The sequence below is a fragment of the Cebidichthys violaceus genome, unplaced genomic scaffold, assembly GCF_023349555.1.
Source record: "Cebidichthys violaceus isolate CVI_PGR_0920_01 unplaced genomic scaffold, fCebVio1.0.p SCAF_12, whole genome shotgun sequence".
NCBI lineage: Eukaryota > Metazoa > Chordata > Actinopteri > Perciformes > Stichaeidae > Cebidichthys > Cebidichthys violaceus.
Genome location: NW_027176285.1, coordinates 758,939 through 831,027, shown reverse-complemented (window position 1 = coordinate 831,027; position 72,089 = coordinate 758,939). Strand labels below are relative to the sequence as shown.

At 43.3% G+C, this 72,089-nt stretch overlaps 2 protein-coding genes and 1 long non-coding RNA gene across 5 annotated transcripts in view; 1 reads left to right on the top strand and 2 right to left on the bottom strand.

Moving 5' to 3' along the window:
- fgf10a (fibroblast growth factor 10a) overlaps positions 1 to 5,539 on the bottom strand; it is a 16,015-nt gene extending 10,476 nt beyond the window's left edge. The window contains exon 1 of the mRNA XM_068705796.1: positions 4,801 to 5,539. Coding sequence (XP_068561897.1) covers positions 4,801 to 5,251 — 451 coding nt within the window. The 5' untranslated portion in view covers positions 5,252 to 5,539. The remainder of the gene's footprint in view (positions 1 to 4,800) is intronic.
- A 28,666-nt stretch (positions 5,540 to 34,205) lies between these two features.
- LOC137868833 (uncharacterized) lies at positions 34,206 to 46,594 on the top strand. 2 transcript variants are annotated; one of them, XR_011102244.1, is made up of 7 exons: positions 34,206 to 34,337; positions 35,456 to 35,537; positions 42,503 to 42,618; positions 42,740 to 43,121; positions 44,901 to 45,052; positions 45,523 to 45,566; positions 46,511 to 46,594. It is a non-coding gene; the product is annotated as an uncharacterized lncRNA (long non-coding RNA). The 2 variants fall into 2 exon arrangements; XR_011102245.1 differs by having other exon boundaries at positions 46,484 to 46,574.
- Positions 41,285 to 71,801, bottom strand: rai14 (retinoic acid induced 14). 2 transcript variants are annotated; one of them, XM_068705794.1, is made up of 21 exons: positions 71,537 to 71,801; positions 70,087 to 70,168; positions 56,247 to 56,377; positions 54,705 to 54,793; positions 54,441 to 54,505; positions 54,167 to 54,224; positions 53,433 to 53,503; positions 49,478 to 49,584; positions 49,023 to 49,207; positions 48,495 to 48,520; positions 48,027 to 48,113; positions 47,209 to 47,298; positions 46,515 to 46,652; positions 45,888 to 45,989; positions 44,329 to 45,045; positions 43,595 to 44,073; positions 43,190 to 43,358; positions 42,943 to 43,110; positions 42,692 to 42,841; positions 42,534 to 42,599; positions 41,285 to 42,090 (listed from the first exon to the last, which is right to left on the bottom strand). In XM_068705794.1, the coding sequence occupies exons 2-21, from the start codon at positions 70,120 to 70,122 to the stop codon at positions 42,004 to 42,006; spliced, it is 3,021 nt and encodes a 1,006-aa protein (XP_068561895.1). In that variant the 5' UTR covers positions 70,123 to 70,168; positions 71,537 to 71,801; the 3' UTR covers positions 41,285 to 42,003. The 2 variants fall into 2 exon arrangements, with proteins under 2 accessions (XP_068561895.1, XP_068561896.1); XM_068705795.1 differs by lacking the exon at positions 48,027 to 48,113.
- Positions 71,802 to 72,089: the final 288 nt, after the last annotated feature.

Genomic DNA, 72,089 nt, shown 5'->3' with positions numbered 1-72,089 from the left:
CAGTCAAAAGAGTCTTGGCTGTTTAGATAACGACGGCCTGATTTCTGGGACTTTGATTAAGTTTTGTCTGAACCATTCCGACTCCGTCTTTCTCTAAAGTCTACAACAATGTTATCAATGCATTGGCTTGGTTTCATTATAGTAAAATAACATTTGCTATTATATAATATTGAATCAATATTATGTAAGGCTTCTGCAGGACTGACGGCGTTCGCTCCGTGGATTCCAGTAAAAGGAGTCATGAATCAGACATGATTCGATCCAGACTCTCGCTGTATTCTAGATATTAACAAAACGTCATCATGAAGAGTGGCATGTGACAACTCATCGATGATTTGTTCGCCCATGCGAGCAGATTGCTGCTCAAAAGACGTTACGAGGCTCTAAGTAAAAGAGGCTAATTCCACTCGTTGCCTTGAATGGCTTTCTGTGAGTTTTGTTTACAGCCCATCAGGAGCTCCTACTATTTGTTTCCGCCATAAGCACAATGAACGCCGGAGTAGTGGAGGGAGGATCAGAGGGCTTGTGCATGCAGTATATGTTTATTGTAAGTTTTCAGAGCGCAGCTGAAGTGAATTGTTGATGTTAAACACGGAGGACTCGATGATGGGCTCAGTGTTTCCAGAACAAGCTTGCGCGGCGACGTTTGGCACCGCTTTTAATTACGGCTGTTGGGAAAGAAGAGTCCATGAAGATGTCAAAGCTACTTTGAATGAAAAGCAATGCTGACACTAAACTCTGGTGTGTCCAGGACCTCCTCATAACTCTCTTTTATGGGCCACACTGTTACCTTCTCCCATGAGAACCTTAAACGCGCTCATCAAGCAGAGAGCAGGGAGACGCGGCGAGAGGAAGACAGCCAAGTGAAGACGAACAGAAAGTGAGAACGGGGACCAGGCTGGGAGTCATTTCAAGGGGGTCAGGAAGGGCAAGCGCTGGACACATCTTAGTTTCACATTCGTCTTCCTGAGTCAGTGGAGGTTCATGGATGCGGAGGAGAAATGGTAAGAAGTGCTTGTGGTTTAGTAGATCAGTGGAGAGAAATTTACATTCCGCATGTTTTAAAAGAGTCATAAACTCTACTTTTGTCTCGTTACCGACAGTCGCAAGCACTTCTTAAAAGATATAATGTGAAGGAGGCAAAACTTAAATGTCTTTGTCTGATGGAGAACATGCACCGCAAGCTACGCCACATGATTATCAGTGGCAGAGTAACACAAAGGCCCAAAAGGATGCTCTGTGTGCAGCGTTGACCTCAGCATTAACAAAGCTTCCTGACTTGGGTCAAGAGCTGCAGGTCAAACCGGAGGCGGCAGACCTGTGTAATTAACCCGGACGTGAACAAACCTGCTCTAAATCTGAATCGTGTTCAGCGTATGAGCCTCTCCATGAATCCTGGTGCTTTTGATTCCTTCATGTCAGTGGGTAATGTGTCTTCCCTGTTTAATGTTAACAATAAGTACAGTATGTGCGGCAGCTTTTACAATCCTGGTGGCCGCAGTGAGAATCAAAGCGACGACTTTAGTCAAGTTGGCACCATCCAGTACTAATTGAGCTACGCACGACCGCAAGTCTGAGGTCCAACTGCAAACACATGTCCATTCGTTTCATTGCTTTATGCTTTTTTTTTTGTAAACAAGATGTGACAGTCTGTGGACAGCAGAGAGGGAAGAAAACAAGGACAGTTCTGTTGCTTCTGGTCAGTGTCAGAGTCGATGCTAAAGACGTGACGGACGCACGGGATGTCCGTATCCCGACTAGGAGCGCTTTATTTTGAAGGCCTTATGGGGTGAGGTGGACAAAATGGCATTGATCACACGAGTACAAATAGACAAACGGTGACACGCACCAGTGAGCACACGTTCACAATACAGGCCCCTAACCCTGAATGATGTACTGCCCTGAGCTCTGACCGGATGATTAGAAAAGACTCGGCTGTGGAGGAGAGCCTCGACCCCGGAGCCGGAGCCCAAACTTCTTCATCACCTCTGACACCATCTAATGACACTCATTTGCAATCTGACCTCCTGAACATTACCAGACTACTAGACCATGTTAACAACACTAACTACTGCCCCCCCCCCAACGTTCAATGTGATGCTTTCCTAAGGGAGCAGTCCGTTTCTGACAAATACGATCTGGTGTCAACTTATAGTTGTGCAACACCTGGGTTTGCTATGAAACATTGGAGCAATTTTTGTACACTGTTATATTATACGATATAGTATGTTATATTTAGTGGATTTTCTAAAAAGAGCCATGTGTGTTTGAGGAGCACATGAAGGCCAGAAAACTGCATTAAAGGCCTAATTTGTCCAAAAGTCTGTGAGCAGCTTTGAAGCAGTTGTTTTTGGTTCTGTCGGCTCTAAAACTCACCATAAAGTATAAACTATAAATGTTATAATCTGTAACATACACATACGCGCAAAAAATGCATTGTAACTTTTGAGGAGGAATGGTCACGCTAAAACATGATGTATAGAGTCAATTACCTCGTCCGTGTTTGCAGTTAGGGGAGGAGAATTAAATTCTGTTTTGTTTGGTTTAGTTTGAAAGGTACAATTTGTCCTGTGCGGATGTTGGAGCACATGCAAAGGAGCGGGAGGTGGCACATGAGCATACACACTGCTCTACATGCAAGCTCGTGCACAGATGCAAATACTATCAATGCGCCTAAACATAAAACGCATCGTGCAGACGCACTGATTATTTAATCGTTATTTCATAAAAGCCCAAATCTCCTCAGTTTATCTCCAAATTTCCTCTCATCTTTTAATTTGAAACACGTTAAACATCTGCGCACACTCGGTGAAACGTCCTCTAAATATACTGCGGAGACAAAATGTGACATGAAAGCTTTCGTCCTCCTATCTCAGATTGTCCCTTTCCTTTTAGAAAGTCCTTACCTACTTCCCACCACAATCAAGTGGCAAGAGCCGTTGAAAGTGATGGATGGCGCTTCTAATGCCATGACCTGATGCCATTATAGTTAGTGACACGTTGCACCCTAATGGTCGCTCTTTACATGCATGTGTGTGTGTGTGTGTGTGTGTGTGTGTGTGTGTGTGTGTGTGCACATGTGCATGCGTGTGTCAGAGAGGACTGCAGGCAAGGGGAGGGAGGAAGAGACGCTAATTGAAATTCCTTCAGCCATGTCTGGCAGAGCCTTGGTGTCTGAGTGGCACACACACACACACACACACACACACACACACACACACACACACACACATGCACACACATATTCACACTGGCCCTGGCCCTAATAAAAGTGGGCTTTGCCATATGGAGGCCATGTGCAAGACTGGCCTCTCTGTGCTCAAGTGTGTGTGTGTGTGTGTGTGTGTGTGTGTGTGTGTGTGTGTGTGTGTGTGCTCTTAGCAGGAGAGGCTTGTACAGCACCACAGACCCACAGACAGATGCATACAAACCTATGACATGTGTATGAAGCTGTGTGAGTGATAAAGATCCATTTATAAAGATTACAGTCACACACACACACACACACACACACTTCCAAACGCATACAGACGTAGTGCAGCATGAGCCTGTAGCGTCTAACTCGGTGAGCTGGCAGGGAGACTCTGGGCAGGTAAATGTGGGAGTAATGTTCTGTTCTCCCTCAACAACTACTGTCAATGTGCCCTGAGGCCATGCAGCTATTCTGAGCTGTGCAGAGACCAGGAGACTGTGGCAGTTCTGGAGAACTTCCAGATGTGTTTAACTAGAAGATGAAGTTGTGGACTACAGAATGATAACAGCTGATTTTCTGTTCTGGATCAGTCATAAGTGATTATGATGGCCCTTACACCCTTTCAAGTCGTTAAAAGACTACATTTATATTTACTTGAGTATAGATTTGATTCCACAACATGTTGCATTTTGCATTCATCATGCACTCCTACTCTCAAAAAGTGACGTGAAGTTATCTCGAGGTGTCTCTCAGTGCCCCACAGTGGAGGACTAGGAGCTTGGAGTCCATCCAGAGTGACGGAGAGGAGCTGTGGCTGTGAATGTGAGACTGAGTGGTGCTGACAATAGAGCGTGTGTGCTCAGTGACCCGTCTCCCCATACATAAAGGTTAAAATCATATTCCACAGCCCTCAAACTGTACAACCATAAAAAAGGATCAGGAATTGCATAGTTAATACTTTGCATCTGAGTCCATAGAACCTCATACTTAGCATATGCCCACCACTGTTACAGTCGGTGTCCTTGTCATTCTCCCCAGGGGTTTGGTAATAGCTGTGTTTTAGATATTTCCTCAAAGAAGAAAAACTTTCTCTGGGCAGTTTGTAATTGGTTCCAGTGGATCATCTCTTCTTCTCTTTTTTTTTTTTTTTTTTTATCTTCCTCGCTTACTCATTTAGTTTTTTTCCTTCCCCGCTCTCCTGCTCCCCCTTCCCTTTCTCTCTGGCCTGCCTCTACATGGGGAAAAGGCTGGAAAGCACGCAGCTCTGTTATTTGTTCCTTTGCCCAGTCACCTGTCTTAATGTGCGCCGTTGCCCAGGGTGGAAAACCAGAAACATCTCTTTTCCCAGATGAACACACAAGATGCAGTGAAAAGAGAGAAAACCAGTCCATCATTTGTCCTCGTGTCCTCTTTGACAGATACGAGGACAGCAACGTTTAATAGCAAACATCCTAACGTCGACTTTCCCTTTGCGCTCTTCTACTGATTTTTAGTGCAACAAAAAAGAGGAAATTGAACGGCTGAATATCCAGCAAAAGCTTCAACAAATATCTTAAAATGATAAGAACCAATAAAACCCATTCACAAATGAAAGAAAGATGACTTACTGTATGGATCATCCTCACTTTTGGTGCCATTAACTTTTCCTTTCCTGTCAATGCGAAGGAAGAATTTCTGGTAGGAGAACAGTTTCCTCCTGCGCACGTCTCCCTGCAGATGGTTGTAGCTGCTCCGCACGTGGCGCCCGACGACCGTCGCCGAGGACGATGAGACGTTGGTCGCCCGTGGCAACCTCGCAGAGGACGCGTGCAGCGGTGCGGGCGATGAGCGAGGTGGCAGCGAGCGCGAGATGAAGACGTGAGGCGGAGTCCCTCGCGGTGCATCGTGGTTCTTCACAGAGTCTGGCGAGGAAGCGGACACGGGCGAGGATGAGGAGGGTCCGAGCAGGAGAAGCAGGACGAGGAAGAGGAGGGAGAGGAGGAGTGAAGGAGGTCTGTAGCAGGGGCAGGTGGAGAACCAGGCGACCGGTGCACCTTGTGTCACTGTCCATCTACACATGGTAGTGGAGCTGGGAGAGCTGTGGAGGTGCTCAGGGGCTGGGGCATGCTGAGCCGGGTGCAGGGAGAGGGAGCGAGAGCGGGAGAAACTCCCCCTGACTGACCGACTACACCTCCTCCGTCCGGGGGCCCGCAACCTCACTGGGGCCGTAGGTGTCAGAATGGCCGGCTGCGGTGAACGTGATGCGGCGTTATGGGTAATGATGATGGCGGTGATGCAGCTGCTCGTGGCGGTGGAGCCCGCGGTGTTGTGGCCGACTCTGCTGTAGTCCCCGGTGCTGTTTATTCCTCAGCGGCGCCGCAGGAATGCGTCAACATCCATAACTCGGATCACCTCGCAACAGGAACAACTGGGGGGTTCTCCCCAAAGACCTCTCAGCACCTCCTCCCTCTCCTCCCAAAGACGGACGCTTTTTGCCCCTGGTTGCTCTCTCCCACACACACACACACACACACATACACACACACACACACACACACACACACACACACTCACTCAAAATTCCTTTTTAAAGTTTGGATGTACACCTACACTCTCACACCCAAAGACAGAAACACCCAGTTCATTCATATAAACTGAGCTAAAAAGTCTACTCCACACACGTGTCCCGAGCCACTTATCTTCTCCAGTCCAGGGAGGTGGATAACAGGAAGGCGGAGGAGGTCTGGATAAAAGATGCCAAACTGCTCAGTACAAATTGAATAAATGTTCAACAAAAAAAAAAGAAGGATTAGTGCTGCTTCTCATAAAATGTCCCGAGAAATCCACGCAAGGCGGGCCACAACAAAAAGAGTCACAGAATCCAGACTTTGTTCTTTTTTCCTCTTTGTTGCTCTGGGTTTGTCTGAAGTTACTTGAGTGAGTAACTGATCCGGAGCTCTCGTCTCTCGTCTCTCGTCTCTCGTCTCTCGTCTCTCGTCTCTCTGGTCGTGGGTCTTGTCAGTGAGCTGAGCTTCCTATCTCTCCTCTGTCCTCTTGGAGTCTGAGCGCTGGAGCGGTGTGCTGCCTCTCCTCTTTCCTCCTGTGTGTGGCTCTCTCTCTCTCTCTCTCTCTCTCTCTCTCTCTCTCTCTCTCTCCTCTGGCCCCCTCCCTCTTTCCTTTGCCTCTCCCTCTCTCCTATCTCTACCAGCGCTGCGCTCTCTGGTTATCTGGAGTTTCTCTGAGGTGACCGAATCTTGTCTTTCCTTTCACCTTATTTATCTGCTGCAGTTCCCCAGATGTCATCTCTTAGTGTAATTGGATGTCTATGAAAACCACTTGGCTTTGAAGAGCTGTGTGTGTGTGTGTGTGTGTGTGTGTGTGTGTGTGTGTGTGTGTGTGTGTGTGTGTGTGTGTGTGTGTGTGTGTGTGTGTGTGTGTGTGTGTGTGTGTGTCTGCACATGTACATGTGTGTGTTTGTGTGTGTGTGTGTGTGAGCGGGGTGGTGGTGGTGGTGGTGGTGGGGGGGTCCTGTCCCAGCCTGTTTTCTCTCTCCCTCCCTTTCCCTCTTTTTTCTGTCTCCTCCCCTTTCCAGACAAAACCCACCAGTTCAGCAGAGCAAGTCTGAAAGAAAACTATTCTACTTATCTCTGTACGTCTATCTTTCTAATATTGTGGTCCTCTCCATTAGTATTGTTAGTATTGGTGTTATTTTAAATTTTTCAGTGCTAATGCTGATAAGATATGAGTTTTGGGTGTTGCAATACTAAAATAGCACTCACTGAATTGCGAAATATGAGCATTTTTCTCTACTAAACACTTTTCTTTTTAAACATATGAAGCCAGTAATTTAAAATCAGGACCGATGTGAGGAGATTGTGACTGTGAGCGTTCATTCAGTGACTCCTCCAGACAGTTTTCTGTATTCTCCAGGCCGGGCTGGAGACATGTTGTGGTCAATACCAAAACAATATTGAACTTCATTATATTATACATATCGTGGTCTGCAGTGGGACGGCAGTAGCTCAGTCCATCAGGACCGGAGGGTCCCGGTTCAGTAGCTGCAGAGGCACTAGTTGGTAGCTACCCACTGCTCCTCATGGTGAGATGCTGACCGTTATTCTCCAGACTGTGTGACAGTAAAAGTTTACTTACATTCAAATAAAGTTGACTTCATTTGCATTTAGTCTCCGCTAGTTTTCAGTTCACATTAATTCCTGCAGGACATTACCTAAATAAATGATTATAATAATTGTTCAAATATGAATAACAGATTAAGCGTCAGCTGCTTCATTCATGCTTCATTCATGCTTCATTCATGCTTCACGATCACTGGCTCGTTCACAGCTCTGCGGTTACCAGCGGACTCGTACATCAAATCCTATTCATGCAGGTGGACAGCCATTCTGAACTTGACACTATTACTGCCCCCACCACCCCCACCTTCATTCAGCAGAACTGTTGCTCCATCAAAGGGCAAAGTCTGTTCTGCCAAATAGGACTTTGTAGCCGTTTGCCGTGGAACGCTCAGTTCATCGTCGTGAGTGTAACCGTCCTGATTACGAGTGATTCTCCAGTTTAAGGGAGACTCGTTAGTGAAATGACCTCATGTGGTGTCTGTGACGATGTTAAGAAGTCCTCCGCCCTCCATGACACATAGTTGCCTTTGATAGTGTCCAAAAGTTTCCTTTCTGAGAAATTTGCACAAACCGGTTCTGGTCTGAGTCGAGACCCCCTCAGCTGTTTTGAGAGGTTCTGTGAAGTGACTTCTTGACTTGGCTCTTAATCTCAAGACAAACATCGCTCTGTGTTTGGATAAAAGAAGCTGTACCTTACGTGTGTTGCTGTGTTTTGCCTTTCAAGACTCGAGGTCTACTGTCTGGTTTCAGTATCGTTTAATTTCCTTTTCACATTGCCAGACAACAGCCATATTTCCACCCTCTTCTCTTCTCTTTTCTTTCTTCTCATAAGTTCTCAGTTATTACTGGAACATCTGACTCCTGTCTGAGGAATGCAGCAGATATGTTTGGGTTATCACCGCTGTGTTCTTTCTTCGTTTAGAGCCTCGGTGTCATTTCGTCATGTATTAGTGCTTCAGGATTCCCCAGTAATTCCTTCTGGGGATGCGCCAACGTGACAACAATACAATAGTGTTGAATGCAACAATCTGTCGTTGACGTCCGCTGACAACAAGCATTTTCCTTCTGTCGTTTTTCTCTAATATGTGTTAATAAACTGAATATCTTTTTTTTAATATACTGTTTTGCAAAGCAAGCTATTTAGTACCGCCTATAGGCTTTACTACTGTCTAACGTTTTCTAAAGCAAATTATTAACGGAGAATATCTGTGCTGCAGTGATTCAGGTACCAGAGAACAGTCATATGTCAACACCTGCAGACAAAGTTCAGCACCACGGACAGCACTTTACGATGTACTTCTTCACCATGCCGCAGGTCATTGAAGATCCTCGTAAATGTTCCGTAGTCTCTCTTTAGGATCGACTGTTTTCACCCTGTGACACCGGTAGATAAAGCGACGCTGCATTGTGGGTAAGAAATAGATTTCTCTTCCACATCCCTACTTTATTCATGCTGATCTGTGCCAGATAATCTAAATGTATTGCATGTATATGGACAACGTGATTGTATTCATTGTAATCCTCTGAGAGCTGGTGCAGTTAATACATCAAGTCCACAGACCAGCGACTGTTTAGATAATCAACTGATAGTTTTCAATAATCAACAGATTGAGCAATAATGGAAATACTTCAGTCAATTCTTCAGATTTCAGTCCTGGTTGATTTAGAACTAGATGAGTAAAAACACGGTGTTGCTGATAGTTTAGCAGTTTGGAGTCTTGTTGATACATCAGTTTCAAATTTTCAGAATTGTGTGCAGAGTTTATTTTTTTGTGTGTATACAAGAGAGAAGAGCTTTACTACAGCATTTCATCCAGGAACGTCACACAGACACAAAGTTCATAATAGTGCAAATGTATAAATATTGAACTACTTTCATCAGCGGGCCAACGGCGTGTTTCCTCCGCTGGAGTCCTGAACCTTCTTTGGTTACGTTTTACTAGGACTTGTGTATTTGTAGGTGGGTAGTATTGATCACAGAAGTGCATAACTGTCGTCATGAAGGCAGAACTATTTATAAATCAATGGGAACTTGTGAAGCAATACGAGTGGAAACTCCCAGGAGAAGGTCAAAGGAGCGAGAAGAAGAATCAGAGAAATGCCAAAAGATAAAGTAAAAGTGAGAAAAGACATTTAGTCAGTAGCTCTGGAGCTACTCTGTACACACACACACACACACACACACACACATACACGCAGTATGTCTTTATCTTACATTTTCAAACCATTTAATAGTTGCTGTGTTGTAATAGTTGCACGATGCACCATTGAACTAATTATCAGTTGCCGATCATTCACTGACTGATCTCTTCATTGCCTCGCCCCGCAGTCTTGTTGTTCTGTTTAACGGTCCTAACAAGACTCAGATGTTGGAAGTCAGTCGTCCGTGAGGGAAAGAAATGTTTCGTCACACCAGAAAACAATTTGTTGGATGCAGTGAAGCACCGCATATTCCTCTTTTTCCCCCTGAACTTCTCAAGATGGCTGAAGGGGCTTCCCTCTCTGGAAAAGATTGTAGTTCAAATGTTGTTTGCTTTAAAATAAGTTACACAAAGCTGAACAGCTTATTTTCTAACAATTATTATTTTTTTATATTACATAATAGACTGTAATGTTTAACAAAAAATGTAATAATATAATTCCGATGCTACTAATAGGCCTACTTAACTACAGCACCTCTTTAATGATGAATTTATCTTTTTTATTATTTTTTAGATGTGGCCACATTTCTCAAAATCTCTTTTTTCCCCTCAAGTAGGAAAAATAAATGAGTCAATCTCACTGTCTGGTGTTTTTGGCTTAAACTGCCATTTCAATCTGAGGCCAAACTTCAAAGTCAAACAGAGTGGAAGTGCTGATCGGGTGTCGGCGGCCAAACCAAATGGCCGCGGTCTAATTTCTTCCCAAAGCGCTGCGTGGATTCTAGATCGGTGAATGTGAAGTCCAGCCCAGAGGAGCTGACACGGGGTCCCCTCCGGCTCCGCTGCTCATGCCTTGGAACGGCCTTGATTGCTCATGCCTAGGAGGAGAACGCCGTTAGGGAGCAGCAGATCGGCTCAGTGATTCTAATTGTTTCATTGCGGTTGAGTCGGTGGCTTTGAACGTATTACGGTCCTCAAACCAGCTCTGCAGAAATGTCCCTGGCAGTTAACTTTAATCACAAACACATTCAAGCACTTACAGATAACGTACAGATTCATTACAGCTGAACGGATCATTCTCAGTGACGATCTTCATGATGCACTTTGAATATGATCCGGTTTGGATTTTAATTGGATCGACAAACTGTCCTTTTAAAGCTCCGCGTTGTCGTCCCTCCCGCTGAATGCATAGTTTTTGTCACTGCATTGGAATGTATTACATGCACTTGAAATGGAAACAACTTGGGGTCAGCGTGTTAACCGCAGCAATAAGAGAAACGGGAGTAAACACCTCTCTCAGGCAGCCTCAGAAGGTGTGCCAGGCTCCTAAACCAAGAGACACGACCTTCACGTCGCGTAAACAAAGATGTTCTGAGACGCGTATTAAAACAATACGTCTGGTGCTTTGGTTTAAGGCTATTTTATGATTTAGACACCGCAGTACTTCTGATGGTCTCCTCATGCTGATTTAAAACAAAAAGAGCAAGGTTCTGATCAGGAACATGTCTCTCCGAACAAGTGACACATAAAGGCAGCTCTCGTCACGTAATAACGCCACGGTCGTCACATATGAGAGACATGGCGATCTGGTTTCTGTCATTCACAGGAACGTTTTATTGTTTATCAAATGAGCCACACGTGAGTATTTGCTCCTCTTTCAGGGCCCATCCAGATGATTATTGGATCAAAATATCACAACCAGATCATTCTTGAAGTGGACTCTGATCCGTCCGATGTGAAGGTCAGAGGACTGAAGGGTCGTTACCGATGGAAACAACACAGAGAGCCATGTTGCCTGTTCTTCTTCTTCTTCTTCTTCTTCTTCGTCCTCAACCGTCCCCAAACATTGACAGTGAAAAGGAATAGTTTATTTCTTAGGGCCATGAAAATGATGACTCAATATGAAGTCATAACGGAGCTAATTATACATTTGAAGGAAAGTGCTGCCATATTCTGTTTTTTAGACACCGAGCGTTGCGCCTGTGAAACAGACATAACCCTCAGACATCTGCCTTACAGATATATATCCATACACCAACAGCACTGATGCCATAATGAGCTATTTAGTCAAACAACCAGTCAGAAACATGGACTTCACAGAGCCCATAGGAAGTGTGTGCAGCAGGTGTTGATTTTATTAATGGCCGTGGACCTCCTCGATTGGAAGTATTTGTTTCTTCTTTTGTGCGGTGGCTCTGTGAGCTCGGTATGAAGGAACATCATCACTGTGGCTGGATGTGGTTTAGAAGGATGAAGCCGGTCCTGGTGTTTCATGGCACAAGCGGAGAAGCACAGAATGTCCTCCAGCTTAAAGTGTGATGTCACAACACCTCATCGGATCCGTCTGCAGCCACTTTCATACTTCATTTGTCAACTACTGACTTGAGTTACAAACTGTATTCCTCCATATCACTGAGTTTACATTTTGAAATGTAAACCTAAAGGTTTGAAATGTTGCCCGACGCTCTGCTGACAGCGTTTTATATTGCTGTGCTTCTACGATCTGAGACGGCTTCCAAACTCTAATAACAACATGGAAGTAATTACCGTGTTGCCGGAGACTTAAAAAGCTGGAATACTAAACACAACTGCCACTGGAATGCTAATTCTTATGATACATTTCCCAGGATAACAAATTACATGTCACCAAGGCAGTGATCATTTTCATCCTTTGGCTGGCTGCTAACTTGTACTGGCAGCCACCTGAGTGTCGATGGAAGGAACTCGCTGAGTTCATCACATGTGAATCATCCTCACATTAGCAAATTGTTGTCTTCTTCAGTTTCTGGAAATGTCTTCTTTGAGACTTGAGAAATGTGAGAAATGTCACCGGCTCGTCCGGATAGAGATCTGATCCCATCTCGACTTTGATTTAAACATTTAAAAATGTCGTCATAAAGGCACATTATAGTTTGTTGTGTAGAAGGTATTGAATGCTTGTCTACTGCTGCTACTGGATGCTGAATAGAGAGACGCAGAGTGTTAAAGAATGAAGCTGAACTCAATCCCACTGGTCTCCACCGTCTTCATATATTTCGTCCACCATGCACCGCGTCAACATCAGCGACTATCTCGCCATGCTGCCCGGTGGAGGCGCATGTCCGTCTCTGAAATATTGATGTGGGGACCGGGAGTGTTGGTTCCGAGTCAATAATGCAACAGGTGGAGTAGTTCTGGTTTCAGAGAAAGCGAGCGGAGGGATGAATTAATGATTATCGCTCCTTCCATCCGCCTCTCGGAAATAATTAAAGGCAAAAAGAGGAAATGACAAAAAGAAAGAAAATTGTTCACACACACACACACACATACGTTAACTCACTCAAACGTCACAGAGATGACATCAACAGATACCTTTTAAATTCAAAACCCAGATGTTCCTCGATGTTGCAGGTTAAATCATTATGACACATTAAGGTATTTTGATGCTGTTGCTGTCGGGGCCTTGCTATTATGTGAAGGCATATATAACTAACATGACATTCACAATGTGTTTCTGTCATTGTAAATGCACACTTGAATACGTTGTAGAGCTGGACCCAGCATGCTTTGATACACAACATGTAACAGACTTAAGTGAGCACCTTTTACGTGACCTTAATGAAGTTTGACATCCTGCATAAACTGGCACATCCGTCACATGCCAGACATCTACACAGCTAAAGAGAGACTAGCTGAAGGTATACAGCATGAGTCAGAGAGGGGGCCTGGGGAAGGGGGGGGGGGGGGGAGTAAAGGGAACGAGGGGGAAAGAGAGATAATTGTCTGTGATGACTGATGTTGCTCGTGGTTTTCTTGTTTATTTCAGCAGGCAGGGAGGTTGAAAGCGGAGCAGGCCTGTGACCAATCAGTGGTCGTCATTAAAGGTGGGAGGAGTGCCAGAACCAATCAGATGCCGGCTCATTTCAAGGCGGGACAAGTGTGAGGCGGACATGTTGAGTTGTCTGTATCTGAGAGGAGTTTAAGTCTGTAAAACCTTTGAAAAGCTCTTTAACTCTGAGCTGTAGAATCTCAGTCTTCTTTCGACACATCATCTCTCTGCTCATGTCTGCAGTTAAGAAACTCAACCTAAGTAACTGAATTCATTAACTTTCGTAGCTAAAATTTCTTTCTCGTTGCTTTCACAAACGCTGCGACTAAAAATTATTTTTTGTTACTAAATTTGTGGATTGTTTTCTCGATTAATCGTCTGGTCTTGAAAATGTTGAAATTTGTCTGTTATAATTCCTCACAGCCTGAGGTATCGTATTAATGTCCAAAACAAAAAAAATGTCAGTTTACTTAAAAAAAAATAATCCCAAAACGATTAATCAATTATCAAAATAGTTGCAGATTAATCGCATAATTGTTGCAGCTTTACATCCAGATATTTGCCCCCATGCGACACAGTAAGCTCTACATCTATGGAGCGGCTGCCATGACGTGCAGAACTGCGTCAGGCAGGAGATAAAATGGAGGCCAGGTGTGTGTGTGTGTGTGTGTGTGTGTGTGCGTGCGTGCGTGCGCGTGTGCGCGTGTGTGTGTGTGCGTGTGCGTGTGTGTGTGCGTGTGTGCGTGTGTGCGCGTGCGTGTGTGTGTGTGTGAGCGGAGGCTCGAGGGTTTTTTGACCAAAATGCTCCCAGACCTTTGAAGCACGGAGAGCATCCTGCTTTAGACGTCACAATGCAGCAGTCTGCTTAGTTTTAAAGACAGCTTTCAGTGGTCTCTTGACCTTGACGCTGCCACAAATGCACAAACACACAGTCATGTACACACACACACACACACACACACACACACATACATTTGCATAAAGGTCACATAAGGGTGAGGAGCCAGGGGAAAGATTGAGACATTGGAAGTTCCATCTGCTCTTTCTTAATGTTAACAAGGGTTTTTTAACCTGTAAGGCCCGAACACACACACACACACACACACACACACACACACACACACACACACACACACACACACACACACACACACACACACCCACCAACACTCACAGCCATTACTTTGGCCACAGTTGGAACCAGACACCTGTCCTGTTCCATGTCCTGAGGTTGAATTTCAGGTATCAGGTTTAAGTGGGCCAATGCCCCCCCCCCTTTCCTAACCTCTCTGCACACGCTCAGTTAGCAGGTGACCAGCGTGGCTTTATCCTCTACATACAAGACAGGTAGAGACGTTCCAGCTCCCCCCGCTCAACACATCAGTGAGGAGAAGAGAGGGCGAAGGGAGTTGAAAGGCAGTCATGTCTGGTCTCTGATGAGAGAACAAACTGGGGCAGACAAAGCCCTGTGATGTGGTGAAGTCATCCAACCATCCCCAGGTACACAGGTAGACAATAGACAGCCAACGCAAAGCCCCACAAAATGCATTCTGTCTAGACATGAGAGCAAAGCAAAGCAGAACGATTTGAAGACATTTGTTAGGAGGCGAGACGACGACTAAAAAGCTTTTGAAGCACTTTGAAGCACTTGAAATGCACTTGATTCAACCTGTTAAGCACTTGTCTCTGTAGTGGGTGCTCCGCTTTAAAGAGGAATCAGGAACGATTCGATTTTTTTTCTAAGATACAAAGCAGACTCAAAGCACTACGTGGATTTTCAAGACGTGTTCATTTTGAACAAAGCTCCACCTCTGAGCCACTAAAGTGACCCTAGTGAGCACCTTTCACCTGACCGTAACGAGGTTTATATTCAGAATAGACACATCTGTCACAGTCCAGATGTGTGTGTGTGTAGTCATGGAGAGACTAAGGAAGAGGTCTGAGACACAGGTGAGAAGAGAGGAGGTTTTGGGGTGACTGAGGAAGAGGAAGAGGGAAACAGAGAGAGATAACTGTCTTGATTCTCGTGGCTTTCTTGGGTTTTTTTCATGGAGTTCGAAGCGGAGTAGGCCTGTGACCAATCAGTGGTGGTCATTAAAAGGTGGGACGAGCGCCAGAGCAAATCAGAGGCTGGTTCATTAGAAGGCGTGACAAGAGCGAGGCAGACAGACGAGAGGTGTTCAGGTCTGGAAACCTTTGTATTGTCTTTATATGTTACATTAGCAGTGCCTGTATGTCACATGCATGTGTGTACAGCACTATGAGCCTGATGTCAGCTATATGTCGGCTATATTTTCAGATCACATTCACACAGTTACATGTACAGTAGAACCAGTCTGTTGGTCGCTGGGCAGCTTTGAGGTTAAGGGCCTTGCTCAAGGGCACCTCAGTGGTGGTAATGAGGGAGGGGTAAGCGCTGCTTTTCACTTTCCACCCAAATGCCTTTGGGTCCGGGGGATTGAACCAACGGTCACAAACTGCCCCACTCGTAAAAACGAGAATTAGTTTGGAACCCACGGCCCATACGGATCCCAGAGATCGGGTCGCTGGGTTTAACAAGTAGTTTTCTTTTTCCTGTGATTTGGATTTTGAGCTGACTACAGCTGCCTCTCTCCTCAAGAGAGAAAGTTCTGTTCTTTTCAAAGCCACCTTCCAAGGTTACAAGCGGCAAGAATTTGACATTTAAGTGGGATATTTCTTTAATGCAAGATCCAAAATCGTGTGCTTTGTGTCTCTAGTCCCGCTGTGGTGATGTAGCACAGTGTGTGAGCTGTGAGCACATCTACCTCTTCAGCCAAAACAACATCTCTGTCTTTTGTTGGGAAGCGATGTGTCTTGATATTGACATCTCCGCCCACAGGGTTCCAGTCTTCATGTGTTTTGTAACGGATGATTGCTGGTGTGAGTCTTCATTTGCCTATATAACTGGGTCGCAAGCGTTTACAAGGCCAGCGTGAGCTCCTGCGATCACACGCTCTAACTCACAACAACACGTTTACTGCATATACAGTGTTAGGAGACACACACACTTACACACACACACACACACACACACACACACACACACACATGTAAGACACACATGGATCTGTGGTTTCCGGAACCACAACACTTACTCCGGGACTAATCCCATGTCTGTGTGTAGTGTTTTCTCATGTTTACACCCTCCAGTAATGATAGGGCCATTAGACTTGAGACTTGGTCTCACATAAAAGGAGTCATCACGCTTCATCATCACACCGGTCTGTTGCCTGTAATGAGGACAGTGAGGCCGGGCTTCCCCTCGTCTAGCTGCTGATGTCTTGACTCTTTGGTTCCCACAGGCGGTTGTCCCTCACATCTCCTGACTGACGGTGAATCCCTCTGTACCCCATCTCAGTGGTTCTCAACCTGGGGGTCAGGAGTCCCACAAGGGACCACAGGACCAGTGTGACAAATCTCAAGAATCATATTCGTGCTACTCAACAAAAAAAAATGTCAGGCTTGCATCTAATTTTTGCTTTTATTTTGTGATTAATTAGATAATTCCTCTGGAAAAAGTCTGGTTCTGGTCTGTACAGGTCTGTTTGCCCGATTAGTCCAGTTCTTTTGGGCTGGTATCACAGCTGTCAATCAAAGCTAGCGGACACAGCGGACCAAACATCCCAGCAGACTTTGGTGCTTTTTGTTTTTGGTGTGAAAGCAAACAAACCAACCACAGGATTTAAGGAAAGTAGTGATATTGGATTTTAGCATTATTTCAAAAAACCTAAACTGAACCCAGGGCGTGAAGTGAGGGTGGCCGGTGGCCCCTTTCCTACTTCCTACCCCCTACTTGTGGCACCCTTGCATAGACCACACCCACCCTCGAACTCGGCCTCGACCATCCATTTTGTTTTGTGAGTCGTGACTGCATCTTGCATGCTTGTGAAACTATCAGACATATAAACACCTAGCAAAGCACTGAACACCTCCACTGTGGTAGATCAGTCAGGGTCTTCAGGACCATGATGAGACACGAGCGTCGCAGCTGGTAAATATCACGAGATATCACGAGACTCCTCGAGTAAACGTCTCAGCGCTCACCCCCTGTAGGCTTCAACGATGCCTGTGAAGAGACTGCGGCTTGCTTTTCCACAGAGCTCAGTGGACAACGTATTCAGATCTGCTCATTCTAGTGCAGATATGACAGTGACATACAGTATTTGGAGCTCTGACATTTCTTTGTGAATTTTCAAAGGCTCTTGTTCATATGGTGGCCAGTGCAACTGGCATGTTGACTACTATGTCATCGCTATCAGTATGTGTCAACTTCAGCCAAGTTACTCATATGGAGGCAACAAAACAAACGCCGTTGTCCTCTCTCTGGGGTCGACTGCCTCTGTCACACTTTCTCTTCTGGATTAATACACACACACACACACACACACACACACACACACACACACACACACACACACACACACACACAGACTGACACTACGATACCCTTTCGCCGTAAAATAAAGTAGAACAATTGTCTGCTTTTGCCAACTCCCTCATATTGAGGCAACAACACAGCAGAATCTTTGATGTTCTGGTTCCAGACCGAACTCCGGCTCCACATGTTTCCCAGATAGACGATTAATAGCTAATGGAACAGAAAAGGATTAACAAACATCGTCACAATACAGGGTCGTGAACTTTATTCACAACAAACAAATCATGTGATGTCACTGGTTTGCACAGTGGTTTTGATTGTTGGTCTTGTCTGAAATAGCGATGAGTGATGAGGCGACATGGGAGCTTCCAGTGAGCAAAGCCACAGTGTTTGTAGAGCAGAGCTCGCATCTGTGTGTTACATCAGCAGCGTGAGGTGACTCACATCACCGCTGAGCTACGGCCCACTAAACCACTGATACACTACCTTACACCTGTAACTCATTTTAAGGCAACCAAAGCACACACAGTACTGAAGTCCTTGTTAGGCCACAGGGCTTTTCTACAGTGTGATCTGTCTCACAATCCTTGTTCGTCTCAACACGTTATTCCGTTATTTTTCTTGTCCATCTCTTGTATTTTTTTCTCTAAAACTGCGCTGCAGACACCCACTAGTGTAGTTACATATTTGATATATATTTAAATGCTTTTAAAAGCATATTTTGGGCTCACAGGGGGAAAAACGTTGAATCGGGCTCAACTGTTGCGACGTCATTCAGCAGAGCTCTGCATTGCTCAGTCAAATACATGCAAGCACACAAAGGTGACGCGTCTTTTACCTCGTGATCGTAGCCATGAAAACAGCAGAAATCCTGTTTGAGTCTTACAATGCTTGGCATCTGATGAGCCTGTGAAGACACGGTGTCCTCTAGACCTCACAAAAGCAGCCTCTGACACCGCTGATGGAGAAGTGCCATGCTGTTGCCTCAGTCTCCTACGTCAGCTTCAACACATTTTAGTAAGATGTGGCAGGATAACAATAAAACAACACAGATTGGACGCAGTCAGCAGTGTATCTTTGATGTGATCCGTCAAGCATCTGGTTCAAGTCAGGCATGTCATGGGCAGACTAACAAGCTAGCATTAGCTTAGCATCTTTGTTAACCATGTGGACTGACGGCCTGAGACAGATGAGCACGGCTCACAATTAAACGGTGTAATTGGAGACATGTTAACCTTTCTTCAACAACAAGCTGAGCAGACGTGGTTTTCCTTCTGTAATGTTCCTGCAGCTCAGCTGACTCAGCAGAAACACCTTACATGTTCACGCCTACAGTAGGTCTTCTACCTTCAGAGGGCAGACCGTTGTATTTACCTTCCTACCTGCATGTAGCTCCATCTGCTGAAGCTCTTCTATTCATTCTCATATGTTCTGTACTTTGTCTTTCATCAACTGTCTCTGAAGGAGAGGTACGTTGCAAATATATCTACAAATTCCTTTTCTGTCTCTTTATTTAAAGGGTCCATGGCTCCTCTTACTAATGAATATCTTTCATTAATTTAAAGAGACCACACAAAGCATACTCGTACCTCATGGACACTAATTATTTCATTCTTGTTTCTCAAGACACACATTTTCCTCTAGAAGACAAATATGATTACCACATTCTTTATGAACTGCTAGATGATCTTTTACAAGCTGAGATTCATAATGAACCTTAACAGTTAACATTCGTCTGTCTAACTAATCTGAGAGATAACATTATTGGAACCCTCAGGCATTTCCCACTGAGCCTAAAACAGCTACTGACTCAATGTATTATAATATAACACATTTCTACCAAGAACACATGAGATTCTAAAATAATGATGCACTCACATGACGTCTCACTGAACGTGTAAATGAGTCCCTTCAGATCCTCGTAGCGTACGGATAGATTTACACAGTGGACACGTTTTCATTCAGTCAAGTCTCATGTGTCCAGCAGCAGCAGTTTCTTTGTCTTTTATGTATCATAAATCTAGCTTCCTCTTCTCCATGTATTGTTTGTTGAGAAAATGTGACTTTATTCTCTTTATTTGAAAGTTGTCTTCTCTGATAATAGTTCGAAAAAAGCCAACTTTTTAAAGTAGCGGCTAAAGGAATGTCTTTATATATCCAACTGTACAGATTAACATTTTCTTTAAATTTAGCTTAATAATAGCGTACCAGTGTCTTTGGCCTGTGTGGAGCCGATTGAAGCCATCTAACATCAGCATGTAGGGACCTCCAGCAGTGGGTCATGTGACCCACATTCTTCTGTATCTGCACACCTCCTGCTCTTTTGTGGTTCTTTTTCTCGTTCATGCAAACACAAACAGACACACAGACACATCACTGTGACATTTCTGTCAGATTCTTGAAAAGTTACAATTTTTCACATTTCCTAAAATTGTTCTTTCAGATTATGAACTTAAATCCACACAACTCCACTTCCCAGCATGCTCATCTGTTCCACTGATGATCCAGCGGATGCAGTGATTTCTGCGCTGGTAAATCTGTCAGTTTGTCTGACCTTCTATGCATCTGTCCCTCACATCTAGCATATCCAGCCACTGGCGTGAAATCAAGAGGAGCCTTCTTGATGTTGGGAGGTTAAAAAAAGGTTGCCAGGGATACAAAATACTCAGCTTGTGCTGGAAGAAAACGTGGTGAAGTCGATGGCTAGTGATGAACCAAGCAAACGAGCCAAAGCTTTTAGGGATGTGTGTTGGAAGGGGGAGTATTGAGAAGAGTGGGTGGGCTGTGATGTATGTATGAAAGCAATGATGTCACCAGGACAATTTGTCTCGCAGATAAAGAGTGGTGAGGTTGTTATCTCAGAAAGATAAAGACAGAAAGACAGAGTGAAGCGTCAAATATATCGCCGGTAAGATACATTATGAAAATCACCTGGAGACACTATTTGCAGACAGAAAAACAGACATTGATATATTATGTATCAGCAATTTTTTTACTGGCCTCAAAGTTTCTCAACTGTTGCAACACTGCAGCGCTCCTCCATTTCTTCCTTTGTCACTCCCTCGCAGAGCAGAGAGAGATATTGTAAAAGTCCAGCTGGGAAGACGAATTCCAGAGCTTCCTTGAGAAAACGCTCTCAGACAGCATTAGCCCAAATAACCTAGCGGATTAATAATTTGCTAACAGGCTCTGACGCCTCTTCATATGAGAGAATATCCAAAGGAGAAGGCATTCCTCACACCGCCTGGTGTTTCTGTGTCATACTCTGACACACACACACACACACACAGAGAGTCAGACACACGTACAGAAAATCACGCATACCGTCATGCACAGAAACACCACTTGGAGCTTGTACATGTGTGCATTCCGCTCTCAGGCTCCTTTGGCCTGTTACCTGACTGAAGCTCACAGGCCAAGTTTGGATTGTAACTCAACCCCTCTCTCCTCTGAGCCTGTGACAAGCAAAACGTCAGCAGGTGACAGAGACGGAGAGCATGACATGGACCAAAAAGCTGGTGTTTGTTTTGGTTTTTTTTGGTCCCAGTGAGTTATTAACCTCAGCGAGATAAACGGTGATTAATTTCACTGATCGGAAACACATGGTTAAACTGCTGTAAGGCCCCGATGGGACGTGAATCTAAGGGCCTGATACTCCAGATCTAATTCATTACTGTAAGTACATGTAGATGAATTGCCTCAGCCACAGCAATGGATCAAAGCACCATCAGCAGATTGGATTACTGAATTTACTGTCGATGATTGCTGTTTACGGCGAGGTATGGAGAAAGAGGCAGGGGGAGATACAACAAAAAAAAAAGAAGAGAATTTGATATCTCTTTCTCAGTAATCCTTTGTGCGATGACAGCATTATTTTCCTGCTGATGTCTCTCTCCCTCATTACAGTAAACCAGAACATGTGTACGTGGTGTCGTTTGTTTGTGCTTGTAATTAAAGACCCGTCACTTAGAGACACTTGGGTCTCCCCAGGCCAAGACACACACAAAGAGAGATGTCTGTTCTGTAATAAAACTAAATGAATCATTGTAATTATTGTCAGACGGGTGCTTGGAGGGAATACCTCAGAGGCCAACATTATAGTGTCACGTAAGCACAGGCATGGCCTTAGTTTTAAAGCTGTGTGTGTGTGTGTGTGTGTGTGTGTGTGTGTGTGTGTGTGTGTGTGTGTGTGTGTGTGTGTTATACAGTATAAAGAAAAGCAATTCAATCCGGGAAGCTCGAGATACAGGTGACAAGAAAATAATAAATACAGAACGTTATGAACTCATCTGAACAGTAATTATCCTCATAATATTCTGATCTGTGCTCCAAGAAAGCCTCTTGATATTTGATGGTAACCTGCTAACCTGCTAACAAATCACTGCAGAAGACAAATGGTTTGAACAGAATACTTTTCCAAAGATGGAAAAGGACACGTAAGTGCCGCAGGCCAAGTTGATTCAGCTACAAATGATATTTTCATTTTCATTTTTTGGTGCTGCGGTTAAGTAAAATCCCTCCATGCAAAACCATCTGTCCGAGAGGAGAGTAATCAGTGTCAGGTGAAACAACACGGACGCACCATGAATCACTGGAAACGCTCTAATGTGGATTAAAAACCTCCACTGGAAATGTGGAGCAACCCTTTGCGCAGCTCTTCAGGGAGCCTTGAAGTCGGCTCTCAGACCGTCTTCTGTTTCTCAGGACTTCTAGCTGTGCCGTCGTCGCTGATGTGACCTGCCACCGTGTGCCGCCTGCTGTAGAGCCAAACCGTTCAAAGGTCCAACGCCCGCACTCATTTCAGCCAATGAGGTCCCCCTCCCAGGGAGCGCAAGGTGGTTCACATTAGCATAAAAGGGTTTCACATTTTGATGATGGCCATGGATTATATCTGTTATTTCAACAATACTTTTACAAATGTGCTTATTGTTTTTTTTATCTCTTGTGTGGTTTGAAATGGTTGTGGTTTGAGTGTTTAGTGGAGACTCACTATAGAGTTTACATTCTGTTACTAATATGCTGTTTTGAGCAAAGTAATCTTATTGTTTTACAGAAAGACATGAAAACAGAGCCGGTCTTTTGTCCCAATATTATTTCTATGATTTCACTGTAATCCCTCTGTACTCAATGAACACCTCAACAGAAGTAAACTGTACAGAGTAGTCCCTCACCTGATGAGGAGGAGCTGCTAATTGATCTGCTAAGATTTCACAAAACGTTCAGTAAGGCAAGCAGAAATAAAAAAAAAAGATCTGAAAGTAACCAATAATAATAATAATAATAATAACACCAAGCGTCCTGTATTCAAAATGTCTTGCATCAGGAAACACAAATTAAAGAAATGCATGTTTGGAAGGTGCAAACTATGTGATCTCAAACTGTTCTGTAGTTGTTCCTCAGTGAGTCCTTCTGACACAGAAGAAGAAGCATTATTATCAACTCTGCTGAGCAGAACATCTTGTGTCTCACGTCATCTTTGATGGGCTCTGTCCACAAACCTGTGGGACAAACAGAAAAAATGCATCATACAGTCATCAGGACAAAGACTAACTAAAGTAAATTGTCTCGGGATTGGAGATGTGAGGTTTTCACCCGACAGCAGTGATATCGGATGATGAGAATCCGTCTCCTCTGGCTCTGGAGTGTTTAGTCTGGGAGCTGCACACCACCATCTGCTTTACAGCTGCCTGCTAGAGGAGCTCATTAGAACAATGATAATGTCCAATCGTCTACGCTGCATTAAGCTAACGTCCAACACAACCAATCGGGAGGTCAGGGAGCACGAGAGGAACGGTCTTTGTCAAAGAATCAAAGAAATCATTGGCTCATGTTTGCTACATGTTGGTTACTAATGGTAACCTTATAACCAATAGCAACGTATTGCTTGTAATCATGGAGAGACGGATTTGGTCGTAATTATCAATGACCAGTAGATCCTTCATTGAGTTCATTTGGTGTGGGAAGTGATCACATGACACGTTTGCAAGACAAAGGAAGTCGAAACTGAAACGATAAGTAGTTTAAAGCATCACTAAAGTCATGATGACGCATCATCTGGTAACCATGGCTGTCTGTACGGTGACTGGATACATTAAACTATAACCTGCTGCTGGTTTCAGATGAACAGTTAGAGGATTGGTTGAAGTTGATAAGACTCAACCTACAGTGTGGACACCATGGATGTTTGTCCCAAATGTCATGGCAATCCATGTAATAATTGAGATATTTCAGTCTGACCAAAATGTCACGCCGACCTTGACAAAAACAAGGTCATCCCTTGACAAACACGTCTCCTCTCAATCGATCTCCCTTTCCTTTCTCCCTCTTCAGAGCAACTCACAGTCATTGATACAACAACAACACCGCACCCTGAGCTGAGTTATGCCCCTTCCCAGCTATTCCCATGACCCTCCAACATCAGTATCTTTTCTTCCTCCTCCTCCTCCTCTTCCTCTTCATCCTCTCTCGCTCCCATGCCCCTCAGCCCTGACACCAGCCTCCCTTTGAAGTTCTCTTTTAAGAGTACAATTAACCCCGTCCTCCAGACACTGCACTCACTTCTCACCTTTTTAATAAGACACTCGGAGACAAGTGGCGGACCTTTTCCTTTTTCTCTCACACACACTCTGTCACACACTCACATGCACTCTGTCACACACTCACATGCACTCTGTCACACACTCACATGCAATCTGTCACACACTCACATGCACTCTTAGATCTGCAGTTACTTACAACACGCCTGTAAATTCTTTGTCACTTGGCTGCGAACTCAGAGACCCCTTCATGTATGCTGTGGCACTGTACTGTGTGTGTGTGTGTGTGTGTGTGTGTGTGTGTGTGTGTGTGTGTGTGTGTGTGTGTGTGTGTGTGTGTGTGTGTGTGTGTGTGTGTGTGTGTGTGTGTGTGAGAGAGAGGTGTTTTCTGGTGGTTTGACTCAGTGTTAATGTAGTTTCCGGTACTTTGATACAAAGTGAATCAGTGGTGACTGGGGGTAAAGAAAGCCATTAAAGCTGTAGACCACCTACTGTCTCAGTGTGTGATCTCAATACCTGTGCAGTTCAGTTTAAGAGGAATTAGTTGCCTGGTTATTGCACCGACACACACACACACACACACAAACACACACACACACACACACACACACACACACACACACACACACACACACACACACACACACACACAAGTGGATGGACTCCCAGGCTTTATTCCAAAAACGTAGTCCTCATTACTGCTATTAAGATGTTTCTCCTATCCAGCCACAAGAGTTAAACTTGGCATTTTAAAAGGGAAGAGGTTGTGTTCATTTTCCCGCTACCCCCCCCCAATACCTCCACGATCTGTAAATGCTCAGGGTTTCCTGCGCTGGCGGGATACTTGGCCTCAGGATCCCGGAGTAATTTGGTTTGTGCCTAATTTGGTCATGTGCCTTTGTGACTCACCGTGTAGAACCAGGATGTTTTCCTTGTAATCCATGGTCAGAGGGCTCATGAATAAAACAATGAATATTGTTATATATTGATAGCAGTCAACACAGTGGAATGATGAATGTGAAGAGCTGCTTTCACAAAAGATACGTTTTGACTTTGGATTAGATCAAACTAATAATTGGATCTCAGACAGACCTCTAATTTCATCTTTCGCACGAGGCCATGTTGTTCTTGACGATCTTAAGTAGAACTACTGTAATTTGCTGTGAATTCTGGGTAAATTAAGACTTAATGAAACTAAACATGGCTGATTGAGCAGTTGCATGAAAACACTGAGTCAGAAAATGAAGGCGATTGCTACTTTTCAGAGACTCCAGTTGTGTTTTTGTAACAAACTTTCCTGCTGATACTTCGCCAAGCATCTCTTTGTCTGACCTCGATATGAGGCCAATTTGTTCATTTTGCCGTTGTGGATATTATATTTTCATAAACAAAAATCGTAGCTGTCATATTAAGATGTTCCTTAATCAGATCTACACTAAACTGAAAAACGGATTTTCCACTTCTACGTTTGAGCATCTCTTCATGAGCGTTCTTCAGGGTCCAGAGTTCAGCGGCTCCAGGAGTGACATGGGTCTAATCCTGTTGAGTATTGAGTTAGATTGAGAGGATATTCCATATGCAAACACAGACGTGCTGCCTTCCTATAATAACTTCCTCAGAAGCGACGGCAGCTCAGTGTTGAGCTATTTAAGACCAGCAAGCCTTTGAGGAGGGAGGATTTTCCTTCCCCACTTCACTCTCTCCCTCCCTCCGTCTCTCTCTTTCTGTCATTAATAATATGATATTGTCCCATCTGTCGGGGGAGCCAGCGTGGACCACGTGTTTCCAGTTAGGCTCATCAGAACCTGATGTGGGGAGGCCGGAGTGAACGCGAGGGACGGAGACTGGGAAGCCTGGCCTAGAGTGGGAACAGCGGCACAGGGCGAGGTAATTAAATCACGGGCTCTCCACTATTTCTATTGCTCAGGTACACTTCAGTGATATATGAAAACTCAAAAGGTCTGCTGGCAATACGAGGGGCTCTGTGTGCTGCGAACCGCTATTATCCAACGTGAACAATAAATAGTAGAATAACGATGTTTTTCTCTTTCTCATGCTCTAACATCGACACACTTGACCAGATGCTTTAGCTTCATGGCTCCCTGCCAAATGTTTACATGCACATATTTTTTTTTTACAATATACAAGTGATCATATAATTAGATTTTCCCATATGATTGGTTTACAAAGTAAAGTGTGGGTGCCCTGGGACACAAGTAAGTTGACATCCTTATTAACATATTTGTAAGATGCCATAATGTAAAACACAAACAAGAGAATAGGCTGATCAAAGAGCTTGTTCTGCCCACTGCTAGTACCCCACCTCCAGACAGTATTGCTGCAATCATTCTGTGCTAAACCAGATGCAGAAATAAACATCTCTGGGGTTTGGATCTGGAGCCAAAACTCTCTCAGATCAGGGATGGCATCCAACTATCCCACATCGAGACGGAGGGAGAGAGCTCTTCTGATCTGGGATGCAGCACATGCATGTTTGTACCATTGCATGTCATGAATACACATGCAGCCGTTGGAGGTTTGTAGAGTCTGAAGAAAGAAGACAGCGGGTCGTAAAAACTGTTGTACTGAATCATGTTAGAAAACAAGAAGAATAAACACTTGTTTGATCAGAACCATGGCTCTCACTGCGGTGCTCAATGCTCCGCTCGCCGGGTTTGTGTGCAGGGCTTTCCCGGTGAACCTCTCTGTGGTTCTGTGTGTTGTGGTCTCCCACAGTTGGGAGTGTAACTGTATCTCGGTGACCTGGGTTACTGCTGCCAGCAGATCTGCAGTCAGCTCAGTGATGTCAGGGAATGCCCAGAGATGGTGCAGTGGTTGGAGGGGAATCAGCCTGCTTCTGCCATCATCACGGTGCAGCACCGTCAAATCAATTGTTTTTTTTAGGGGAACCCAATAGCGAGAAACCGGAGAGCCGAGGCTGTAATCTGTGATGTCATCCTGGTGTTCCGCCCGGAGCAACAATCAAGATGAGATCGAATTTTGTGATATTTTCTTTTTTTTTTGCAAACCTTCGCTGATGTTAGATTTGAGTCATAAAATGTACGTTTTCCCAGAGGAAGCGTCCCAGCGTACTGTTACCGTCACCTTTTCCAACTTTTCCAATTGATTCTCTATGGACCTGTTCACTGGTCACAGATTCCTCCTCCTTTCTGACTGCATTAACTGTTCCCATAGTGTATGGATCCAGACATATTACATTGTAATGGCGTAATTCAGAGGAGCTCCCTTTGTGGCTTCAGCTCCTCATGTGAGATCGTATCAGGCCAGAGCTTCTTCCCCGTCTCTCTACCTTCTGACCCCTCTCATCATTCCTGTTCAGTAATGCTTCATGGATTCTACAAAGAGCCAAATGTAGATTACTCCGAAAAAAGCATCTTTGCATTAATATCATCTTTTATCCATTAGGCTTTGGTTCAAAGACCGTCTTAAAACGCCTCAAGGAAACCCGTAGATTCTCAATCATTTCGATTTGGTTTGATTCCATTTGGTTTGCTTCACAGAGAAATACTTTTGAACGTTCTCCATCAAAGGATCGTACTTGTTTTTCACCAGCAAACAAAAAAAAAAGTGTGTCTATGAAGTTTGGACTCGTGACGCGAAGAAACAAATCCAACCACGTTGTAATTTAGTCAAACACTTAAAGCAATTTGTGTTGTCTTTACTGCATATACTATGTGTACACGTGTTTGATGGTGTGCGAGCTTTTGTATTTGTATGCGCATGCTTTCATGTGCGCGAGTGTGTGCGAGTGTGTTTGTGGGCCACAGTAGGCTGCAGGCGAGGTTACATCTTGCAGCAATTAAGCTGCATGCGTCTGTTACGCCCCTCCACTCGTCTACTGCAGGGTCTCGTTTCAAGGCCGGTCTGCGTTAGACAAACTCAGAGCGTTTGACGGCTTGGTGGCTGGTGGCTTAATGGCTGAACACAGCAACAGCATGTTGCACACATCACTTAATTACTGGACAATAAAATGTGGTCGTGTGAGATGGAATGTAAGCATGTTGACAAACCATAGAGATGTGCAGCTGAAGGACGAGATGAAAAGAAAGAGGAGGAGGAGGAGGAGGAGGAGGAGGAAGAAGGCCAAAGAAACAGTGAAGGGGGTAAAAAAAGAAGTGAGATATTATGTGAAGGCTGTAATGTGTTGACAGTTGCTGAAAAATAGTTAAGCAGGAATGAAAATGTGAATTTGGAAATGTGTCAAACCTGTTTTATTCCTCGGGTTCAATACTGTCAGACCTCCCATAACAAATACATATGTAAACACACAATGTTCTGCAAGGAGAGAGCCGCGGATCAGTGATACTTAAAAGTTCCCCGATGACAACATGAGTGCAACCACACAAGTAGTTATCATGGCATACTGACATACCCAAGCCTCCACATGGTTAGAGGAGCCTGGATGCCAAAAGCCAATTGTCCCCAGCGCTGCTAAGAGGCGCTTAGCACAGCTAAATGTCACAATAGAATTATTTTGCACTGTAGTTCAACAGATTGTCAACAAACAAATAATCTTTTGTAGATGGAGACGCACATAAATATTGTTGATGTAAACAATGAGTCTGTGATAAAGGCCTGTTCCACCTCTATGAGGCTGTGGAGCTTGTAGATGGATCCACTCTGCCCCATGAAGGCAGTTGCAAGAGATTCTATTTTAATAGATTCCCATTGTTTGATCATCTGCCAGTGTTTCATTACATTGAAGCACATTTCATATTTGACATTCTTTGATGTGAGTGGCTATTGATTAGCAGATTGTTTGCACTCATTGATGCACCACGGACTTCATTAAACCATCAGGACACTTTAGACTAGGCACTCATGCCATCGTTACGACGGGCCCACTAATTGTTTCAGCCGCCGCTAAAAGCTTCAGCAGGAAAAGAATCTGTGGCGCCTATGGAGCCGGTCCTCATTGCCCAACATCAGTGCCTAACCTCACAATCTTGTGGAAAGCCTTCCCAGAAAAGTGGAGCACATTGTTTCACCAACACCCAAAATGCCACTACAGCACTTCAACATTAAAACAGATCCAGCATTCGGATCGTAGCTGGGACTGACGGAGTAGAATAATGCACAAATAGACAACAGTCAACGTTGGAAAGTCACTGAACAGTTTACTGTTTGAATAGATCCTGCATGCTGTGTTGTGAGCAACATGAACTCTCCCAGGTGACCCGACTGCAGGTGATTAGAGCAACGGTATCGAGCCAACTGGGGGGTTTGGAAAACAGCAGCCAAATTAAGGAAATCAGTCATGATTCTTCTGGTCAAACATCTTGTTGGGGCTACAGACCCATCTAGACCCATCTAGACCCATCTAGACCCATCCTAGCGCCACTTATGCTGGGCTCACAGTCAATTTTAGAATGTTTGATGGTGTTGAGGTCTGGGCTCCTTTATAGTCCAGTCCAGTTCTTCAGAAAACCAGCACCAGACCAAAAGCACACAAGATGCAGAGAGGGCTTTCTGCATTCGTTTGGCCATAAAGGTCTGGTCTTGTTTAAATGCCTGAGCATGTAAATCTCTGAGAATCTGAATCCATGACACATTACCAGTCAGTCTGTGGACGTTGTCCACGATGTGTACATTGATATGCTGTCCACACGTAGTCATAATGTTGGGTTAATTCACAGTGGGACATGTGTTGAGTTTTAGCAGTGGGACATGTGTTGGTGTGTGCACCTCTATTCATGCACAGATGACTATTCGTATGTTTCCCTCAGTGGGTGGAACATGTGAACCACAGTGGAGTGATTCTCATTAGCGATCTGTTTGATTGTACTTTTTCTTTTATGTGTGGGTACAACTAACCACAGTTTGATCAGAGATGAGTAGCAGAGATCAGAGTTCAGCTGCAGCCCACACATGTCCACGGCTGTCCCCAGGCAGAGGAACCTTGTTGTTACAGCAGCTGCTTATTCATCAATTCTGTCTCACACATTGTGACGGACTCCTTAACAATGTACTTTCATAACTACTTCTGTGTTTTAGCTGAATGATTCTTGGTTCAGATGTCTTTAATAGCAGCCAAATAATGTGGAAACACTTCATTAAAGAAACAACACGTAGTGGCAGATACAAGTACCAGCACTCCAGCAGATAAGGCAGGCCTGCTTACTGAGACCAAGCATGCGGCTGATGACGCACATTAGTGAGAAGCCATTCAACATTATTTACGAGGCCCACAAACCTTGATTCATAGGAAACACGCTGTATCAACAAATTGTTAGCGAAGACACGGATAGAAATTTTAAAAAAATGTTGTAAAAGTGGCAACTTGGCAGCTGAAGCCGCGCTACTTCATTGCTTAATCACTAGTGAGTCATGGTCGTCGAAGTAGAAAACCCACCTCTTCATCAGAGTTCTCCTCTTCCCCTCAAGTCTTTTGCCATCTTATATAGGTTTGTACACCACTTCAGAGGAGTCTCTTAGTGGCAGATCAGTCATCCTTCCAGTGATTCAATATATACACTTGACACTCTGATGCTCTTTTCTCATTTTTCCCCTGAATGGACTCCTTCAGCCGGTCTTCTTCTCCAAGGCTGTGACCGTCCTGACATTATCTAAACTCTCCACTCTTCATTTCTGAACTCTTTGGCTCAACGCAGAATTACCCAGAATCAATTAACATACTTTTTGCATGAACATATCGTAAGTTGTCTTTTTTTTTAATCCTTTTTGGAAAGTGTGTCCGTCACTAAATACCCTATCCGTGCTCTGGGGTTCCTCAGGGTTCATCTCTGGGTACCCTGAGCATTTGCTGTCATTTTCCATTCTCTCGCTGTCTTTTGGCCGTCTGTGTGCTTTAATCTATCGTCCCCTTGAACTTCACTGCCTCTTCCTGACAAAGGCTCTATTTTAAATTGTAGTCCAGATCCAGTGTTCATACATAAGAAGCAGCATGCTGGATTACAGGGAAATGTCAAATTACATGCAAGATTTTTACAATTCAACAATTGTGCGTTCATACGAATCACAACATCTGATTTTGATTTAAATCAAAACCATATTGCTTTTTTTTCAGTAAATCAATTATACTATAATTTTATTTGTACAATGTTTATGTAGATACAAGTTTTATGACGTTTTCCCAGAGCCAACAATAACTTAGTTAAATTACTTATTTTGTCTGACCAACTGTCCAAAACACAAATATATTAAATTTACAATTGTAGCTTCAACCAGAGAATGTTTTGCATTTTTTCTGATTTTCTGATTCATTTTCCATCCATCAATAATTGGTTGATTGAATTGTTTTAGCTTTACTTTAGAACAAGCAGATCAAGAACAAATCTGTGATATAAAAAGAAGAACTTTAGGTTTATCTAACATCAAATGAAATAGTTTTAGTTTGGCCCAGCAGAGACTGGGATGCTTGACAAATAAGGGTCCTGAATTATGATCACAGCACTAGATCTCTCTCCACTAACCCCCGAGGCCTGAGGGCAGAACGTGTGGGAAAGCAGGGTTGACAGGAAGTTGTTGTGTAAAGGCAGAGGTGTGTGTGTTTGTATGAATGTGTGTAGTTTATTGTGTGCATATATGCGTATGTGTGTGTTTGCCCAGCGGGCAGAACACAGGGCCGGGGCAGGAAGTGGTTGTGCCACCGGTTAGAGGAAACAGAACGACAGATAAATTACCCAGAGTCAGGCTGGCAGGACTTCTGAGGGCAAGAGCTGAGTGGACATTTAGGGAGGACAGAGTGTTGACATGGAGGACGGTGTGCCTAACCCAACAGGAAGATTAAATTCGTTTTTAATTGACTCAGTATTTTAAACTCAAAGTGTATATTTGTTCCTTTGATTCTGGAGGAGGTTGGAGTAAATGCATGTGCTTAGAGAACAAGGTTCTACAACAGGTTCTGCACATTAGGCTATATATGGGAATGGAACGTGTGTGTGTGTGTGTGTGTGTGTGTGTGTGTGTGTGTGTGTGTGTGTGTGTGTGTGTGTGTGTGTGTGTGTGTGTGTGTGTATATGTATATATATATATTGTATTCACACTTTGTATTCAATGAGCATTGTTGAAGGGAGCCTGTTATCTCAGATTTTCCTTCATAACACTAACTCTAATATTGTTGCGCATTTGACAATAAATAAGAAATAACCAATCCAATTTTGGCAAAGGCTGCCATCTAGTGGTCATATACCACCTGTTCAGTCTTAAAGTGTCCTTGCGCTTCACCAAACACTTGAGTTTATATGAATCTGATTTTACTCTATAGTGAAGAAGGAACCATTGTGGCACATCTCTGGCTAGTTGAGTAACAGCTTCTGTCTTTGTTAGCAGAGGTTTAATGAAACCAACATCTCCATCTGACTGAAGCACTGAATCTTTTGTTGTATCTCTTTATCTAGAGGCCAAAGGTCTTCATAGTTGCCTAGCTGAGCTCTGGTGTTGGGCCTGTGGTCATCGAGTGTGGCATGTTAAAACATATTCAGGAAGAAAAGGAGGAGTCAAAACTTCTAAGAAACATTATGAAAATGTTGAAGGTGAAACAGCTCACAGTGATGTGATACGGGTTTAAAGACCTGAGGTTGTGTGTTCAAATCCTACGGGGTTCGGTTATTTTTTGGCTACTTAACTTACTTAAGCTGCTTAACTTACTTAACTTATAAAAGGATTCCATAATTACAAAAGGATGTCCTACGGTATGGGACAGTATGGGATGTGAACCAGTGACCTGGTGCATAAGCCAACATCTTCTTTTGCCACCCTTGTATCTAGCAGAGCCATCAGTTCCATCAAACTGCTATGTTCTTTGAGCATATTTGTCTTTTCCAGCTGAGACATTTCACCCAAAATGCACTGCAAAAGCACCGAACTGCACCAGTATTGAACCTACAACCACCTGTCTCCTAACCACTCCTCTATCTCCCCACACTATCGGCGGAGACAGACAGATGCCTGTTCTCCGGGCGTATTTGTCTTCCCCGCTGAGGTTCAGTAATTTTTTTGGTCCAAATCCCAAAATGAAACGGTCAAATACACAAAGAGAAGCTTCATATGTGTACTTGCATTGGTGGCGCAGGAGGTTTGTTCACGACACGAAAGGGCCCCGTGTCTGGTTCAAGACCTTCTCGGTACTGATGCATGTGCAACATAAATAAAATAGGAACAGATGCTAAAATAGGAATAGATGCTAAAATAGTTGCGTAAACAGAATAAATAGCTGCATAAATAGTAACAATAAAAACAAATAAAATATAGGTCACCAACATATGCATGCGTATAACCAATGAACTATGTAAACACATACATAAACCATGGAATGAAAGATAGTTAAGAAAGTAAATATAAAAGATAACATGTCACAAAAAACATAAATTACATATTTTATTTAATAAATATATTTTTTAAATAAAATTAAATTTTTAAGGCAATTTTTTTTTAAATTCAAAGTACATAGTCAAAGGACTAAATTCAAAGGACATAGTCCTCCCTGCAGCTCAGCTGACTCAATCCCTTGCAAGGCATGCTGGGAGGGGCCATTATGGTGAGAGGGGACATCATTCCGTCATGATAGAAATCACACACATCTTTTATAAATCGCCCCCCAGTTGAAATCTTTTTTGTCCATCAGAAACCTATAAATTGTGATGAATTGAGATGAACGAGGAACGACCTGCTGGTGAACCATTAGTTAATGAGTAACTTAACTAATAAGCTAATAATGAAGTTAATGAAGTTATTCTTAATGAAGAATTATTGAGTTCTTCCCTAACTGAGAACTTTGTCAGGATAGCCAGACAACTCTCTTTCTTCTTTTTCAGTAACCTGTGTTAAATATAAGCACACGCGCTGTTATCGTAGCGAGAACGCACATTGCGATCGCCGCGCGATCCGCCAATCACACCACTGTAGGAGCGAGCCAGGGCTAGCCAATCACAGCGCAGCAGGGCGGGACTATGGGAACACGCGCGTGGGTCTGTTCGGAAACAGCCATGATGGTGACGCGAGTTGCGGCCAAACAGTTTGTTTGTTTACAGAATATTTTAGACTATTGTTATTTTAAGAGATTTTCAACGTCCCGGACGAATATTTACACGAGTGGACAACATGTTGGAGGTCTTTACATTGTATCTGAGCCGGAGCACGTGGATATTCAGTTTCCGGGAAGGGTAAGGAACACGTTATATTTCTCTGTGTGTCCTTTCACTCATTTAGTCGTAGACTTAACAACAATTTGAGACTGTCGGTGGCAAAAACAAGCACTTTTAGTGAACATAGCATTATATTGACGCTGTAGCAGGTCGTCCCGTGGCTGTTGGGATTCAGGTTTAATTGATGTTTTAATTAACTGGTGACGTCCAGGTGTGTGAGACGGATGAGTCGTCGGAGTGACGTTTCAGGACCGGAAATGAACATTTTGATCACGCCTCTCCTGTGGGAATGAATTCCATGAACACTTTATCCTTGAACAACACACAGTATATGATGACATCACACAGTACATGATGACAACACACAGTACATGATGACATCACAGTATATGATGACATCATGCTCCCAACAAGCTTCACAACTTTAACTGAATGAATAGGAAGAATCAATGACTTATCATAAATTGCATCATATATTAATAATTTATGTACAGTATAGTTTTATACATGTATATATATATATACATATATAAAACTATACTGTACATTTGTCCATCAAATCAGTGCAATAGAAATAACATTTAGCCTTCTGTTGATCATTTTGACATTTAACATTTACCTAGTGTCTCCAAGATGGATTGAATAAAGTGATATTCTTCATACCAAAAGGTAACTCATATCCACATGATCCCTCACAGTGACATTATAGTAAAATATAGAAAAATGTCCATCTCAGTTTCTGAAAGTCCGAATTGGCGTCTTGTTTGAATGTCTTGTTTTGTCCGTCCAGGACCCAAAGATATTCACTTTCATATGATACACATCTGGAGATTACCTGCTTTTCTCAGTGTTACGAGGGTGAAAACAGCATTTGGCACTAAAATTCATAATAAAATGAGAAAATCCTTTTTATTTCTCTAGTATTTAATACACACTGGGGTATACAGAATAGGTTCCCTATGTGATGAATTCATATAGACTTTATTTATCGACTTGGTGTAGTATGTCATAGTATACAGTATAGTTTGTTATGAACTCTACGAACGCCTTGAGAAGAACTCTAGAACGATGAATGATTGATGATGAAATATGAATGATTGTCTGTACTGAGTGTTTCTTGCATCTCTGTCTTCCAGAAAGCGCTGGATGAAGCACAGAGAGGCCGATGAGATGCTGCTCAGCCTCCAAGATGAGTCGATGAAGCTGGACGAGCTCAGGGCAAGTCAAACACGATGAATGATGTTAGAAACAAAAGTTTAACGAAGTGTGTAGTATGTTGAATAAGTGTGTTAAAAAGTCATAGTATGGTATGTCGAAAAAAATCATAGTATAGCATGTCGAAAAATGTGAAGGTGTAGTATGTTGAAAAAAAGTCATAGTATTGATGTACGATACTATAATCACTATAATGTCATTAAAAAAGAAAACAAAAGTCATGGTCATAGTATATCTTAAAACGTGTGTAGTAGTAGTAGTGTATGTAGTTTTGAGAAACACAAACAAAGTTTGTTGATTTCTTTATTTTCAAAGTTGAAATTCATCCAAACAAGAAGAAAATTAAGTTCTATAGGTAGTATAGATATGGGTCTATAGTTGTTAAAACAGCATGGGTTTTCTGCTTTAAACAAATTCATAACTTCTGGCACAACATGCCAAAAGTGTTGAAGGTGAAACAGCTCAAAGTGATATGATGCGGGTTTAAAGACCTGAGGTTGTGTGTTCAAACCCTACGGGGTTCAGTTATTTTTTGGTCCCAATCCCAAAATGAAACGGTCAAATACACAAAGAGAAGCTTCATATGTGTACTTGCATTGGTGGCGCAGGAGGTTTGTTCACGACACGAAAGGGCCCCGTGTCTGGTTCAAGACCTGCTCGGTACTGATGCATGTGCATAAATAAAACAGGAATAGATGCTAAAACAGGAGCTAAAATAGGAATAGATGCTAAAATAGTTGCGTAAACAAAATAAATAGCTGTGTAAATAACAATAACCCAAAAGTCACAATCGTATGCATGTGCGCAACCAATATACTATGTAAACATAAACCATGGAATCAAAGTAAATATAAGTAATATGTCCAAAAAAATTAATGACATTTTTTATTTTATAAATATATTATTTAAATAAAATTTAATTTTTAAGTTTCAGCCGGTCATCATCTACTTTCCCATAACACCCTGGCTACATCTCTCTGAAACCACAGGTGGGGACAATGCGCCCACCACCCCCAACCTCTGCGGTGGCGCACTAGAGACTTAGACGCGTGGGATAGGTAAATAACAATAACATCAATAACCCTAAAGGCAAACAAATGGAATGAAAGATTGTTAAGGAAGTAAATATAAAAGGTAATATGTCCAAAAAAAGTAATGACATTTTTTATTTTATAAATATATTTTTTAAATAAAATAGAATTTTTTAAAGCATTTTGTAAATTCTTTGGCTTTTTTACGGCATATTTTTTTCAACATGCTATACTTGATATTCAGATCATGATGACATAATACTTACTTGTTCTCTGAGATTTCACCCAAAAAGTAAATGTACAGAAAAAATATTTATAAAATAAAGTGTCATTTATTTGTTTTGGATATATTACCTTTTATATTTACTTCCTTAACTATCTTTCTATCTCTATTTTTTTTTTCTTTATTGTTATTTACCTTATTGACGCAATTATTTATTCTGTTTTGGCATTTATTTCTATTTTGGCATCTATTCCTATTTTGTTTATGTTGCACATGCATCAGTACCGAGGAGGTCTTGAACCAGACACGGGGCCCTTTCGTGTCGTGAACAAACCTCCTGCGCCACCAATGCAAGTACACATATGAAGCTTTTCTTTGTGTATTTGACCGTTTCATTTTGGGAAAAGGACCAAAAAAATTACTGAACCTCAGCGGGGAAGACAAATACGCCCGGAGACCAGGCATCTGTCTGTCTCCGCCGATAGTGTGGGGAGATAGAGGAGTGGTTGGGAGACAGGTGGTTGTAGGTTCAATACTGGTGCGGTTCGGTGCTATTGCAGTGCATTTTGGGTGAAATGTCTCAGCTGGAAAAGACAAATATGCTCAAAGAACATAGCAGTTTGATGGAACTGATGGCTCTGCTAGATACAAGGGTGGCAAAAGAAGATGTTGGCTTATGCACCAGGTCACTGGTTCACATCCCATACTGTCCCATACCGTAGGACATCCTTTTGTAATTATGGAATCCTTTTATAAGTTAAGTAAGTTAAGCAAGTTAAGTAGCATAAGTAGCATTAAGTAAGTTAAGTAGCATAAGTAGCATTAAGTAAGTTAAGTAGCATAAGTAGCATAAGTAGCATTAAGTAAGTTAAGTAGCATAAGTAGCATTAAGTAGCATAAGTAGCATAAGTAGCATTAAGTAAGTTAAGTAGCATAAGTAGCATTAAGTAAGTTAAGTAGCATAAGTAGCATTAAGTAAGTTAAGTAGCATAAGTAAGTTAAGTAGCATAAGTAAGTTAAGTAGCATAAGTAGCATAAGTAGCATTAAGTAAGTTAAGTAGCATAAGTAGCATAAGTAGCATTAAGTAAGTTAAGTAGCATAAGTAAGTTAAGTAGCATTAAGTAAGTTAAATTTCTGCCGGTCATCATCTACTTTCCCATAACCCCCTGGCTACATCTCACCGAAACCACAGGTGGGGACTATGCCCCCACCACCACCTCCGCGGTGGCGCACTAGAGACTTAGATAGACGCGTGGGATTCGAACCCACTTAGTCCATGGCTGCAGGTTGCCTACGCTTGCTGACCCACGAACGCCACCACTACACTACTGGTCTCTTTCGCATACAGAACACTTTTTTCCGTGTATTTAACTCTGCGATTGCATGTCAAACCTCAAAACCTTTCGGTACTTATAAGGATCGAACTCGCAACCTCCGAGACTCCAGGCCTTCCTCCATCAACCTGAGCTAATCCACGCCACACACTTCAAATTTTTTTTTGTCGTATTTGACTCTGCCATTGCGCGTCAATCCTCAAAACTCACTGCACCTTATAAGGATCAATACTACAACCTAGTGTCTCCTAACCACGCTTCTATCACCCTAAGCCATCTGCCCTGACACTGCCAGCATGTCTCTACGCGTATTTGACTTTGTGATTAGATGTCGGACCTCAAAACACGATAAGGATCGAACACGCAATCTTGGGGGCTCTAGCCAGTTGGCCGTTACCTTGAGCTAATCGACCCGACGCAGTCCAAAGGTTTCTTGGTGTATTTGACTTCTTGATTGGTTATCAGACCTTTAAAACACACAAACCCACAACTTCTTGCCTCCTAGCACCGAACCCATCTGCCTTGAGTTACGTCTCGACACGTTTTTGACTTTGTGATTTGATGTCGGGCCTCAAAACAGTCTGAACGTGATTAGGATCAAGCCTGAAAATTACAGCCTTTCAATACAAGCGTTTATCAACCTGAGCCATCGATTCTGTCACACCCAGGACCTGGGTTCATGGGTTCAACCCTTGTGAGATACAGTGACACTTTAACGTGCAAAGCTCTGCCAAACAGTAGAGTACCCTTTCTGATCAAATAGCTGACAGAAGACCTGAGGTGCGTGTCTTTTGGTTTGGTTAACATGAGGTGCAGTGCTTGTTGACGTCCAACATTCTACATCCAACGTTATTGGCATAAATGTGGCGAGTGGGTCTTTCTAGGGGGCGCTGTATGGATTGTGTTACTTGGTATTATACGTAGCTTTGTCATATGTTGTGTTTGGAGCTCGTACAAACAGCTGAGATGACTTTGTAGTGCAGGAGCTGCAGTTTGAGCAGCTATGCGGCATCATTATATTCGTTACTGATGAGCGCACGTTATGAGTGGATGAATTTTTGGATGAATGCGTCGGCACCCCCGGTGGGGGCGCTCGGGTGCACGAGGTTTTAATAGCAGTTGTTAGGGAGCGTTGTTTGAAAATGTATACAAAAGAATTTGTCCCCTTCCTGATTTCTTCTATTTTTGCATACGTGTCACACATCTTTCAACAGGATTAAATTATCATACAAAGACAACCTGAGTAAACACAAAATCAAGTTTCTAAATGACTCTTTAATAATCTAAACATCTGTTGTATAGAACCTATCCAGCAGTGGGAAGTTAGCTAAAAGGTCTAAACATTCAGCACTCAAAGGAAATATCTCGGTCTGGAAAGGGTTTCAGAGTCATTTGTAAGGCTGTGGGACTCCAGCGAACCACAGCGAGAGCCATTATCTAGCAATGGAGAACAACTAGAACAGTGGGGAATCTTCCCAGGAGTGGCCGGCCCACAAAAACATTCTCTGGGAGGACATCGACGACAGGAAGTCCCACAAGAACCCAGGCAGAAACAGTGTAGGACCTGCAGGCCTCGCGATGGTGTGGGGACGCTCTGCTGCTTCGGGACCTGGTCAACCTGCCGTAATTGACGGAAACACAAGCGCAAGTCCACCTCTGCACGGCTCAACAGAGACGAAGTGGAGGTTGGAGTGGTTTCTTATCAAAACCTGAAACCAGTTGAGATGCTGTGGCAGGACCTTAAACAGACGCTTCATGCATGAAAGCCCTCTAATGGGGCTGAATTAAAGCAATTCTGCAAAGAAAAGTTTGCCAAAATTCCTCCACAGCCATTTGAAAGACTGGCCTCATGGGAAGAGTCTGGTTGTGGTTGTTGCTGCTTAAGGTGGTACAACCAGTTATTACGTTTAAGGGGGAAAATACTCTTTCACGTGGGCGAGATAGATGTTGGACTACTTTCCCTTTAATAATTGAAATAATCATTTAAAAACAATGTTTTGTGTTTATTCAGGTTGTCTGTCTTATATCCAATGTTTGAAGATCTAAAACAGTTCATGCAAACAGAAGGAATCAGGAAGGTGTGTGTGTGTGTGTGTGTGTGTGTGTGTGTGTGTGTGTGTGTGTGTGTGTGTGAACACATTAGTGCTGGGCGGACTGTAGTATGCATGTTTTAAATGAAGATGTATTAATGTGGGCAACAAAGCAGTTTGCAAACAAGTCTTTTTTTTCATGTCAGTTCAAAAACAACTGACAAAAGAGTTTATTTCTTTTCCCTTTCTTGTTACAAAACATTTCAGTCAAGGCCTAGAGAGAAAGAGTCGTTTATATAGGTATATCCTACAACCTATGAATGAAGCTAAAGCTGTATCAGGTTCCAAGAAACCTCCCTCAGGATTAAATCACCTCCGGTAGAAAACAACAGAAGCTCCTGAGAGAATCGAGGCTGGGAGGTTCAGTCAGTCATACACAAAGGAATATGTAATCGGACTAAAGTCTACCAGGTTAGTGTTGGGAGTGTTCTCAACAGTCTTAAACACTGATCAGAGGAAGGATGACGTCTAATACAGTACTGAGGCAAAGCAGCGTGATGAACAGCTCAGAAGCTACGAGACGCATTCAAAGAAATGTATTGAGTTCAGTGTCGATCTGTACCAAAGAACCACTGAAAGAGAGGAGAGTCTCACAGATAGACAGACGGGAAACAGTCCTGGTAAATGTTAATAAATTAATAAGGAAGCCGGGTGAAATTGGCATCTTTCACAATTGATAACTACTGATATTTAAGGGAATTGACAGCGGACTCAACCGTTGGCTGTCAGTCAACACATTTTTGCTTTTCAACACATTTTGCTTTTCAAGTTAGTGATTGCTGAACAAAAGGCCAGCGTGTGAGATTAGACTCTCTCCTTCAGTCAAAAAGACAACAATATTGAGCCATACTGTTTGTTACAACTGAAATGTTTTCCAATGACGATCATGTTCAACCCCTTATATGTAAAATATGAATAAAAACAGGAAAATAGACTAATTCAGGTGTCACTAGACAAAATAGTGCGTCGTTATACTTAAGGAAAACACAAAACGAAGGCCATCAAAAATACAGCTATCAAACCTCAATAAGGTACAGTATTTTAGAAAACATGGCATGTAATACAATTCAGTAAAGTACTTTTCTTTTTTAATTTGTGCTAATATGAAAATAGCAATACAAACAGTATCATGCTTTTTCTTCATAGAAGTGCGGCCAGAAAAAACACATGTGTGTGATTTCTGGGCTGGCGTTGAGCAAAGTCTCATGCGTTAATAAGAGGACAGGAATAATTTACACTATCAGGAAAACAACCATGAAACCTTTAGACCAGTAAAATAATACTAACACTGTTGTATCATAAAACGGATACTACCAACAGCAGGGAGTCTTTATTCCTCTAAGAGCACATAGTAACAAAAACAAACCACATGAGACGTACTGGTGATTAGAACAAACATCCACGGTTCTTAAGGTCGCTGCACATGGGCGCTGTAGTGTTAACGTGCACAGACTGAGATCAACGTTGGGCTGGAACCACTTGGTTCGTTTGAACGGTCACTTGGCTGATGTACAGTATCTTTGTGCTGGGCTTTCCCAAAAGCATTTTTCCATCATAAGATTGATGATAGTCGGTCAAAATTACACATTAGCAAAAAGGCAATGAACACGGTTGTAAACCCGTTCCCCAGTAACACGTACTCGAGGTTCATCCAGAGGCACCATGTGTTGGCCTGGCTTGCAATCAGCACCAGCAGCGTGTGCGTCGGGACGGGGGGAGAGGTGGGGGTGGCAGCCGATCACTTCGCCGTCGTCCACAGCGTGCTTTCAGGAAACCAGGCCCGGCGTGTCTTAGCAGGCCTCCTTGGCTTGGCTTGGCACCTTGCACATCATCAGGATCTGCTTCAAGGCTTTCTGGACATCCTCGTCCATCTGACCCTGAAAGCACCGGTTCATTAACTAACTAGAGATGACACCATGAACTCAAATGACTAAGGGATGAAAACGTCATATTTTATATATTTTTTATATAACATCTTTACTCTATTATAATTGTATATATTGTGTATTGTGACATGTGTATTTTTTTTTATATATATAATATTAAGATTTTTATACCTGTAACCTATTGCTGCTTGTAACTAAATAATTTCCCTTCGCAGGATCAATAAAGTTTCTATCTATCTATCTATCTATCCATCATTTCTCACAGCCCACACAGTGGCAAGTAATATATTTCCTCACACTCAGGTGAACCATGAGGTTGTTCCCTGTGATGGCTCCAATGTGATACAAGAGGATGGAAATTACATCACACACACAGACAGGTGAACCATTCCTTCACTTGCAGGCTTTCAGTAGAAACTAACGGATGGAGGTACCTGGACAGCATAGAGGAGGTGCATCCTGTAGACCGACACGATCTCGTTGTGCTGCTTCTTTGACTCCTACAGAGAGAAACTTCAGGTAAACACATTGAACAATCCAAACTCCATGTGAATCACTGTGTGTTCTAAGCTATACGTTGACCAACTCGTACAGCTAGCTGGTACTGCAGTTGTTTGATCTGCTGCTGCATGGTCTCCAGCTGCTGCTGTCTCTTGGAGGGAGAACCAGCGCTGTAGGAGAGCTGTGACAGGCTGTTTAAGGCGTCCTTCAGCTTCCCCACCTCCCGTGACAGGTCGTCTATCTGATGGGGAAACGCATCAAACATGCAGTTCATGAAACAATGAACCAGTTTCTACATCCTACAGAACAGTGCTGTGATGGTGCCTCTGCAGCGATACCTACCCTCTTGTTTTTCTCTCTCTCCGAGGCAACGTGGTTCTCCACCAGCTGTTTGAGCTGACACACGGCATCCTGGGACTCGGCCAGCCTGGTGGTCAGCGACTGGTTCTCCTTCTCCCTCGACATCACCAGCTCCTGCAGAGCCTCCCACTCGGCACGATTATCCCGCGCCTGATGGATAGGTACGTTTTAAGAAAAGCATGGTAGGGAAAGATCATGATCCATCCACGTTTGTTTGTTTCCTTCTCACCTTCTGCCACGCGTCAGCAGCCTCCAGAGCCATCTCGTCCTGCTTTCTGAGGGCCCCCTGGAGGAGCTGCGTCAGGTGGTTCACCTCGCCCTCTAGCTGCTCTTGAGTGTTCTCGTGCTCAGCGCGGGAGACAGAGTCGTCGGGGGCGACGTCTTTCTCTGCCGTCAGCCTTTTGTGACAGAGACACAAGTCAGTCATGGTGACCCTGATCACTACAGTAGGAGAAACTCACCGGACTGTAAACTAGTTATGGAGTAAAAAGTACAATGTAGCATAACATGCAAATACTTAAGACATTAATGTAAATGTACTTAGTTACATTCCTCCACTTCTTTTTTGATTGCTCTTAACGCCATCTCCACTTCAAGCTGTAGTCTCAAGTATAAGCAGATCTATCAACCTCACCTGCTCTGAAGAGCCTCCACCTGCAAGATCTTCTGGTGTAGCTGCTCTCTCAGTGTCTCTGACTGGCTCTCCAACTCTTTGATGGCATTTCCCAGCGATGACATCACCTGCGTGTGGTCGGCGAGGGCCACGGAGATCTGTGCCTGAGCTTCTGCTTCCCGCTTCAGCAGTGAGATCTGCTCTTGAGCGGCCGAGTGCTTCTTCTCCGTCTCGGCTTGCAGCGCGCGCAGCTCCTCCACCTTGCTGCTCAGCAGCTGGACCTGCTGCTGCTGCTGCTGCTCCGAGGAGGGAGGCGAGGCCGCGCTGCTCTCGGCCAGCTGTTTCTGTGCGGCGCTTAGCTGACTTTTGGTTTCACTGAAGGAGTGCGAGAGTTCCAGCAGGCGGCGCTGCAGCCCGGCGACGACCTCATTTTGCTCGGCCTTCATTTCTTCGAAGTCTTTGGCTGCTGCTTCAACCGGCACTGTGCCCCTCAGAGCCTCCTGCACAACGAAGGGAACATTTTACCGGTTTGAAAAAGTAAGAGATGAACAGCAACTAGAATACAATGACTAGAGAATCAATGTTTAAGCAATACCAGCTGTGCTTTTCTATACATTCAAAGAGGACTCCACCAGTGTCGTGGTGCTCTCAATGGACAGGATGGACTTTGAAAAAGTAGCAATAAAGTTTTACAGTCGTGTTCCCCAAGAGCCGTAAACAGACTTCGATGTGTAAAACCGTTGGTCCATATTCACCTGGAGCATCCTAATCTCCTCTTGCGCCTCCTTGTACAGCTCCTCGATCTTTGCAGTCCTCTGCTCTTTCTCCTTTACGCTCCACCTTTCCTCCTCCACCCTCCTCAGGGCCTCCTCCAGCTGTCGGATGCGTTGAGCTGCGTTCTCTTGCTCGGATCCCGACTGGACCAGCAGGGCCCTCAGCTGTCTCACTTCATGTTCCAGTGTGGATGCTGTACGTCTCTGGACCTCCTGATTCTCCACCGGCTCTCCTCCTCCCCTCCCCATCTGCACCCTCAAATCCTCCACCTCCTCCACAGCTTGGTGGTATCTCTCTTGAGTGTCGGTCAGCTTTGCCTGAAGCTCCGCAAGACTCTCCATCAGCTCTTCCTCTCTTCCTTTCTCCGTCATGCTTTCGTCCTCTTCTCTTTCTCGGCCTCGCTCGGGGCTCAGCTGGGCGTGAAGAGAACGGTTTTCCTTCCTGGTTTCCAGCAGTTTCACTTGAACGCTCTCCAGCGCCTGTCTCAACAGTCTCATCTCCTCTTTGCTCCCTCCTCTCCCTCCTTCACTCTCTTCTTCCTCTCGTCTGACAGGAACACCACCTGAACCGTCTTCCTGTTCCACTTGTAGCTGGGGATCAAACTCATCCTGGGTGGAGTGGAAGGAGGAGTTGGAAGCCATGCTGTTTGGACGACTGTCGTCCTGCAGGTCTTCGCTAACTTGGAAGGATGGATGTTTCTGTGAGGTGAGGGATTGAAAAAACATTCAGTTTGTCATTTTTGCTCAAATGAATGATTCAAATCATTAATCGATAATCAAATAGAAGGACCAATAACAAATTTCCTGGATTTATGAGGAAGGGGAATCTGAATATTGCTTCAAATGAGGATTGGATTAATATAATTGCTGCTATCTTTATGACAGTTTGGGGCTAATTTGTACTTGATCTATGCTTCATAAACAATAATAGACTTAAAGAGTAGAAGGGAATTTATGAGAGATCCTAAGAATAACTGTCATATATGATATTGAACAGAATGTCTTTGGGTTTTGCACTGACTGAGAATAGATGGATCACTTTAGGTTGTGGGAAATTCTTACCTTTTCCACTGTTTTCTGACATTTTATAGGCGATTAATCAAGAAAATAAAGTATTTGTTTTATTCCTCATTAACTTCAGTTCACATTTTAAACTTTAATTCTATTTTCCTCCAGGAGAACTGTTGATTTCCTCCCTCATCACTTATGCATATGAACATGTGAGTATTGTTTTAAGTGAGAGAGACTTGACAATATGTCTAGCTCATTTCTTTTGCTTGTATTTTCTTCTTACAATGTTACTGTTATGTATTCTTTTAATGTACTATTGCTGTTATTTAATAACTACATTATCTTTCTGTATTGTGTGAACGGTTTGCTGTAGTTTAGGCTCTTGAATGCAGCGTACTGCTCTTACCTGGAGTGTGTTCATTCATTGTTTATGGATAAGATAGATAACTCATGAGCGTGACTGAAGGAGTTACATATAAGTTACATATAAGTTACATATAATACATATAAGTTACATATAAGTTACATACCTTAAGTTTGCCTGCAAGTTGCTGATTCTCCACAGTTAGAGCAGTGATCCTGGCTTGCAGAGCACAAACCAGAGCTGCAGATGCTGTAAAACCGTGCTCGACCTGTCCACACACACACACACACACACACACACACACACACACACACACACACACACACACACACACACACACACACACACACACACACACACACACACACACAGAGACAGAAGAGCAACGTTAAGGACCACTAGCTGCCTACTGAAAAACAAAAGCGAGTTTTGACACGTCTGAAGCTCAGGTTAGACCTCCTTCAAGAATGCCCAAGGTGAAAAGGTTCAGCGGTACACAGCTGTCTGCTTTTGTGAGTGTAATACTATACTGTGACAACAATGTTGATTCAAGGTTTAACTACCAGAAAGACTTTCAGTGGAAAAAAAGCTGAGAATGTGTCAAAAGAAATATCTATATTCAGCCCAAAGGTTTTCAATTCTCTTACTCAAAATAAAAACACATTTTAGTTGGTTTGGGTAGAAGATTCATCTACAAAATGTTTATTCACCAACAACTATATTCAACGCATGTGCTCCACTCTTCACAACATCTGTCTTCAGATCTGCTCATCTGTAACATAGATGTAGTCACCTGTGTTTCCAGCTCGGGACCCGTCACCGTCTGCTCCACCAACTGCTTCAGGTCCTCGATCGTCTCCAGCAACATGGTTCTCTCCTCATGGAGCTTTTCCACCTCCTCTCTCAGTGTCGTTCCTTGAACCTCATCGTCCTTTTTCAAATGAGGGAAAAGGAGGAGTGGCGGGAAAGAGGAGTGGGAGGAGACAGAAGGAAAAAGATGGTCAAGGAAAGAGGGTATGAAGGTTGAAGGCAAGTATTTAGCTGATTGGCACATGAGCTTCAACTGTAATATAAATCACAAGATAACTATCAACACAATGTCTCCATGTCTCTGATTCTCTTTCTAACTCTATTGAGATGTAACCAACTCATAAATGTCTCATACCTTATGTTGTATTCAAGCCTTTTTAATATATATATCTATTTGTAATTTTCATATACATTGAAGTTACTCTAGGATCCTGTGAGTCTCCTTATTACTACTATATTACTACGGATACAGGATCAATGACATTTGCTGCAAGTTTGGGGTTTATACAATATTTTAATAATGATATAAAATAATTGTAGATAAATGTCTAGTTCATTAAATAAGACTCTTAAGCGCTGATGAAACATCTTATGGAATAAAGTCTGCCATGCTTCTCATTGGGGTCATTATATTGGTTATGTGGACTGTCTTCATATCTTGTTATATATTGTTGTACCTTGTAGCTGAATCTTTTTGGAGTGTCACTTTTGTTGGATCCAGGGGTCCCAGCGGAGGTGAGGACTGAAGGAGAAGAGGGTCCAGAGCTCTGAAGAGGAGAGGAGCTGATTAGTTTGTGGATTATTCTTCCTCATGTTAGGATTTGGTTTGATTCAAAAGTGAACATTTGTTCTTTGTTAAAAACAAATGGGTGAAATGTGTTTGAATCGTAAAAGTGTCCCATTAAAAGAAGTAGGTGCTCTAGATGTTTGTATGAAGAAAGGTTTTAAAGTTAAATGAACATCCTATATGTTATAAACACGTTGTTATCCTTTGAAAAACCATAAACTAATGAGACTGACTGACAGAGAGAACAGTCACACAATATGATATTAATAACTTTGTTTTAGATGTACTGTCCCAGAAATAATTGCAGCAAAATATATTATTGTGATTTTGAGATAATTTTATGCTACTAATATAATAATTATATAATAGCATAATAATGCATGTACACATTTTAAAATGACCTAAATAAATAAAATAAACCAAACCATAAATAATTCCGACACTCTGGCTCTGTTCACAAAAAATGTGCAATGTCTGCATAATTCCCAAATCTTATAATGAAGGGAAAAACCCTGCGGAATATTCCGGCATCATATTTGCTAAAATGTCAGCGACATTCTTTCGTAAAACAAATCATTCATGCAACAATGACAACCTGCAATATCGTACAATAAGCCGGTGAAGTAATGATTATTGTGACTCTGTGAATATATGCTGCAGACATGCATTAATATAAAGAGTGGCGGACGAGGAGAGACATGCTTTTACCTGCGGTGGGCTAATAGGAGGTGGAGGTGCTTTTCGTTTTTTGGGAGTTGTGATCCGTTCATCACTTAGTTTAGCTACTTGATCATGCTGAGGAGCCAGCAGAGAGAAGGAAGCAAAGGAAAGAGAAAAGGAGGGATTCAGTGCTGGTTAGTAAGAGGAGGTCCATCGACAAGAGCTACAGTAACACCTCAGTTCTGTTCTCCAACACAGCAAGTAAGAGATGTTCTACAAGCTGAGAAACTTACTATCAACACATAAGAGAAGATGATGCTAAACTACAGTCCATGAGTTGGAGCTACACAACAGAAAGTAGATCAAATTTGGCTCTTTTTCATTATGAATTACATAATAGTACTAAAACCTAATTTAGACTATTGCTACTTTATGGATGTTTTAAATCCAGATGTTTTAGTCACTGATTGCCTGTTTGTGAGGAGCTCTAAAGAAAAGTATTTTAAACATTGTTACCTGAGGACTTCTAGGAGACCTTGTATCTGTTAAAGAAAATGTCAAGAAGAACATTAAACAAGCAGAATCAAATAGCAGTGATAAGTGTAGCTTTGACTTTAGATACTTTACATGTTCTACTACATGTGACATTCATAGAGAGGAGCTTTACACCAAACATATACAAACAAAAAGACAGACATTACTGAGAGACGTCCTCCAGGTGGCAGTGTTGTCTTTGGAACCAGAGCAGCACAAATCTCTACCACCCAGTGACACGTTGTTGTGTGTGTGTGTGTGTGTGTGTGTGTGTGTGTGTGTGTGTGTGTGTGTGTGTGTGTGTGTGTGTGTGTGTGTGTGTGTGTGTGTGTGTGTGTGTGTGTGTGTGTGTCGGGATGAACAGCTGGTCTTCACAAGATCAAAAAGAGAAGTCCTCCCTGATTTCATTCAGTGTTTCATAACCACATGTTGAGGCTGTTAGCTGCTGTTCTTTTCCTCAACCTGAATACGATAACTGTAACGCTCACACAGTGAGTGTGCGACTCTTACCAGATGCCTGCTGTCTGTTGAGGGCAGCACTGAGGGCAGTTTTGACCTCAGCGTTGCCCAGCAGCTTGGCGTAGTGTTCCACATCACGGCCTTGTGAGTCTGCAGCCGACAGATCTGCTCCTCGCTGAACCAAGACTTCAACAACGGCAACGGCGTTCGACTCGCTAGCCAGCATCAAGGCCGTCCTGCAACACAGAACACGACACGTATCGATACCAACGCAACATCTATACCATCATCCAACTCTCTCTCTCTGGATATCAAGCTGAAGACAAAGACAAAGGAGGAGCGACTCAATTCTCTGATTAGGTAGACATTACTCCACTTCATCTCTACATTGCAAGTAGACATTTTCTGCTCCATTAACGCTCTGAATGTCAAATGCAGCTACTTTAACTAGTCATCACTACTGTCACACATTGTCTATACATGTTCTGTGCGTCTTGACTTTGTACCTGCCGCTGTTGTCAGAAGTGTTGATTTCAGCACCGCAGTCCAGCAACGCGCTGCTCACCTCAGCATGAGCGTGTTTGGCTGACAACAGCAGAGCGGTGAGTCCGTCCTTTGGAACAGACAGACAGTGTACACATTAGATAAGACCGCAATCAATCATGCTGTGGAGGGACCACGAACCACACACACACACACACACACACACACACACACACACACACACACACACACACACACACACACACACACACACACACACACACACACACACACACACACACACACACACACACACACACACACGTTGTCTCTTGGGACATCAGGTCGTGGTCCTGGACATTGAGGTATGGCGAGTGGTTGTGGGGTGAGATAAACCTCAGATCCATGTGAAAGAGGACTGGATGTCTCCTGAATGAATTTCCCAGCAGATAAACTGAAAGTTGTTCCACTTTCTGGAGAGGCGTAGATTTTTGGAAAAAATCCCCAAAAATGATATCTTTACAGTTGTAACTGAAGGGGCTGACTCAGCAGAGTTTATCACCTTGTGTTGGGAAACTGAGGCAGCATTTTATGCAACATAATCCCATATTTTACACCAGGATTGACAGATCCTAACCCCCGAGCATGACGAGCGTGACATTTAACCTAACCTTCACCACCTGTGACCTAAATCTCACCGGAGCATTTGATTGGCTGGGCTTGTGGAGGGCAGAGTGCAGCCTGGAAGGAGCTGCTGCTGCTGCCACATTGTCTGCACTAAGATGACATCACAACTCCATGTTTAACTGTATGAATAGAAATCCCCACAGTTCATATATCTTAAACGAAGGGGGAAAAAAATCCAAAGTCATGTCCAACTGGAAAAAAAGCAGAAACAGTGAAGTGTGTCAGCCGAGCTTTGTGTTTTATATTACAAGGCTGCTGCTTCGACACACCACAGAGAACGAAAGTATGCTGTGGGTTCCTCTGAGCTCTGCTGAAGACTTCAGCAGCTCTGCTCTGCTCTGCTCTGCTCTGCTCAGCTCAGCTCACTCTGTGCTTCTACCGATTTCTGGAATCTAAAAACACAGGAATACGGTTTGCACCGCGGGGTTAATAGATCCAGGGTCCGTGTCGATGTACGTGAGATACACAGGTGTACAAATGTTTGACTACACTTGAGTTACGTTTACAACTCGCTGCCATCTTGTCAGTTTAAAGCCAGGATACCAAATATGGGCAGCGAGGTAAAGACTCGGTGGAGCTGACGTAGCGCTGCAGCCGAGGCTAAGTGTGATCATTTGAGAGGCCTGTCAATCAAAGAGAAGGCACACAGACGTGAACCCGTTTAAAGCTCAACACACGCCTTCACAATAAACAAGCCTCTGAGGTGAATGCCACTGGATGTGGACACAGACACTGCACACAGACACACTAGCACGTTTGTGTTTTTAACAGACACGTGAATTAATATTTCATAAGTACAACATGTGACGGACTACTTTAGAAAGGGCTTTTTTTTGTTGATACCACCTCTGACCGATGAAAGAGGACATAGGAGTGGAATAGAGAGCGGTGGCTGTTCTAGCTCTAATGAGGCGCAGGCTGAGGGAGACGATGAACCTGTTCAGCATGCAGCCCTGTAAATAGAAGCAGGGCCTATTGGTGACCCCTCCTCATGTTGCTCACGTCTGTGAGCTGTTGAAACAAAAAGTGACCGCATTCATTTCAATAATTACAGAGGCCTGAAGCGATGATAGTGTTCATGAAAGACCAAAGATTGGGGGGAAAAATAACAGTCTGAAATATGTATCATTTCCTATCCTGTGTAAACGCTGAACGAGGTCCTCACTCCCAGGTTGGGAATCATTGCTAGAAGTTCCATCTGAATAAACCCGTGTTTCAGTGCCGGGGACAGTAATGAATCACTCAGCAAACTACTTCCTGGTATGTGGATGTCTACAGACAACCTAGAATATACAAGCAGACGGTCATTCTGTTTTGTAGAAGTCTTTAGGATATGATTCACGATCTGACTACAGCAAACTGTTATTAACACAAACGATGAAATCAAGTCCGCTGAGCTACACGACCTGCTGAGCTAACATGTGGAGTAGAGCTTTGACTACGAATTCACACGACATTCCTCGTCACATTTTAGACGGTTTCATATTCAGACTTCTTCTTTCTTTCATATTTATTCACCGCTCTTTAGTAGAGCTGCATGGATATTAACCAGATAATAAATCAACCAATATTAGCTTATGGCAGATATGAACATGCTTATATTGTGTTTATACATTTAATAGAAATATACTATTGGTAGACATATCTTTATGGGTTTTTGTAAACTTCCAAATATCGATGTCAGCATCAGCCTCAAACATCAAGTATTGTGACGACTGTACTTTGTATATCATCAGCTACATAACTGTTCCTTTTGTCTTCCAACATTCTTTGACCCACTCAAACCGACGCATCGATGCCAAACGATTACATGTGTGAGTCGTGTCGAGGCCAACTTTCTTTGAAAGAAACAGAGAAATATAAAACATGAGGAAGTATTTACACTGCATGGAACCACCGTCTCAGAACAGAGTTTACATTTACTTGATTTTCTATAAACATTCTATGTTGGCAGATGTTCCTCCGTTTCTTTCTACATCTTGCTGTGTGTTCATGACGGCATGTTCTGTTCAGAACAGAAACATGTTCCAGACGACTTTGTGGTTCTCGGTCTCTGTGTCCTCTAACAGCAAACAGAGCCGCTCACGACACACACACACACACACACACACACACACACACACACACACACACACACACACACACACACACACACACACACACACACACACACACACACACACACACACACACACACACACACACACACAGAGTAAATTGATCACATTTTGTCTTCCTGTTATCGGAAAAACTGCACTAAAGCTCCGTCTTTCAGCTCCAGAACAAGGTCTGTCGTCTACATAAATATACGTTTGATGAGACATTTTGAGTGAAAAGCATCCTTCCATCCTGCAGGTTAGGGTTTCCTAACGGTACACGCTATGCTGCATGCTGCTTAACAAGCTTTGGATTGGGTTAGGAAGAAATATTTAAAGACCACAAGTAAAAGTCACAGAAAAGCTAAAAAGTCTTGTTGCTCTAATTGTAGCAGGATTTCATGAACACTATACTTTAGCTTTAAACCCATTAGAGGAGTACAAAGCATGAACAATGTTTAAACGTCACAACATACAACTTGAGGAGGAAATGCATGAGGATCTCAATGAGACATAAACAGCGTCTTCTAGTCGGCTGAGAGAATCACTCTGTGCAACGTGTTTATCTGCAACAGGCCAGCTGTGGCGTGATAATAAAACAGGGAAATAAATGGGCAACACATTCTGTTCTCCATTTCTTTTTCTATTACACACACACACACACAATATCACACACCAGTCGGGTAAAAACCACAGGCATGGAGCGTCACTGCAATGGAGACCACATGTCTGCGGCTTGAGAGCCGAGTTCCCACAGTAAACTGACCCCCTACCACACACACACACACACACACACACACACACACACACACACACACACACAATGTACATTAATCAATCATTAAGCGGAGGAGGACAAACATGAGGAAACGTCAGCTAGTGAGGATCCTTCATATCATAGAGAGATCAATGCTCTCTTAACACACATTAATAAGCACATAAAGACCAAACTACAATCAGGGAGATGAAATGATGGACAGAAAATAAAAAGCGTCCACAGGACCAACAGACAGGTCAATATTTACAAAAATCCAAACAGGGATCAACCTTCCGAGAGCAAATCCCTCTCTGGAAATGACACAGTAGAAGATGATATGAATGAGACTGAATGGAGCATTAATATGGCTCCTTAATGCGCGGCCAGGAAAATAAATTCTGAGGAAGAAAGAAAGTGGGAGTGATAGTGAGTACATACAGCATCTCTCAGGTTGACGGGACCTCTGAGTTCACACAGCAGTTGGACAGTCTGGATGTTTCCACTGGCAGCTGAAGATGAAATAAAAATAAATATTTTAATGTTATTTATTTATTTTACAAGACAAGGGTGAGACGTATATAGTTTGTGTTTGTATGTGCAGGAATCCTGGTCTATGGCACCAAAAGAAGGATAAAGGAGTTCAGAGATAGCAGTGTGGTCTGGATCAGTTAGGTCTAGCTCTAGGATTTAGTTTAGGGAGTATCTCATCTGCTCCCCTCTCTAATTTCCAAAAGACCAAACATGATTGGCTTGTGGTAGTTGTACTGTTGAAACACATGATGCTCGTGAGCCATTGCCTCTACTTTAGAAGGGCAACATTGACAAACCAATGCAATTATGTATTTTAACAGTTGTCAACGATCTGTAAACTGAACAGAGACTCAAACGTTTCTGTTCAGAGCTTCATGAAAAGAGGATGCGGTCTGTGAGTTCCCGTCACTAACAGTGTTTGGTTTGAATGAAAGATTATTATGGGAACTTTTAATTTAAACTAACTGGGCTGGAATCACATTTAATCACGTACTTCCAAATATGGTAGCAGATTTCCTCTGAATAAAATCAGAGGTTTAACTTAATCTCACAAGACATTTTCCCACGTCTTTGTCCAAGCACACTAATCTTCAATAAAAGCACTTCTGTTTAATTAACCCTCGGGCCACCGAGACACTCACCAGCGTGATGCAGAGCCGTCTTTCCTGAACCGTCTACAGCATCAACAGGACATTTACTCTGGAGGGGAAACAGACAGACATTGTTAGACATGTAAATCAATGTTACACATGAAGTATGAATGACTGTGAAAGAAAAGCTCCGTTATTAAATGCTTACATTCCCCTGAATGACTTTCTAAACATGAAATCTGTCCAAGTAATAAAAAGTAAAATGAGCATGGCTTGATAGATGGATAGATGATTTTCAGGGCACTCAATATCTCCTCCATCTTACCTGAATGAGCTTTTTGCAGCACTCGGTGTGATTGTTCTTGGCAGCCAGGTGTAACGGATTGAAGCCTGACCAGAAATCAAGAAAGACCAAAGTTCAGAACCTCATTAGGCCAAAGACTTTAGTGACAAATAGGATAAAATGAAAAAGAAGACGACCTCAAGAAGTGGCACTAAAAGGTGTGTGGACACAACATTGTGCAGAAATCCAGATTCTAATCAATCCCTGAAATGTTCCATCGACACTGAACACAACTACAGTCCATACCTGCAGCATCAGTGATTGACAGGTCAGCTCCATGGGACAGGATGACAGACAGGCAGTCGGTTTGTCCTCGCGCCGCTGCCACATGAAGACTGGAGACAAACCCAAAGCAGAGAACAACTAGGAGACGCAGTCACTACCAGTCACTCCATTTAGGACAGCAGAGAGTTTAATACCACAGACATTTTACATTTCTGCTAGCTTTCAGAGCAACATCAAACATCTCCTGACGTGGGGAACTTGGTGGCATCTACCTGCTCATACAGCAGACTGTAAAATCACAACTCCTAATTCTTAAAACCTTATTGTCCGTTTGTGCTTTTGTGTGCAGTCGGCAATCAATACAAGCTTTTTCCAGCTCAGCGAGCAGAGTGAAAAAAAAAACATTACATGCCCAGCTTTCCCTTTGGTGTTTGTGTTGTACTTGATACACACTCACACACACACACACACACACACACACACACAACTACACTCACACACAACTACACCCACATGCCTTTCTGTCAGGTTGTATCACCATAGAGATACTGTAGACTCCTCCTTTGTGAGTCCTGAAAAGATTGGAGCGTTGAGATCCCAAACTAGCACATTCATGGTGATTTACAAAGGCTGTGAGGATGCGAGCGCGCGCGTGCGTGCGTGTGTGCGTGTGTGTGTGTGTGTGTGTGTGTGTGTGTGTGTGTGTGTGTGTGTGTGTGTGTGTGTTTCTGCATTCTAGTCTCACACACAAACAGAAAAAGGTCAAGGATGTGAACTACTGATGGGACACAAAACAACAACCTGTGTGTTTGTGTCAGCATGTGAGAATCCTCACATTGGTTCTTGTGTTTCGGTGTTCCTGGCTCTGCATGAGTCACTCAACACATTGAGGTCAGCGAGTGTTGCGTTCCACAAAAAGAAAGGAGGTCAAATATTAACACTGAGCCACTGTGTTATCAACAGTCCTGACCGGTGAGGCAGCGAGCCTCACGTCCTCGGCAGACGTGAACTCCCAAAAGCACCGACTGTCAGGGAGGCTGAATTCATGTTTGAAGATCTCAACCTTTCAGGAACTAAGGAAGAAACGCTGTATTTTTAGATTGGCCATTCATTTTTAACGTAGTGCTGTGGAGCGGGAGAGTAGTTACATAAGCCCAAGACTTGAGATTTGGAGCCTTGAGATCATGACTTGAGATCATGTTCGCCTAAGATGTAACACGCCCATTTTCATTTGACCTCAATCACACTGTTTCTTATCACACATTAGTTATTAAAGGGTGAGCTAAGTCCCAGATTACACCTGAAAACCTGCACTTATTATATTTACTAGTCAGATATTACTAAACCAGGCTGTAAGCTGAGGAGGACATTTCATTCCACACTGATTTCTGTGTAGCGGATCTGAATTAAATTAATTCATCTTTGATCACAGCTGCTCTCCCCACGCTCTCACAGTCTGTGTCCTACAGAAGCCACAGCAGACTAGAGTCATTCATTTCCTTGATGCTATATCTGTACCACATTTCACTTTATTCTCTTGTAGATGACAGTAACAATGCTTACGCTGATTTGCCCTCGCCGTCCAGCTTCACTGCGCTGGCACCTTTCTTGGCAAGAAGTGATGCCACCTTCTCCACCTCGCCATGCTCCACCGCAGCCAACAGCCGCTCGTCGTTTTTGTTCCACTCATTGACCTAAAAGAAAGACAAAAAACATCATTATTATTATCAAGACATTGTTATGTATGTATCCACGGTTTTAATTCTAAGAAAGAATGTAATACCAGTCATTTATTTTATAACTAATAATAATAATAATATAACGGGGCAGAGCAAAACCTGTGCACCTCCTAACATGTTGGCAGCAGAGGTTGGTCAGTCAGCGCTCCCCGCCACCATCTGTGCATATCAGGATGCTGCACAGTATTAGATTTGACCCGATAGCCTACTGACCTACGCCTGATAAGCCCGCTGAACTCTCTGACTCCTGAAATACTTGTGGTGGCAAACTGTGCTCTATTTTCAGAGAGAGCAATACGCCGACATAGCGATACATGGTGTAAATAGCCTCAGTGGCAAACACCCAAATGCAATCACTGCAATACATTTTGCACAGCTGGTGGAAAAGTGCTGGGCTATAAAAATCCCTTCTGTCATTGAAACAGCTAGGATGACCACTGAGCTCTGCAGCCTTAGCCACTGATGCCTCACTGTGGACCAGAGAGTCAATGCAAAACACTAAAGGATCGGAGTTTTTAAAATACAAAATGACTGATGGCAGAGAAAGAGTCTTGCTTTTTTGGCAAGGAGCTCTGGAAAATCTCACACACACACACACACACACACACACACACACACACACACACACACACACACACACACACACACACACACACACACACACACACACACACACACACACACACACACACACACACACACACACCCCTTCAAAAGCAGGAGGTGATACTATTTAGGAGGTGGTGTAAGACGAGAAAGTTCTCTGACAGACTGGAAATATCAGATTGGATATAAAAAACACAGACGTGTGAAAAAGATATATGAATCTACCAGGTGCCTCTCCGTGTCTGTGATGAGGATACTTCAAGTATTTCCAAAAATATCCAGTACCAGTTTAGAGTTACTACAAAATAAATGCAGGATCAGGGAAAACCTTGCTGTGGAACAAATGAACGGTGGTACGAATGTCAGCAACACACTGAGATCTGAGTTAATGTGTGAGTTTTAACAGTCCGATTACATAATTCCTGTTTTACTGAAGACACTGGAAATGCACCTAGCAGCAGCTCTTCACTCTTTACCAGCGTGCTCAACAGAATACCCCAGAAACTGCTGGCTTACAGCATTTGCTCAGCTTTCATCCATTTGCTGATGTTTTGTTAGAAAGCACCCTGTGGGGTTTTTGAACACAAGCGGCGCTGTGGAGCAATGTGCTCCCTAGTGAGTCTCAGTTTAGTTTGTATCACACACACACACACACACACACACACACACACACACACACACACACACACACACACACACACACACACACACACACACACACACACACACACACACACACACACACACACACACACACACACACACACACACACGCAGCAGGCGATGTGAAATACAGTCAGCCGGTTACACGTTATTCAACTGATCGGCAGCTGATGTCCAAGGGTAGCAACGCACCAACAAAGGCAACTAAGAAGACGCTAGCAAACATATGCTGCACACACAGGAATATAAAAAACAAATGTATGGAGGAAAAAATATGCATTTGACACGTTTGTTAAGGTTACAGGATACACAGAAGTGTTGGTGAGAAACACTAAGTGTAAGAATAACTTGTGTTTGTTTACAAGGAAACTCCTCAGGGCAGCTTTACGTTTAGTACATTGATGACTCAGATACTGTACTTTTATTCTTCAATAAAATAAATACAAAAAGTGTGCGTGCAGGCATGTGTGAAAACAACACACTAATGTGGTCATGCATCAATAGGGTTCATTATATTGGCAATTTTGCACTGATTTCTTTCTGTTGAGTTTTACATTTGAAGGCTCTGCAAACATTAAAAAACAATAGATTTCTGTAAAATAAAACCCTAACCTTCAGTGGGAAAAGCACAGAGGAGCTGGTTCACACAGCAAATTATATATGTTTAAGGAGTGAAGCAAATGCTTAGACTGTCATCTACTGACTGAATTGATGTTGCTGAATACAGACCTGGGTGGCTTTCCGCCTCTGCTAAACTATTAATGAGAAAACCTGGTGTTGCGGAGCAGATCCTTCAGTAAAGGTGCTCTGGTGTAAGTCGAGGTGAACAGAGAAGTCACAGAAGGTGTCTCTTTCTGCAGCTGTGACTGAAGTGAAGCGGAACATGACACAGCAGGAGATAACTGAAGCTATAGAGAGGACATGTCCCACATGGAGCAGTGTTTAGGATTCCTCATTTTCACAGAGGTGAGCTGATTTTCCTCTCAGTACGCTGGTTTGAAGAGTCTCGTGATTTTCGTACAGCCAGTCATGTGTTGTTCAAGCAGCAGGCAGCGCACTGAAGCAGGCAACTACTAAAAATAGCTACTTTACAGATGGAGAAAGATGCAAATACACGACTGAGGCATAACTAGGAAACAGAAAGAAATATGTTTTATATGTGTCCGAGTTTTAACAAAATCCTCAAAGAAAATGTCAAAGGAACTTGGAGAGTTCTTTGTTGATGTAATTCGACAAGTTACTAAGTAGTTCTCTTCTTATCATGTTTGTGGACATGAGGAAGGGAGGAACTCGCTACTGTAATTGAGTGTCTTTATGATCCGGAAACAGCAGCAAAACAAACCGCCTCCTATAGGTGACAGATGGAACGACGAGAGCAGAGTCACATCTTCAGATGGTGAGGCGTCACGTCTGATCACACCAGTCTCTGTACCTTTTCTTAAAAATTAGTTATACATTTGAACGTATTGTAACCTTACCAAGTCCGGCTGTATTGTGTACAAATAACTGATGATGCTGATCTCTGGGAAGTTTTCTAAACACAGGAATTATTACTTCCCCCTTGGTATTTGACGTCAATACGTTTTCCACTCGAGTATGAAATGATTTTTAGAGTTGCTTAACCAGAGTGGCATGTCACACATGACAAAGAATGATATTGAAAAGTCTAAATACGTGTGCAATGCCTAAATAGAAGTGTATTATTTTTTAACACAGAAGTATGCTGGAAAAATACAGGCTTTTAAATGCAGCATGCCATGAAACAACTACCAGTGTTTATCCTTAAGATGCAACAACCCCTAATTCACAGACAGACCCTGAGGGGACAGGGCAGAGTCAATATGAAAGATGGTCAACCACAAAAATATGTCCAACCTCAGAGGACAGTAAGACGAGCAGCCTGGTGATTAGTAAGTTAGGGTGTGATTCAAAGCAGAACAAAAGGGATTAGCTAGTGCAGCGTTTTCATAGACGTAGCTCAGGGGTCTGTACTGTGGATCCTCTCGGTTCAGGGCGTTCTGCCATCATTAAAAACACGGACAGTAACACTAGACAGCCAGGTCTCTGCATACTCGCTTCAGTAAAGATCTGCTCATGCTGTGCTTGGTTGTCAGTTGCTTTGCATCAAGAACCTGCAGCCCACTGCCCTTTGTCTTCTCACGACTACCCGATGTGGTCAGTGCTCAGCTGTTGAACAGCATTAAGTTCAATCTCACACAGAAACGGTCAAAATGCAGCGCCGTACGTTTTAAGAGCTCCACTACAGCATTAACCTCAGGAAAAGAACGGTTTCTCACCTCATCTGAACCTCCACTGAGTCTACAGTCAGTCAGACATGTGTAGTGCTGCTGCCATTATCACCATGACATTTATTATTTCACAAAAGGGTTTATACGACAGAGGAACCAGTTCTACCGCATTGTTTACTTTAGTACACGTTTCACACATGTGTGTCTCAGAAGTGAACCGTCTCCTGGGTTCATGATCAAGTCCACTTGTTTCATATTGAGCAGGACTTCCTCTTTGTACACTGAAGAGTACCGCTGGTCACACTCAAATACAAGTTCTGTGAAGAGAAACACCTCTATCCAAAAACTGACAAGTATACAGCCTGCTTTCTTTAACAAGAACTGCATGAGGAACTGGAACGGTCTCTGACCTCCTACCAACCAGCACCAATAGAAACAATGACAGGGAAACGCTGATGTACTGCATCACATGATCCTGCCTAATGGCTTCTGAGATTTTAAAAAGGCTGAACAAAAAAAGTGAAGGGCTGCCACGACAGAGCAGCACGACATCGACAGCATTAGACTGCAGGACATTGCGATGGACAGGTTTAAGTGGAGCGGAATGCACTGCTCCAGTTCGGTCCCATACACACAAGCAGTGTGATCGCAGGGAGGCTGATGAAATAATCATGTGCTGGTAGAGAGGGAGCAAAATCAGCTCCAACAAAGAGTGATCGAACAAAGAGTGTTCAGGAGTTTTCTTCACTGAAAAGCTGCACATCGCAGGAATACTTTCCTGTTCTTAGAGAATCTTCATGTCCTTAAGAATACTTCCTAGTTCCAGCTCCTCAGTTGTGAGAATATGCTGCCAATAGTTAGTTACAGTCCTGACCCTCATGATGTTACATCTGGACACAGAACAGCAGAGAGTAGGTCAAACGCTGTACCTCTAAAGCAGTGTACAGCACAGTCACCCTCAATGACCGTTTGGACATTATCTGCTCGTATTGACTACTGCTGGCTTAGCCTACATTGGCTTGCACTGGACAGCATGGATTTAGCCCACATTGGTTTGCACCAGCAATAAGTCACGGGTCACTAATCCTGTGATTATAAACCAGCGAGACCACCGTTGTTCTGTGTACCACCAGGAAGTGAACAAGGATCTCACTTCCTCCCTTGCTTTCGGTTCCGTTTCCCCGCCTGCCCTCCTCTCTTTCAGGTTCTCCCTCTCCGTCTGTTTCTTGTGCTGTGATAAGTGTGTTTACAGTGGGATCAGGGTGCGGACGCTAGTGTGTGTGTGTGTGTGTGTGTGTGTGTGTGTGTGTCGTTTCTCGGTCTTTAACCCAACACTCATTAAAACACACAAAGAGTCCGCTGATAACACTAAGTGTTTCCTGTTTGTCCAGGCGTGAGGCTGTCTGCAAGGACAAGGACAAGAGAAGACGCAGCGAGAGAGCTGAGGAACAGAGAAGGCAATGAATGAATGGGGAGAGACGCTGAGAGGCAAACAGAAACGTTGGATTGGTATAAATCATTATGACTGTTTATGTTCCATGTGTTGCTTTGCTGCTTTGTTGTAATGAGTCATTGTCCTTTTGTCCCCTCATCTCCTCACATCTGTTCATTTCTCTCCATTAGAAAAGTCTTGGAAAAACAATGATGGAATCACAAGTTCAAACATCCGTCGTTACTTCAGTTTTAGAATTAATTGCAGAGAAAACAGATGAAGTGTTTGTTAACCTAATGCTTTCTGCCTAAACATGCTCAGAGTGTTTTTCTGCTTCTCTGAACTTCCTCGGTTCTCTGAAGGAAAAACAAACTAAGACGAGGAAACAGTTAACCCGACATCACATTCTGTATGTTTGTACAGCTCAGCCGCTTCAGCAGGTGGAGTTTAACTGAAACAATGTTTACTTTAGTCAAGCTTTCCTATTTCCTTCCAAAACAGACAAAAGATGATGTGTATTGATCTACAGATAAAAAGGTGTTCAGTCCTCTTTGATTTCATGGGTCTCTTTGGCCTTCACTACGGTGAGCATACAGGTCGTTCTAATGCAGCTTCACGTCCACATATGAAGTGCTACAAACTCAGTTTAACTAAGTTAAGCTGGACATGATAAGCAAAGGGCACGATAAACTGCATCTGTCCTGGTCTGAAAGGCAAAACCAGGACTAGTGATGTCATTTAAGGGTAATTTGATCCGACGGCGGCACCAACATCACTGGTACTGAGGAGATGAAAAATAACCGTGACAACCGGGATCTGGGCAGTAATTGTCAGGACATCGTGCTCTGGACTGAAGTGTGGGACAGACAGAGTAAACTTTGATATAAATTAAGAAGATACGAGAAGCAGAGGGGAAATAAAGCAGAGGTGACCCAGTGAGGAAGTAGTGCTTCTAAAGAGAATACACAGAGAGACTGATTTACTACAACGCGTAAGCATGGAGAGGAAATAAGGAAAGGAAAAACAAAAAAAGCAGCACAAGATTATTAGGATAAAAAGAACAACTCGGGACAGAATAACATATGTTCAAGTGACAAGAACAGTCTCTGTTTGAGGGACAGTTGAGGGCAGTACAGACAGGAAGTAGAGGAGAGCGAACAATGTACAGAACAAGAAGGAAAGGAAACAGTGAAGGACAGATTGACACATATACAATATCTCTGCCCTTTGATCAGCAGTGGCTGTTAACTTCAAACCCCTAATCGGCAACAAAGCAGACGCTGAAATATCCTCAAACAATACATCCTTTCTCCCAGGCCACAGCTGAAACCGCTTACTGCCCTCTGTAACACACACACACACACACACACACACACACACACACACACACACACACACACACACACACACACACACACACACACACACACACACACAGTTTACTAGACACTGAAACTGAGACCCAGAATAAGAGCGTTAGTAGACAGAACGGTTAAACAAAGACCAGATGGTTGCTCTCGTGATGAAAGTTTCTGCCATGTATTTCACAATCCTGCCCGACCTGGACCACACGTCATGAAGTACATTCACATCATGAGAGTGTTTCTTTCTTATTTGGCAACCAGCACCTCAACCTCAACCCAGCACTAAAGGAGTCTAAGCTCAAACGGGTGAACGTTGGTACAGTTGATATATTGTCCATGTATGAACACCAGCAGATACAGAGATAGTTTTACTTCTTTATCTATTCTTCCTTGTCAAAACCAGGCACACTATTACCAACAATGCAACTCAACAGTCAACAGTAGATCCGGCTGCGTTCTGCTAGTAGCGGCTACTGTAGCCTGTATAGGACATTTTTCACATGATGGTGTGCTCTCAAAGATCTTTAAACAAAGACTACTAAAGATAGATGGAGAGTTCCCCTCTAGGAACACTACTGACAGCCAGGGTGAACAGCATCCCTGTTAACACTCAGTCTGCCAAGAGAGCTTCTTTGCACCAATTGTGCCAACATCAGTGACTGCCAAGGAGAATGTATGTGTATAATATATAATGTATGAAATGTTATACGATTAATTTTAGTCCGTAATTCAGTTATTTTTTTGACTTTCCTCCATTAAGTAAATGCTTAATGCAATGTAGTTAAGACTCAAAGAAGCACTGCATTGGGATACCGTGTGTGTGTGTGTGTGTGTTTTAACTGATAAACTAAAGATACTTGTTATTGTTTTAAAAGTCTCTCTCTCTCTCTCTCTCTCTCTCTCTCTCTCTCTCTCTCTCTCTCTCTCTCTCTCTCTCTCTCTCTCTCTCTCTCTCTCTCTCTCTCTCTCTCTCTCTCTCTCTCTCTCTCTCTCTCTCTCTCTCAAGACTTAACAGAAAGGAAAACAAAACTGTCAGCATGTCGTCCATCGGCCCCTCTGACCCTCTTCAACTCACCCAGTGACACAGCTTGAAAAGCTCCCATTAGCGGACATTTCCCTTTGACCTTTTCTAACGACCTCTTATTCGACTGCTTCTACTGCTGCCCCTCTCAAACAACTGGTGTGGTTACAGGAATGCCATGAGGCCACCGTGACTCTAGGACCTGGGTTGTGACGATAAAAGTACATTTGCTTAGTGCGTTACAGGCTGCGACGAAGAAACAGGTCCTACTACGTGAACACTGTCCCACACTCTGTACGGACACATTTGGACACAGCTCTTTTCATTGAATCAAATTGATGCGAATGTCTGGCATAAGACATTTATGGGGGCAAGCAGACCTCCGGTAAAGAAAATAGCCCTCATGCAACACTTCCTCCTGACACAAATAGCCTTTCCTGCCCTATAAATAAACACTGCTGGACTTGGAAAGCAACCAGCCTCATTACGCTGGAGGTCTGCTCATAAAGTCAGTGGAGTAGAGCAAAAATATAGTGTAGCCCTGACTTCAGTCAGGAACCAGGACAGAGGTAGTTCATGCACACGTCAGCCTACGACGAGTCCAAGTGGAGTCAGATAAAAGACACGTATTAGTTACGGTCTTTTGAGCTCCAGGGACAAACGTTTGTGAAACAGGAAGACAGAGTCTGTCTGGCTACTCTGCTTTAAACTTCCATGACTTAAATCATCAGACAGAACTAAAGCGAGCAGAAGCAGCTCTTGGAGGAACACCACAAATCAAGAAGTGCGATGGTCTCTCGTGAAGGAAAGTTCTCATGGGTTTTTTTTTCCAGGTGAACTGAGTGTAACCCTCCCTCCATCCATCTCCTAGCATGAATATTGTTCCAGTTGTTCGGCGCAGGCCAAACCAAACAACCCGACGGTGGGCGGGGAGCCGGACTGACCTTCACGCTCATATAGGGTTTCTCTCCCGCTCACTTTGCTTATTTATCTGGTTCTGGTTCCTCATTATTCCTTTATCTTTGTCTCTCATTTGTTGTTATTCTTCACAACTCCTCCCTCCAACCCCTCAGCTGAACTCCCCTCATCCACCTCATCTGCTCCTGTCTCTCTCTGGTGCCGTCAGCCTTATCAGTGATTAGTTATGTCTCACACCATTACTTCATCTGCGTGTGATTCTGAACCACGTCAACACACACAGTCTTGTGAGTCGTGGTGCACCGGGTGCACAGACGCAGCTTTCCTTAAGAACTTTAAACTTGCGCTGATAAATATATCTTCACAAACATATCACCGTTAACATAAACATAAAGCAGCAGGAGAGCACCCTGCATCATGTCCTCACACCCACACCAGTAAACAAACAAGTCCACACACACACACACACACACACACACACACACACACACACACACACACACACACACACACACACACACACACACACACACACACACACACACACACACACACACACACACACACCCCTGCTTCTACCATGCTCAGTGCTTCATGTGTTTGCTGACGAGCAGGTTTCCTGACTGTTTCTGTAGTTCATGTATCAGACGATAAGGAATAGAGACATCCAATGGGCGGTTCCTGCTTTAATTGGATCCGTGTTTAAACAGACTCTAAGCCGTGCTCCTCAGCCTGTCCTGGGATTCACTTAAACAACTTTAATTGGTTTTTTTTAACATTCATTTAGAAACCCTTGGGATCAAAATTGACCACGGTGGCTGATGCTGTAGATCATCTACACTACATACTGTAAGCTAAACTAGTACAGCCATAGAGGCCGGACTCTGCAGCAAAACACTATCCATGTTCTGAGGAGGAGTCAAAAATAACATTTGGCAAGATGACATTTATTTTCTGCTTATGTCCAGATTGACATATTGCACTCAGGACAGCGACTGCTCTGATACCTTTGAATGAGCCACACAAAGCAGTGCAGAAGCTTAGGAATCAGGATTCATGTGATGTCACATAGTGCTGAGATGATTAAATAAGGTTTGTTCCTCAATGTGCTAAGAAGGAGGGGAAATATGGTTTCATGTTTTTACAGTGCTGCTGAAGTCATCACAGCAGACACATTTCATAACAACCCATTATAAGAAGGACTTCATTCCTACAGTATTTAACATCGCTACATTTAGATTCTATTCATTTTAATAAGTGCCAAAAATGAAAACAATGTGTAAATGAGCAGTTTAGTCTCCAGTGTCGCGTCGCTCAGATGAATTGAAGCCATGAAACAGCTGTGTGGAGTGAGAGGAGACACTATAATCCACACTTCAATTACACAGAGAGACTGCATGTGAAGGGAAGGGTGTGTGTGTGTGTGTGTGTGTGTGTGTGTGTGTGTGTGTGTGTGTGTGTGCATATGCTGTGGATACCGGTCTATGCACATGGATGTGAAAGTGTGTGTGTGTGTGTGTGTGTGTGTGTGTGTGTGTGTGTGTGTGTGTGTGTGTGTGTGTGTGTGTGTGTGTGTGTCTTGAGTAATCCTGCTTAGTCTGACGGCTGGGGGAGCAGCTTTAAGTAGTGTGACAGTATGATGGGCCGGGTGAAGGTTTAATTCTAGAACCCCTGTGAACAATAAAATACACACGTACTCACAAACCCAAATTGTGTCTGTCTCTGTGTGTGTGTGTGTGTGTGTGTGTGTGTGTGTGTGTGTGTGTGTGTGTGTGTCTGTCTCTGTGTGTGTGTGTGTGTGTGTGTGTGTGTGTGTGTGTGTGTGTGTGCGCGCGCGCACGCGCGCGCTTGGGGGATGGTGGTGAGGGGCTGAGAGTAAGATAAGAGTAAACAAATGAACTAATTGAGAGCAGCTCTGCTCAAACAGCAGGACGCTGTGTTAATGTGCTCTCAAAGGGTCGACGCACTTCACCACATTTAATTAAGATCTCTCAAACTAATTACACACAACTGATTTTCACTGGTGGAGTGATGTTCTACATTATAAAACGGGCTTTCCGTCGTTTGACAGTACTCCGTGTTAAGTAGTACAGAGGAGTGCTATTTAGGGCTGCTTATCAAAGCGCAATAACTTTCTGTTCTTAGTCCGTAGCATTAAGTAGTGAAAAGTACCAAAAGCTAGAACTGAACGTTCAGATCTGTAGTCTCATCAACTTCTTTGATTTAAATCAAAATGTTGACTTTAGACGGGCAACATTATTGGACAACTCACTACCAACCAAACCACAGTCAACACGCTAAATCTCCGTCTTCTTGTATTCCAACCTAACATTAAATAAATGAGCCCTAGTCTGAACACGACAGAGAGAAACATTCTGATACATTATTGTTGCAGGTCATAGCAAAATCATCTCCGACAGCCGATTGTTCAAACATGGCTGAAGCTAAATGTCTGCAAGTCTCTCTGTGGCTGATCGCCAACCCCATTCCCAGAAACCAGATTACAGCGTCTGCTTGTCTTAAACACCCCCCCCCCCCCCCCCCCTCGCTGGTGTTACTTTAGATACTGACATGTACAGAAATTTGACAAATTGAATGTAGGAAAAAGTCACACCACAACACAGCCATGATGACCCCAGTGCAGAAGAAAGAAGTTATTACTATTGCTGTATAATCTGTGAGAAAATCACCCATTCAGTTCTCAGCTAATCTTTGTTGAGCAGCAATGAAGCCGTTTAAGATTGAGGTTTGAAACGCTTGCGCACCTTAAGAGCAGGCAGCGTTTTCACACTCCTTAGCCTTCACCTGGCGACACATTCTGCTGAGTCTGCATCATGGCTGTACGGTTGTAGGCTAGTTCACATGGGTATTTATTATCAGGCCATATAATCCGGTTCAACAGTTAGTGCTTCTGCCGCCTGTCTCATATTAAAGAGACAGCACTTCTTCTGCTATTCTTCAGGCCTCATGTTGCACAGAAGGTGTTTGAGTGAAGGTGTGGCTGCCTGATGCATTCACTTCACTGGGCTGGAGGTGGATCCCCAGAGTGAAGCATTCAGTAACGAGTTGACACTCAAGCAGAGACTCCATTACACACTATGTGGAAATGTCTTTACCTCATAGTGAAGCTATTTATGAAGGTATTAAGTTTCTGTTATTTTGTTGTTAAAAAAAAGAAACGGGCCTGTTTTGGGTTTTTTGGGGGGAACATTCCTGAGAAATCGGTCACTGAAACACACAGCCTGAAATAGAACCACAGACATTTTTGCGTTCTGTTATGGTTGTTCAGGTTTCTATAAAAAGCAGTGGAATAACTATTGGCTCAGAGGACAAACATGCTGGCCTGTTCGGCATATCTTAATCATGACCATTCATTTAATCATTATGTGTGCACTACAGTACCGACACGGCTTTACTTTCCTCTGCATCACAAATGAATGTGTACTTCACTGAGAGATTATAAAAGTATATCTATGAAACGGTTTTTATTGAAAAATAATGATCTTAGTAAATCGAAAAGAGTAAATCGTCCAAACTTAGAACATAATTGGCAGAGATGCTTTTAAATAGAAATAATCGGGAGTTATTAAGTTACTTAATTACATTACAGTCATTTAGCAGACGCTTTCATCCAAACTGTGACTTACAATTCAGTATCTATCTACCGTAGGTGGAGAGCGATTCTGTGGCTAAGTGTCTTGCTCAAGGACACATTGACACGAGACTAGCGGAGAGGATCTAACCTCTGACCCTCCGATTGAAAGGCGGCCCCTGCTCTCCACTTGACTGGTACAGTCAAATGTTTACTTTCCCCAAAAAGTATTGTATCAATGCACAAATACAAAAACAGGGATTTATTAAAATTCATAGACGAACCGAAAAATAATTAGGCGTCAAAGTGCGACAATGTGTGTGTGGGTGCGAGTCCTGCAAAGACATGCGTGACTGCAAATGGCTTCGGTCGTGTTTCTAAGCAACGTGCACATCCACCGCTCTTCCCTTTCTTCTCTCATGCCGCCTACGACGGGCTATTTCAGTGACGACAAGCATTCCACTCCAACAGCATCTCTCTCCGTTTACAACTCTGACTGGAACAACGCTGGTTCTGACTGCTAAACCCCAGTAAAGGTGAGCCGTGTTACGCACCGAGGGGGAACTACTGCGGCCTTGCTGCCCAATTCTGGACTCGACATTTTCTAGAACAATGGACACTATTGTACTCCCCCACATAGCTGACTGAATTTGCAATAACTCACTAATATTAGGCAGTAGATCCATGTAAAATGGCAGGCTGTTAAAGATTAAATCAAGACACTTATTTGCATCTGTATTCCTTAAAAAGAGTTTTAAATCTACATTTGAACGTGCCTATGATGATTTCTTCAAAAGCAGAGTTATTGCTCTCCACACATCCATGCACTAGTTATGCCTTATGCAGTATATGATGGCTATAATAGAGTAAAAGCAGGGATGTACTCCACCTAATGCTTCCTCTGTTGGACGGCATCTCTCTCAACAGAGCATGACATTTAACCAGCGCTCACCACCCTGCCCTGCCACACACTCCCAATCTCATGGAAGCCGCCCACATAAACCAAGTATCTCATTCAGTTGGCATTCTTCTCTCCATTCGCCAACTTCTCTACTTCTGACACTCCCTCATCCCATAAAATGCATCCCATTCATCCCAAGCCTCCAGCTTTTTCCTGTCTGGCGTTTGGCTCTGTGTCATTACGGTCACTGTGACAACAGATGAGTCAGACGCCGTGGAGACGCCTCACTTCCTGTGAGTGTAGAGTATCATAGGCTGAGCGAACGAATGACCGAACCGACACTGAAGACTAAAGTCCTCCCTAAAGACTGATTCAGAGTCAGCAGGATCAACTCCTCATCTGGAGCGATGCAGATTTTAAGGATCTCGGGATATTTGTGGTCTTTGTAGGAAAAATTGCATCACATGTGGATCACCTTCCAAAGTGACTCAACGTGTCTGAATAAAGGTCTGTGTTACGTCGCCGACACCATTTATCACGGTTTCTCAAGCTCAAGGTCCCGTTTTTAGGTCCTAAATTCTCATGACACCCGCAATCACAGCTGACAAGTGTTGTGTTAAATTGAGCAAGGCATACTTCTTCTGTTTACAGGAGCAGGGAGGAAGCTCTAAATGGATTACACAGACATTGGGATTAAAATCTATTTATTATATTTTTCCAGCCCATTTGTTTTTCTTAAATAGGGTGCTGCTGACCAAAGGTTGAGGAAATCTGCCATAAATCATCCGCAACTGCTCAAGGCATGACTACACAGACACTGACTCAGCCTTGCAGACACACACACACACACACACACACACACACACACACACACACACACACACACACACACACACGAACAAGTGTTACAGTACTTACATCGGTTTTTCTGAACTTTGCTTTGAGGCTCTTCATGTTCAGTCCGGTCCATGCAGTCACACGCTCAATCACTCAGTCAAGGCTGTGGAGAGAAGAAAGACAGATGTTTAAACTCAACCTTGGTGATTTTTGTGTTTCTGGAAGACTAAACTACATGATTTATGTGACACTATATCCATACAAGTCACACTCAATATGAGGCGCAAATGTGCAGCAGCAGCAGCAGGAATTTACCGTGGCAGTCGTCTACAGCCTCAATAAATCAACCGTTTGACTGTCAAAAGCAAATGTGTACAACGTTTCCATGGTGAGTGTGATGGTCACAGTCCTCTACAGTTGATCTGTAACGAATCTGAAGCACTTCTACATTCAACGATTCCTTTCCAATCAATGGGTCGTTCTGGGAATGGACTCTGTGTAACACATGGAATTCTAATTTAAACCTGTTGTTGGAAATGATATCCGGCTCTGTATTGTTTCCTATAAGGATGTTTTAAATCACCACAAACCTCTTGGGGATGTCTGTATTTTTGCGCCTTAACTGCCTCAAGACATTTCCAAGTTTTCATGCCTGAAATGAATTTGGCAGTGATTTACTCCCAAAATATCAAAATAGCATTCCAGGCAAGATTAGTCTACTCACTCACTTCATTATTGTTATTATTATTTCCAGGTCCCTCTGTGTCTGCTTGTATTTCAACCAAAGGGAACCGTGCAAGCAACTTGAGCCTCTGATAACTGGCTGTTAGGTCCTGAAGAAATAATATTCAACAAAAATGTATGCATTCATAAATGTTGTTGCAGACGTTAGAAAGAGTTCTTCCGATGGGCAGACACTGATGTGTTCTGCGGTTGGGTTGTAGGTGGGTGCATCAAGGACAGCCACGTCTCGGCTCCTCTGGCAGCATTCAAGACAACGAGACTAACATACGTCCGCGTGCAAACCTTCATGTTGTGTAAAACATACCAGCTGCCCGCTAATGAGCTGAAAACAGCAATTAAGAAGAGGTGGTGGACTGCGAACGTATCACGTGTCAATCAAGTCAAGACGTCAAACAAATGTGTTGTCTCACGGTTAGACTGAGTTAACTACTGAATCAATGTTAAACCTTCTACTCGACCTAATTAAGTCGACTTTATCAGCACAGTTTATCAAGTAGCTACTAGCGCATATTTGCATGCTGCGCCTCAAACAATGGAAGTTATGTGAATGCATGCACAAACATGGGTATGAGGCTGCAACTCGTTTAGCACAAAAAGTATCAAATGCGCGCGACGTGCATCATTGTGCACAAACAATCGGATTGGGCACTTTGTAACAGGAGCTGTACGCGTTTCACTTTCAACAGAGACTTACCATCAGTTAGTTGCGAGGCTTTTAAACAAAAAGAAAAAGACGACCAACAAACTAATGTTACTTACATGACGTGAAATCACTGGACACACTTACCCAGTTATGAGTCGCAGGAGGGCTGGACAACATCAAAGAAACGGTTTTGTGCCAAAAACAGAGAAGCTACGGAACCGGCGAGAAACGGGCGAGCCGCTGTTGTCGAGCAGGAGGATGCATGAAGGAGTAGAAAACAGCGCGCCCCGACACACCGGCCCGCATACATTCACAGTTGTTCACTTACTCCTGCCCGTCTCTCGCTCGCTCGCTCGCGACTCAACTCAAAAAGCTGTTGCCCGGTTTAGGAAAGTGACGTCACTCCCCCCAGTGCTCTCGTGACCGCGGCGAGCGAGCGAGCGAGCGAACGAGCACTCTTCTTTTCTCCATTGTGCCCCATTCACGTCCTGGTTAGGGGGGGGGGGGTATTTCCCACACAACTCACACACAGCTAGAATACAGTGAAGGTGAATATAATAAAACGCGTCTTATTATTTTGCTGACATAACTTTTTGTGTATTAACCGCAGTGTGTGTTCCAGATTGTCAACCAGACCCCTGAACTCCCATGACCTACTAACTTCAGACGTCCAAGCTCCAAAACGTTGGGTCATATA

What these genes read in the sequence shown, in the direction of transcription:
- rai14 (XM_068705794.1), bottom strand. Translation starts at nt 70,122, where the DNA reads ATGAAGAGCCTCAAAGCAAAGTTCAGAAAAACCGAT. An exon ending in ACTTCTGACAACAGCGGCAG is followed by an intron (nt 49,208 to 49,477) that starts GTACAAAGTCAA and finishes TCTGTGTTGCAG; the next exon opens with GACGGCCTTGATGCTGGCTA. An exon ending in AACTGCAGTACCAGCTAGCT is followed by an intron (nt 42,600 to 42,691) that starts GTACGAGTTGGT and finishes TTCTCTCTGTAG; the next exon opens with GAGTCAAAGAAGCAGCACAA.